This window comes from Lepeophtheirus salmonis, chromosome 8, assembly GCF_016086655.4.
Source record: "Lepeophtheirus salmonis chromosome 8, UVic_Lsal_1.4, whole genome shotgun sequence".
Classification (NCBI taxonomy): Eukaryota; Metazoa; Arthropoda; class Copepoda; order Siphonostomatoida; family Caligidae; genus Lepeophtheirus; species Lepeophtheirus salmonis.
The window spans coordinates 37,597,962-37,663,123 of NC_052138.2; the positions used below are offsets into that span (position 1 = coordinate 37,597,962).

General features: G+C 32.4%; 4 protein-coding genes and 2 long non-coding RNA genes across 6 annotated transcripts; 2 read left to right on the forward strand and 4 right to left on the reverse strand.

The window, feature by feature from the left end:
* Nucleotides 1–28,671: 28,671 nt before the first annotated feature.
* LOC121122368 (uncharacterized) lies at nucleotides 28,672–38,731 on the reverse strand. Its single transcript, XM_040717338.2, has 5 exons — nucleotides 36,335–38,731; nucleotides 35,720–35,910; nucleotides 31,512–31,678; nucleotides 31,248–31,421; nucleotides 28,672–30,513 (listed from the first exon to the last, which is right to left on the reverse strand). The coding sequence occupies exons 1-5, from the start codon at nucleotides 37,613–37,615 to the stop codon at nucleotides 30,071–30,073; spliced, it is 2,256 nt and encodes a 751-aa protein (XP_040573272.1). The 5' UTR covers nucleotides 37,616–38,731; the 3' UTR covers nucleotides 28,672–30,070.
* Nucleotides 38,732–39,589: 858 nt separating this feature from the next.
* LOC121123705 (uncharacterized) lies at nucleotides 39,590–43,142 on the forward strand. Its single transcript, XM_071890821.1, has 3 exons — nucleotides 39,590–41,233; nucleotides 42,238–42,536; nucleotides 42,617–43,142. The coding sequence occupies exons 1-3, from the start codon at nucleotides 41,071–41,073 to the stop codon at nucleotides 42,857–42,859; spliced, it is 705 nt and encodes a 234-aa protein (XP_071746922.1). The 5' UTR covers nucleotides 39,590–41,070; the 3' UTR covers nucleotides 42,860–43,142.
* On the reverse strand, nucleotides 42,883–44,217 carry LOC121123703 (eukaryotic translation initiation factor 3 subunit F-1). Its single transcript, XM_040718827.2, has 3 exons — nucleotides 43,887–44,217; nucleotides 43,248–43,819; nucleotides 42,883–43,183 (listed from the first exon to the last, which is right to left on the reverse strand). Exons 1-3 carry the CDS (start codon nucleotides 44,059–44,061, stop codon nucleotides 43,064–43,066), a joined length of 867 nt encoding a protein of 288 aa, XP_040574761.1. The 5' UTR covers nucleotides 44,062–44,217; the 3' UTR covers nucleotides 42,883–43,063.
* Nucleotides 44,218–45,291: 1,074 nt separating this feature from the next.
* Nucleotides 45,292–52,206, reverse strand: shtd (anaphase promoting complex subunit 1). The gene is given in 8 exon segments (XM_040718826.2): nucleotides 45,292–46,341; nucleotides 46,343–46,654; nucleotides 46,711–47,027; nucleotides 47,098–48,988; nucleotides 49,056–50,844; nucleotides 50,907–51,189; nucleotides 51,252–51,450; nucleotides 51,913–52,206. Coding segments are annotated over 8 exon segments (5,883 nt in total). The 5' UTR covers nucleotides 51,985–52,206; the 3' UTR covers nucleotides 45,292–45,321.
* A 338-nt stretch (nucleotides 52,207–52,544) lies between these two features.
* On the forward strand, nucleotides 52,545–53,121 carry LOC139906132 (uncharacterized). Its single transcript, XR_011781431.1, has 2 exons — nucleotides 52,545–52,783; nucleotides 52,866–53,121. It is a non-coding gene; the product is annotated as an uncharacterized lncRNA (long non-coding RNA).
* LOC121123706 (uncharacterized) lies at nucleotides 53,055–55,136 on the reverse strand. Its single transcript, XR_005866073.2, has 3 exons — nucleotides 54,713–55,136; nucleotides 53,762–54,470; nucleotides 53,055–53,567 (listed from the first exon to the last, which is right to left on the reverse strand). It is a non-coding gene; the product is annotated as an uncharacterized lncRNA (long non-coding RNA).
* Nucleotides 55,137–65,162: the final 10,026 nt, after the last annotated feature.

Here is a 65,162-nt window from a genome sequence, read left to right on the forward strand (position 1 = left end):
AGCAATGATGTATTACAGGCGGCGACAGAAGGCCTGGGACCTTCTGCTGATGTACTCCTCTGTCGTGGCGTTAGTAGCTGAAGGCGGCATTGATGGCCTCGGTGTTTGAATGACGGCACTGTAGATCTTCCCCTCGTCATGCGCCTAAAAGGTGTAGTCGACGCGGCTGACATCAGGGGAGATATGGGGTTCTTTCATTTTTGGTATCAAAATTGACATATTTTATTTAGATCCGAACTTCTGGCAAAATGACAAGGATGCGTCTAATTTTGGGCTTGGATCTGGATCCGAAAGTTCGGGAATTTACTCGAATATTTACATCTAAAGATCCAAACCGACCCACTTCCGGGAAAATGTTGATCTGCCCAATCTAATCGTCCCAATGTCGGGTAATCAGCCTCCCCTAAAATAAATACAAAAAACAGCGTTATTACAAAATCTACAATAAAAAAATATAGTATATGTTATTATCCATTTATGAATTCCATTTGAAGTTATTATAATTCATGGTTTTATCTAAGTAAATAAGTAATTATAACTCATGTTTTAAGTCTATTTTTAGAAATAAGATGGGGGGGGGGGGGGAGATAACCACACTTCATTCATTATTTCTTCAATAACCCCCTGCCCCTTCATTCATTCATTCATCGCGTGGAAGAAGAGAGAAGGGAGGCCTTTTCCCTACGTCGTCATGACGTCAGTAAGTAAATGCTTTCATTATATATAGTTTGGAAGGCAACATATAGTTATTGTCTCACTCCTCCAGCCTCAAGCATTATAGAGTAAAATGATAGATATATACGCAGTATACAAAAAAAAATATGACGTCATATATTGTAACATAATTGAAGGCATCTTGAGGCCCTATGTTTGTTATTTGTACTACGTAAAAAGAACAAATTTACAATACATATCAATTTCTTTTTCTCAAAGTTATTTACAAAACTTTTTTTTAATGGCTTTTAGAATAAGAAAGCCTTGAAGCACGGCTCCTATTTTACGTGGTGAGTGTTGTAATAAGGAATGCGTAAAAAATACCTGCAAGTATATATTTTTTTTTTAATCTACAAGAGCTTCTTCAGTAGTCCATATCTGTGAAGTTAATTACAAACAAGCAGGATATCCCTCTAGGAGGGATTCAGCCACGCTCACAGTCAGTGATCCATCATGACGTTAATGAGGGGCTTTTTCACCTTTTAAGATAATTTGTTAAATAATAGAATATATTATAAAAACAATTAACAATATAATATGTTCATATTATATTGAAAAAAATAGTATTTTTTTCTTGATATGTGTAATAATCACAGCACATATTTCATATATCTTATTTGCCATAATAAACCATCAATATTTAAAAAAAAATTCAAGGATCAATGTCTTAAGGACCTCATCTTCAGACTGGACTGGAAAAAATAAATTAGGACTGACACAACACTTGTGACTAGTGGGGTATTCAGTGAATGACGTAATAATAAGTGTTTTCCCATTGTCTTTCACCGTATGTTTTTGGGTTCCTCTAAATATCGCTCAACAGGTTTTTAAACAAAATTCCGTTTCTCAATCGTTTTTGAGTGAAAAAAGCAACAATAAGATTCAGATCATTAGTGTTGGAAATGTCTAAAAAAACTAAACAGACTGTAGTCTTTTCGGTCTGATCCTCATAAAATTTTGTCAGTCCTTACTGGTCTTTAACGGAAACTGCAATAGCTGAAATTACGTATTTCCTACTAAATAGGTAATTTTAGTCGCTCATGTTTCATCATAATCTCTTTCTAAGGGACAAGATACCTAAGATTAAAAGTAGGAGGTGTGTGATAGAACGTTCTGGTTAGTATTCATTACTCTCTTAATTTTTATATTATTCAATCGTAAGAAAATTTAAAAAAAAGCTAGGGCCGTAGGACTATAATACCGTTGTATCTATCCTTAGGATCATTGAATGGTAAAAAAGATCGGTTTGATAAAACAAAAAAAAGACATAAAGGGGAGAGGGACTGATTAGAAAGTCATTCCTAGGACCGATCCAGCCCTACAGATCAGTGATGAAATTTAGGATAAGTTGCTTATTTTAACAAGAGCTCACAATGCCCTATCATTCCAACTATCCAGATGACAAACATCTATGATTGTATTGTTAGGAAGTTGAGTGTCTTCCTGTCTGAATTGATTTCATGTACCCAAAGCTTATGTCTGATATTCTCTCCAAAATAAGTTTAAATCTAAACTCATCAGCATCATAAGTTCAAAAGGATGGTATTGTTGGGGCTGTAGTCGATAACATTTCTATAAAATAAAATAGACACATTTCCACACAAATCTTTCAGAAACTTCATAAAATGTTTTCAAAAATAGAGAAAGACTTGATGCCCAAGAAAAACATTAATAATTAAATTCAATCAAAATAAAGTAAGCATTTTAAATTCTCTATGAAATATATATATTGTTCGTAAATACAAGTATTGAGTTTCGGTTTGGAAATCCTAGAAAGAACTGAGAATGTTACGTTATAATTTTTGTAATACAAAACTAATCAGTTCCAAGTTATGTCTGGACTGGTTTTGTTGTCTTATTCGGTGTAGATTGGTCACGTCATTACTTTTATTTTATGACACAACTTTTCTTCCGAAAAAAAAATACACAAAAAAGGCCCAAAATCAGTTGGTAGTTAGCCAACTGGGACAGTATTATTCAAAAATTGTTCGGAATAATTCTACACAGCTTAACAAAAATCCGTTCTAATTCAACCAATCAATGGCCAATAGACTGATTAGGAGAAAAAAAGGAGATAAATCGACAGCTGACAACAAAATAGACTCAACATTTTTGTGTTAGCGAGTAACACCTTGTGGTTCCACAATAAACGACTTTTTTTTGACTAAAAATAGCCTTTTGTTTTAGAAAAGATAGGAAAAACTCCCTCCGTATCACACGAAAGGAAAAGACATCAGCACACAGGGTTGAGACCAAAATATCGGTCATTATTGGTTTAGAAAAAATTATTTAAGTTTGAACCCGGAAAAAAATCCATTTCGAACCGATTCTCAACCCTTGTAGGCACATAGTGCGGGAGGATCCACTGGAATCTAAACACCTATTAGTTCAATAATTAATGAAGGTTGAGAGATTGAAATTAATTCATATTCCGATACATGAAAGCATAAGCAATTAGTTATAAAACAAAACAAACTGGAGTTCTATAGCTTACGTACAATTAGATTAACTTACGCTTGAACGTGAGTGGTGAATTTCCATTCGCGCTCTCAAAACAGTTTTGGATCTCCAGGACCACTTCAAAACGTTTGAGAAGAAGAAGGACTCAGTCAAAAAGGCCAAACTGGATCCGAAAGAGTTAAAGAAAAAAAGCGCAGACACACATATATTTAAATAATTAATTTTTTGAAATTGTATAGGTAATTAATTATTATCTTGATGAAGTTTAAAATTCAAAGTGTTCAGATATTAATGGACCACTCCGTGAATATGTCATTTTAATAATATATCAAATTGAATTAATTGCATCAATTAATAGTTGGTAATGACTTATTTTGTAATTAAATAAAAGCGTATTATGAAACGTAGAAATTGTAACTTGTACAATCTGCTTGTACAAGCTACAATTTGCATACAACATACATTATACATAAATATTTTTTGTTTATTGGCCAGTAGGCGTATCTATATTTCAAATATTAAAAACAACGCACAACAAAAAATGAAAATTTAAATACTCATCAAGAATTACACAGCAAAATAAGTACATTTTTGACTAGAGTCATATAAACAAATATTCTTTTGACATAGAAGAATGTCAATGAAAAATGAATTATAATAACATATCGCTATAAAGTCCGTTCAACAAAAATATAGGAGCAATACAAAGGCTAAAAATACCTCTGAGGAAATGAAAGTAGCTAAAGACATGATATCATTTTTAAAACATTTATGTGTAGCTTCACAACATAGGTATAATACGCCAGAAAGATCATTGTCCGAGGATCTCCGCTTTGCGTATAAAATCTGGTGATCCTTTACAATAATGGTGTTAATATTTTTTCTTCATTTCCACTGTGAATGGGTATAAAATGGTTTATCTTCAAATTATAAAAGTCGTAATGATCCTGACAACTAATGGACTACTACTTTGAGACCGACTGTGGAGTCATCCAAGTATTTTCTCCATGTGAATCCAAAAAGGTGGTGGTTCCAGTATTGACTTTCCGTCCAAAGATATTTGACCCAGTACTAATTCAATGACGTCCATAGGTCGCTAAAACGTATAACGGATAGGCCACGATATTTCAGAGTATTTTTGTTTATTGTCAAGTCCCCTTGGTGTAATATTCCTCTTATTCTTCAAATTCAGAAAATACTTTTCCATCATTGAAACCTGAGTTGAATATATGGGTAACTCTAGGGATAATATATGTGTTCCAGGCTTGAATTTTATCCCACATATTCAGTTTAAAAAATGAAAAGAACTGGCAAGCATGTTTAATCTTGAAGTTACATCTTCAAAGACTTTTTGAAAACAGTCTTTTTCTATCCAAGACCCCAAATAACCTTATGTTTTTCGCTGTGTGAAAAGTTGCCCACGATTTATTTATAAGGCTATCATATTGGGTGATTACTTCAGTGTTTTATTGGTACATTTGGAGGCGAGACTGGTTCGAAAAGTCATCTAATAACTGCAGGGTTCTCTTCAGGGATTTTATTATTCGCAGTGGACTGCCTGTAAAAATCGTGGTCAAGTCATCAGTGTAACAAAGACATTTGGGATGAGATTGAAGGGAGAAGAAACCAACATTATTATCTTCAGCGTGTATTTTACGAATTGAAGGGTCAGCACACATAATGAAAAGTAAAGCTGACGATGGGTCTCCTTGGCGAACACCTCTTTTGTTGTGGAACTTTGACTTCCATATTGGATTATTGTCTGAAAATTTGCAAGCAGAACTCCAACCATTCGAATAATGTAGTCACCAAAGCCCTTTCAATATAAAGTTTGGATTATAAATTTGTTGGATAGTGTGTCATACGCTATTTTAATTCTCCAATCGCTAGGGATGATCATTGCCAGATCCTGGTTGACAATTTTCCCGAATTTTAATGAATCCTTACAAGCTTTCAAATTGATTAGACAAACTGCAGTCAGATTTACTGCTCAGTCTGGTACAGAGTCTGATGTTGCTGCACTACAAAAAATATGTTTGAATTTGTGATTTTCAAAATTGTTGAAATGTTTTGCAAATAAGAAGGCTGTGAGATTGATATTATTCAGCCCACGCATATGAGAAGACTTGCCTCTCATTGTAAGCATTCCTGGAGTCATTTCAAGCAAGATGACACCAGCGAAATATTCTAATAACTTTTTTTTATATTGTGTTGTTAAGCATAACTCATTTCCTCCACTGAACCGAGTGGAAACTTGAAGCCCACATACTTGTATTATATGATTTCAGAGGTTCTGAGTGGTTAAATTAGAACTGTCTGTAATTGTATAGGTAGCTATCTATCTCAAGTATATGTTGTTCCTCTATTTTTTTGAAATCGGACGAGAGATGTTATGGCAGTGAGATTTAAGGCTTAGGGCATCAACTCTTCTTTATACGGGTCACATTCCAACATAGGTGGCTAGAATGACCGAAATAGCTCGTAAGACCATCTACAATGTTAAGAATATGCTAGACTACAACCCGGCCATAGAGAGGAAGCAGGGCTCCGGTTAAAAAAAAACCTTCATTAATGTAGATGTCCTCAAGGACGCCCCTGATAGGGTTCCCGGATGGTTATAGGCTCACTACAGCCATATATATCGACATTTTCAGGGCCAACCTAGTCCCCTAGGTACAGGAAAATTTCCCCGACGGCAAGATCGTCTTTCAACAAGATGGCGCCCCCACTCACACTGCTAAAATTACTCAGACATTCTTAGCAAACAACATCGCTTTCAATGACAAGAAATTGTGGCCACCATATAGTACAGATGTCAATCCTGTCGACTTTTCTTTCTAGCTTCACATTCAGAGGAGGACCTGTAGCGTCTGTCACTCGAACGTTGAAGCTATGTGGGCCTCCAACAAGGAGGAGTGTACTACCAAGTAACCGAACTTCATTCACAATATGTGCAACCAAAGAGACTTGTCACCATCTGTGAGGCCAATAGCGGCTGAATAGAATAAATTAATTTTCTTATTGGAATCGTATCAGAATCAGATTAATGAAGATTTTTGTTTAATGTATAATTAAAGAATGGCAGGCTATTTTTTTTCTTTACAAGTGTGTAATTTTCAAGTTTCCAAGTGGTATATCAATTCTATATTTGTAAATATGAAGTAAGGTTGTGCCACATGATTCAATAAACCTGGCATTGGAATGATAAACTATTATTTCCTTTCTCAGTGGTCAAATACTGATTTTCTCCCCTGTAATTCTCAATATAATCTGCATTGAATAAATACACTTTGAAATTTAAATTGGTATACCTTCTTAAGTTGATTCTGATATGACTTATGAAACAAAAAGTTGGATCAACTTTTAGAAAATGTGTGTAGTTCCTTTGCTCATGCGATAAGGATTTTATTCTCTTTAAATCTCGAACCCCCAAACTGTTTGCATTTATATAATACAAATATATTTTTTCAGAACTTATTTCTGCTTCAAAAGCACCATGGTCATATGAAACGCTTTACGTTAACGCTATATATTAACCATTGCTCCATAAATAACATAGAAGAAAATATTTCTTTTTATGATAAGAAAAGTAAAATTATACAAGGTTCATAAGCAAAAAAGTCCACTTTCTTTCTACTAACATTGTAAGGGCTATTTTACAATAAAAACCACGTCATTCAATGCAGAATTAAAGAATGCATCGCCTGGCGTTGATTTGAGATCATTTGATCAATAAATATTGGAGAGAGAACACCAAGGGTAACGAGTAGTAAATTTACTTCGCCTCCAAATTCGGTTTTCTGAAACAACAAGGATTGCCAGCATTTCTAAGTAGTCAATTTGATTAATCTGGGGGGATTTGGAGGTTTGAAAATATCCAGAAGGTATAGTCGCAAGACAAAAGGGGTCAAAAGGATCCAATAAACCGGGTGATCTCAGCAAAATCTTCACGGAACGGATGGAATACGATGATTGAAGAAAGAGTTACTAGCTACTATGATGCCGATACGTCCTCACATTATGAAACTTCGATTTAGGTCCTTTGTTCACTCTCCCATTCCGTACACAACTAAAAAAAAATGAAAGCAAAGTCCCTGGAAAGGTCAACAATGTTATTACCAACCATATAAAAATCGTCGACTATAAAAATCTTTTCTGATAAGAAGATCTTCAGATTATTATTTTTGGTCGACATTGAGAAGAAGGCCTGTAGGTCCCACCATGAAAATATTATTGATTTAATAGCTTTTATTGTCCAGGAATGGGCTTTTGCCGATTTCGACGAAATAATCAGAGCATGCAGAAGCTACAAGACCTCGTCTTGAGGTATGTATGGTTACAGATGGTGTACCAATTGAATTCTGAATCTTTAATATTGTTGTTTTGAATAACTTCAAAAAAATGTGTGTTCTCGTTTCTACTTATTCCCTTAATAACTCTCATAAATTATTTAGCACAGACTGGACTTTTTGCTTATATTTCCTGTATATTAATTGTAATAGTTTGTTCTATTTGACGTCATAATTTATTGTATTAGATATATATAACCTACATTTATTATTAGAATTAACTTAATTATAACTAAGGGAAAAACATATATATATATATAGGTAAATTAATTAATTATTTTTCCAATATTTATTTTATTAATAGCATATCTTTTTTTTCAGGATGCATACATTATGCACATCTGACATCACAAACTGTTGTCCATTACAACTATAAAGGTCAATAGAACATTAGCCAACTAACAACCTCTCAAAGTTGAAAGAAGCCACAAGGGTAATAAATCTCATAAAAAACCTTGTATCGCTCCTTAATATGGGACTTAAAATCGGCCCCGTCTCTGCTATTGCTCTATAAAGAAGTTTCAAATTTTAAAGACTTATTGCAATCCTTTTTACTAACATTATACAAAACTACTTCCGTTTAGCATTTGATTGAGTTTAGTACAACTTTAATGCACGTAGCATATGTTACATCGTTAACACAAAAATACCTGATGTATTTTGTTGTCATCTGTCAATTGCCTCATCTGACTTGATATGTCTTGGCTATGAAATAATTTATTCATTTTAATAAATCAACAAAGTAATTAGTTTAGAGAAGATGGTGACAGGCTATAGGGGTCCATGAGATACTCGTACATAATAGACATACTTTGACCTAAGATATAACAATGTAATATATTTATACATTTATATGTATATGAAGGAACAGGCCAGATAGAATTTAAAAAGTTACAAAACGCCAAGAGTATTATAATCTACTACCTTTGTTTATTTATCCAATGATGTGCACAGGTTGATAGAACTCAACCATTTAAAAGATATTTCCTAAAATATACATAAATAATAGAGGTTGATTAGTTTCACCTTCCAATATAATTTATTGATCTTGTGTTTTGACTATAAGACTTTGTGTGGAAATTATGAACGATGACGAAACAAGGGCATTATTTTCTTCTTTCAATCAGTCAAATGACTAATCTTCAAACATGTATAAGTCGAATTCAAGAGAAAATAGAGTTTAGTTACATATTAGCAATTGTACGTGATAAGGATCATTCTTTTGCAGAATTATTTCGACATATATCAAATAAAATTAAATGTAAAGAGTTTATTTATACATGCTTATTCGCAAACGGAGCTCTTCAAAAGTAATTTTTACGATCAAAGTAATCATTTATTTTTAGTACATCTATTATTATAGATCACTGACGATTATTATTGTTCGGAGAAGTTCACTCTCATTATCATCTTCAAGGTCATGTCCTGGCTAACAAACGTGAATAAATAAAACAAATAATACAGAAGCAGAGGTAATGAGAAGAAAATTGCAACACTTGTTACAACTGACCCCACTCTACTGACAAGTGTAGGATTATCTCAAATTTATTCTCCATTAGTGAATATAGTTAAAATTATATCAACTAGTAGCAAAATAATCAAACACGTAAAGGATATAAGCCACAGCTAAAACAATGAAAATTTAACTGCTTCATGTCAAAAATATTCATCCGCCAAAAAATTATTTTTACCTTCAAAATCAGTTTTTATCAAATATCTCAAAGAAAAATTGACAAAATTGATTGATTTTTTTTACATTATTTATCTCTATATAATTCAATTTTATATGGGAAATGTTATGTCTTTCGCTTTTTGAAATGTTCTAGGAAAAGAGCCTGTTGCAGAATTTCTGAGTTAGTCACGTCTCCCCTGCATTTAACTTCGATAATAATTCTATCCTTTTAGAGACAATGCTTGTCCTATTGATCCGTCCCATTGTGAAGTGTTAGTTTCTATCAACAAATTGTGTTTTATACTTCAAATAACATATCAACATATACGTATCAAAAAAGGTATAAGTGAGAAGTCCATCTTCTCATCTATGTGAAAAAATTGGCAAACCAAAATTCACTATACACCAATTTTTTTTTCGTACTTGCAAAAAAAAGTTGAGGAAATGATATCGTCGAAGAAATAACTGGTTGATTTTTGCAAGTATTGCAAAAATTATGTATTAAAATGTTCTGGAAATTAAATATACTTTTTTGAAATATTAAAGTCTAAATTTTAATGCACCAAATGCATCGTTTTGTGACATTTCATTTTAAAAAATTCAAAATTTACGTCTGATGAAAAAAAAAAAAAAATTAGTTAAACATGAATTTTTATGTGTCAAATTGATATAAAAACGCTCTAGACACATTTATGGTTCTACAGTATGGGCACTTATAAAGTAAACACACACAGACAGACACATACTCTATTTGATATAAAGGGGGATTCAAAACGAGCGGTTTTTCCAGTAGTGATTTTTGACAGGCACGAGCGAGTTCTGTCAAATTCATACGTCATTTTTACTCAGTAATGTTTTACAATTATATACAAGATATATGCCACAACAGCGTGTACAAATTGTTCAATTGTACTATGAAAATCAGCGTTCTGTGAAAGAAGTTTTTCGCAAATTACGCCCAACTTATGGTCCACATAATCGACCTTCAGAATCCACAATTCGCAGAATAATCAAAAAATTTGAAGGGGCAGCCACTTGCTGGGATGTCCCGTCGTCTGGTAGGCCACGTACAGCTCGCAGCGTAGAAAATATTGCGGCCGTAGCTGAAAGTGTAGCCGAAGATCGTGAAGAATCGATTCGCCACCTTTGACAAACTTTCAACATACTTTTTGGTACCTCAAATTGAAGCACATGGTCTCCACGATATTTGGTTCCAACAAGACGGTGCCACTTGTCATACAGCGCGCGTAACAATGGACTTATTGGGACATCATTTTGTTGAGCAATTAATTTCACGTTTTGGGCCCGGTGAATTGGCCACCAAGATCGTGTGATATCACACCTTTGGACTTTTTTCTTTGGGGCTACGTAAAAGTAAAAGTCTATGTGGATAAACCAGCGACGATTGAAGCATTGGAAGCAAATATTCAGCGAGTTATTTGTGAGATTCCGGTCACAATGCTTGAACGCGTCATCAAAAATTCGCGCGAAAGAATGGACCATTTAATGGTCAGTTGCAGCCAACATATGAAGGGGATTATTTTCTAGAAATAATTGTAAAGGATTGTTTTTTCGGTTCATAATAAAGTTTGATCATAATATAATATTTTATGTGTTTTATTTCTACAATCCAAAAACCGCTCGTTTTGAATCACCCTTTATACAAAGATTATATCTAACAGTGACATTACATGAGCAATACATATTAATTTGAGAGATAACTAAAGAAGTCAAAGGTAAATACGTATCTTTTTTTTTTTTTTTTTAATTAAGAACGTCTTGCTACATTATTAATACAAAAATTAGTTATAAATATTTTTGACTGAGGCTAAGAATGACCGGTTTAAGCTAATAATGGCTAAAAACACAGACACACGTATTCATTGAATTCTCAACAATTAATTGGAAATAATGGGATTAGTTACCAATTCATTTTAGACAAAAAAATCAAATATATATTGTCGTCAACTATGGATATTTGGACATTCATTTAAAATTTAAAGAAAAAACAATTATTGATATGACTATTGAAGTATAAAGAATGAGATTTGCATGTACCGTAGCATCCATTAGAAAAAAGAACTAAATGGTGTACAAACACAGAAAAAATGACGCATTCACTTTTCAAAACGAGGGCTTAAACTATTTTTGGGTACTACAGGGCTCCTTCGACGTATTGAATGAATTGGCAGTGGCTTTTAAGGATTCAGGGATACACCCGAGTAGCCCACGCAACTCGAAGGCTTTAAACTATTTTTTGGTATTAGAGGGGTTCCTTGGATGTATTGCCGGTGGTTTTTAGCCATCCCACACTACCCTGGGCCAATCCGATGGCGGAAGGTATTCAACCATATTTTAATAGGCCTAAGCTATTTATCACCGCGGCCTCCTTACCAATCATCTCGATCCATTCCGTAGAAGATTGGATTTCATTTAATAAATTCCAAGAAAATTGTATTACAATAATATTACTCACACTTGAAGGTACTCCCTTGGTGATGGAACAAACAAATATGTTTAGATATTTGTCGTAAATAATATAAAGCCTATTTATAATGTGTTATCATCAAGTTTGAAGAAAATACTGGCAATTTTCTCCTAGGCAATCTTCCACTAGCAATTTTCACCAGGTAACTTTTCCTAGTACCGTATTTCTCATTCCCCAGGAAATATGGGGATCTCGTTAGGAAACAATAAATACTGTGATATTTCAGTATAGTTGCATCTTGACTTAAGGAATTTGTCCGCAAGGATAAAAAAGTCTCTTTAATTGAAACAATAAAAAATAGTGTCAATTAGATAAGATAAATCTTATAATCCCTAAATGTTTTAGTGTTGATAAAGCAACAATCTTTTTTACATTTCGTTCAAATACAGCACTTAAAGTTGCTATTTGTCTTTTTGAAGCACCTACCAGCAAATTAAATCTTAACCTAATAATCAATCTATAATAAAAACTAATAAGCCCCAACAGATACTAAAGTTGATGAATGTACTAATGAAGAAACTATATAGAGTCGCGGCTATTGCAGCTGGAAGCCTAAATATCTAAAAGGTAATGAAATATTTATTTTACCTAAAATTTGTAATTTGTAATTAATTATTTAATAAATTTTGCAGAAGAGCTCAATGTTTTCCCCTAATCGGTTTATTATTAAAGTTAATCCTCAAGTATTAGAATCAGTACAGTTATTATAGTAACAAACTAATAATTTCAGAAATTTATGGAACTCATCATAATTTAATGCCTATTATAATTGAGATACTAAGAGTAAGAAAATTTGCTAATTGACTAAAGTGACTGAGGGATGAGTATCAATAAAGAATTTATTGTTATTAATAAATAAAAATAAAAGTCTTAAATCGATACTTGACATGAACTAAAAATGATTTTTCTCTACTTTTTTTTTACTTTAAGAAGAAATAATCAATTTTAAGCTAATCGTGTCTATACATATGTATATACTAAACTGGCATACTCTTCATTTTTATCATAATCCCTCATGACGTATCACACCTCTTTCGAAGCCTTGAAATCTAAGGCTCTTAATGGCATAATTGGATTAAAAGAGTGTCAACTATTTTAGCCGTAAGAACCTAATGACTTAACAGGGCTTTTTTTTTTGTAGCCATCCTATATATTATGAAATAGTTCAATCATGTATAGTGTTGGAGATAAATACTTCAATACATACTGATTCTTATTTTGTTATTTAGCTCTACAAAAATGACAAATCATACGGAACAAAAAAATTATTATTTCGATAAAACAATACAACATAATAGACTTATGTATTTGTGTCTATTGACTTCCAAAATTCTTGTACTCTCTTACACAAGAAGTCTTATTCAGTTTAATTGATAAAGACATATTTATGCTTTATTAAACTATACAATTAAATAATATACGTTCATAAACACATTATGCAATATGTTGTATCCTTGATTCTAATCTATATTATATTTTATAACATACAAATGAATATAAAAAAATATTGTACGATAATTAATCAATTAAGTCAAGGCTTTGAGCTTAGAAGTGAAAAAGCTCATGAGTCCATCCATTTTCTGTAATTTTTATTATATGATTACAGAACGATAAGAGGATCGAGATAGAAGGATTCCTCTGGGCGTTATTGTCCCCGAAGGCCATCCGGGACCAGACTGGAGCCTTGAGGAAGGCACTTTACAATGTTGCTATTTCAATCCTTTTTGCGTACTGTATGCTCATGGTGGCTACTAGTTCAATGATTTTCTTAGCAATCGATAGCTAATTATGAGTTCTACAACTTTGCTCATAACAAAATTGTAACAAAAAGACTCTTAACCTCTCACAATTTGTATGATAGAGATGAGTAAATAATAACGGTTCCCTCGATCCAATGTACCCTATAAGAAGCCATATTGTAAAAATATATTTTTTTATAAAATTTGCAGAAATTCTCCTTAATTTTTTTTATAGCATAACTCTAAATCCAGTAAGTTACGCAGTATTTTATCGTAAGCTGGGAGTCATCTTTTTACTTTAATCTAATTTGTTGTGTACTGAGACGTTGATTGGTTGAATTTGAATGAATGACATAGTGATGTAAAAACATAGAACTTGATGATGCAAAGAAGAACTTGACACTGTCGTAGTTGACCCAAACATTCAAATTGTCAATATTATTAGAACAAGGTAAGTCAACAAGAAAATTATAGGGCAAACAATTCAGATTTATTAAATATATTTATCTCTTTCAAGTGACGTCATTGGGGGCATTTCTTTGAGTAAATGTATAAATATAAAGTAAAAAAAAAAATAAGTAATTTAAATTTGCATTTTCCATTGATTCCTTATTTATTGACGCTACCATTAGATTTCTCACTAATTCTCTATAGTTATGCTCCTGTATTTGGGGTCCCAATGACGCCATCCGTAATACTAGTAAAATTTCAGGGAGAATTGAAAATCATATCACACAATCTTTCCACCTGAAAGAAACAGAAAAAAACTCACAATATTCAAATATTGATATAAATATTGATAAAACAAAAGAATGGTTTGAGTGGATTCAAATGTGTACATTTTTGTGATTAAAGGCTTATCTCCAGAAATTGGGTGAGCTTTTCTAATGTTTTCTTATAAGCATTAAAGGCCTTAGCTATCAATTCCACTCATGCAGTATTCATTTAGAAATCAATAAAATTCTGAAAATCTCAGTGAGGTTAAATTAGTGTACTACTAAAAAAATTTATAACTTTTTTTTTAAAATGTATAAGTGACCTATGTCGAAGGACACTTCCTTTCATATTCTAGTAGACTTAATTATTTTGAATACTAATTTCTTGTACATTTAAAGAAAATATATTATTGTCACTTTTTTTAAATGAAACAACAATTATCATATTAGCCCTGTTTGACCCACAGTAGAAAATGCAATATTTTGAGTAACCTAATTTAAGTAGGTTAAATATATTTCTTATAAAAGTTATACATAATTTTTTTCGTTGAGTTTCTGAAAATTTTATTAGTGTGATTTTTTACTCTTTTAAAATATATTGCTCCAAAAACACGGAATCACTTAAATAAATTTGATAAAACTTATTCACTTTAATAGCCTAGTATAGACTACCTTTAACCCTCCACTAGTCAAATGGGATATTATAAACCCCGAGCTTTATAAAATTACTCCTTATTTTTTAATATACATTTTATCACTTTTCACTATGCTCCTGAAATATTATATCAGATTATAAATAATTCTTTATTTATTTTGATAATGCTTTGTTGAGGATGATTTGTTCATATATTTAGAAATTTTTAATCGAGGTTCAGTCAGTATGAATACTTATTTTGCTGAAAAGTTGTTCCTTTGTTTTTCCTTTTGATTTCTTGGATTTTTTTTTTTTTATATATATAAATTATAATTTTGGAACTATTACTTTTTATAATATACAAATTTTCAGTCAAATCTATGGGCACTAATTGGAAACTTTATTTGTCCTCAAACAGAAAGATTTTAAGCGTTTTAAACCACAAACTCTTTTTTTGATAGCTCTAGAGTCAATTCAAAATAGAAAAATAAGAACGAAAATACCAGGTCATGGAGAAACCTCAGCGGAAAAACTGTTAGGCAAACAGTTGAACAGACTAGATTTCCCGAAGTTTGACACCGATACAAAAACACTGTTTAAAACCCTTTTACTTGATCTAAGCAAAAATGCCTTCGCTACAGAATCACTACCTCATCAATTTATACGAATAATGAGAATGAGAGACTGCACATTCTTTAGCAAGAAAATAAATACGTCAGTACACATTCTATACGAATGTGATAAGATAAGACCTTTAGGTGCGGGTATTTAAAAAAATGGAAAAAACTCTGATTTTTAGTGTCGGTTTTCCTATTATTGGTTTTTATTTTACCCTTGTCCCAATATGTCTAGGGATTTTATTATATTAAGTTAGGAATGATTGTTTTCTTGTCAGAGTATTACAAACAAAGGATTTTACTATTGGGCTTTTAAAAAAAGTAATGTTATATTTCATATAATTATTTTTTTATTATTAAATATAAATTTTAATAATAGTTTAGCTGTTTATCATTTAAATAAAGACTTTTTTATTTTGGGGGTTTCTATTTTACTCAATTCACTAACCACCTAATAAAAATAATGTTCACAGACGAAAATTTAAGTATTTTAGTAACATTTTTTGTAAGTAAAGAGCTACGAACCGAAAACAAAACGATCCTTGAAAATGAATAATGTCATAGTAATTGACCTAAATTCTTAACTATTTATTACCCGCAAAATTTTATCGGATAACGTTATTAGGATTATTATAAATGACAATACTAAACAAATATAGTCTTCCAAAAGTTCTAACTCAGTTTTCTCATTAAATGATATTTTTAAAAATCATTATCCATAAAGTCGAATGATAGGTCATACATAAAATTTTATAACAAATGTATTTCTCTTCTTTTCCCAACCTCTTGCACAGACTATGTAACAATTTCAAATAATAATAAAAAACGGGTATAAATAAACGATTCACTTAACCCAATAAATATAATATATAAGGATAACAATTATATGAATAATCAGACGCAGTAAAGAAAGAAAATCCGGTCACACCGATTAAAAAACAAGTCCACTTTTAAATAATAATATAAAAAGTTATACAGATTTATTAATATTAGGTTGGGGAAAAAGTACTTTCGTATCATTATCAGTCCAATCGAATCATACGATAAGGCGTTGTAAAGGTCTAAATGTATACTACAAACGGGGTTTTTTCGATATATTCAATAATTTTTATATTTTTACTACCTGAAAGGGAAAAACGGATCGAAAATGTCCATGAAAATTTGCGATGTAAACAGGCTGATACTCTTTCGGTTCGTGTTTGAGCGATTTTTTTTTTTTTTTGCGCTAAATTCTGCTCTTTATTGTGAAACCGAACGTTTGAAGCTGGTGATCGAACAGAAAAGGCCTGCATTGGGGAATAGGAGACTACAAGACATCTTCAAGACAATGTCAGGTTGCACACATCTTTGAATACGCACCAGAAGCTCCTGCTCGTATGGGAGGTTCTTATACATCCACCCTAGAGTCTGGAGCTGTCGTCAAGTGACTACCACCTGTTCTTGTCTATGGCAAAGGCGCTTGGGTGTAAAAATTTGTTTGTCCGAGTTTATTGCCAATAGGGACAGGGGCTTTCACGAGAAGGGCAATATGAAGTTAGATTCTCGTTGGCAATCAGTTATCGAACAGAATGGGGCATACTTGGCTCGTATGATTAAAACACTTCATATAAACCATTAGAATAAAGCAAAAATACGAAAATACTTTTTCCGTAACCTATTATATATTTTTATAAGCAATTTCAGACGGACAAAACAAAAAACGTAGCAATCTTATATCTTGCTCTGGCAATGGACTTCCATAAAATTGAACTCCCGAATTGCAAGCCATTTTTCTTGATATATGGGATCTCAGGGATGCCCTCTTCTCCACCATTGTCTGGAACTTTGCTAATACCTTGGACGCAATCATCAAAGCTACATCTGACCAGTTAAAGGAATATTTTTAAAAAATCCCCGAACACCCTTGACAGGTGGTAAAAAAGAACTTTTTCGGGGAAAGAGGACGGTTGGCCAATGCTTATCCGACTATGAAAACTCCACATTGTGGAATACAACGACGACAAACTTCTGTAAAAAAAATGAAATCAAATGGATTTCAATGTTGTTTGAATAATTACCAAGCCTAAAATTTATTTTGGCTCCCGCTGTAATAGGCCATTAAAGTTAAAGATAAAAATGAATCTTAATCCCTAATATTTTTTTTCATAGAGCTCTACCTTCATGCGTAGTCGGATTTGTACTCTATATCCCTAAATAATAATCCAACCTGACCTTATATGTACATTAGGGTAGCCCGTTTTTTAAGAGGCTTTGATCAATTTCTTCGAATTATGAAATCCGAATTTCGGCCAAAGTTATACAGATAGATTCTGTGGATTTCTGAATTTCCCCAATGTATTTTCAAATGTGCATTTTTTATATAGCAGATTTTTGTGAGGATGGCTATAACTAGTATATAAAGAAATAGAGAAAGGGAAAATTGATATGGTAACCCTGAAAATTTGAAGAATGTTTGAGAGAAGTAAATATTACTCTTACTCTGTTTTTGATTCTCAATTCTACTCCAAGTCCAACAAAGACTTACACTTACTTATAATTAGTCATTTCTAAATTATGTAAATAAAATTTACTTGCATTTTCAACCTTTATTAACATTTTTAGGTAGAAAATATGTAAACGCTACAAATTACCGGCAAGACCAACAGGAATTCTGTCCTAGAGCAGTATGGTCAGTGCACCAGTCACAAAAAGACTATTGAAAAGTACATGAAGGGGATCAAGGCTATACAGAAGATTGTCAACGTCATCCCTTCCAACAACCACAGGGATGACATCTTTAATACTGACATGGTGAAGGCCTTCTTGGCCTCTGCTAACATTCCTGTCTCAAGATCGACAACAAGGTGTTCAAAGATGTCTTTTCCAAGGATTTTCTCACCAATAAGAGGAACAGGCTATTAGAGTACCACCTGAGGGATCAGATGAGTATTCAGTGGAGTAAGAGCTGGCTGGCTGGAATAAAAAAAGTACAATGGGATGGAAATATTTAAAACTGAATTAAACCATTTTGTATTGGATTCATTTGTCTTTTTCTGCTAATTTATTTGTATTTTCGATTTTTTTTCTACATTTTTATTTGCATATTTAGCTCCATTTTTATGCATTATTTGGTCATCAATACTTATAACCCCCTTACAAATCATCAGCGTTACTCTACGTCATTCATGAGCATAAACAGTAGTGCTTACACTTCATAATTAGATATTCTTGAGGAGATCAAGAGTGAAAAAATAATTATAAAAGTGTGAGATAATAAAAAAACTCTGTTTAGGTTGCCAATTTTTTTTTCTCCAGCTCTTACTATTACTCTTTAATTATTGAAGAGAGAACATTTATGTATTGAGTATACTACAGGTGAGTATACTCATGAAAGCGTAGAGTATCACAAAGGATTTCTTGTTGAAGTATCTTCAATATTATTAAAGGAAAAGATTGCTTGTTCGTTGACGCCTAATGACTGTAAGAAATACCGGGATAAGGTAAGACGGATCCACATTTAGTCGGATCCGGATCGTTTACAATCTTTAGACTTGGGATAAACTTCGAGTACTCAGACTTTCAGATCCAGATCCGAAACTAAAATTAGTCGTATACTTGTCTCATTTTACCTTAAGTTCAGACTTAAATAAAAAAGGATCAGGATTAAGGATTTGGTTCTTTTCTCCTAATCTGTATTATGAACATTGATTGGTTGAATTATAATTACTTCCTTTTTAAATGTGAACAATTCTAAACAATCATTGAACAATAGTCTCATTTTATAAAGAACTACACGATGCAACCGTTTCCGGTTCATGTCTTTAACTTTTCGAATAATACAATTTTACTTATACATTACCTGAGTATTTCGGTCCCGGTTCCATATCTAACGTTGGCTACGTTGTATAATTAAAGTTAGAACTGAATTCGGGAACTTACAAAATACGTTCAATTGTCCTTAAATTTAGTGTGAAATAGTATTTCATGGTACTACAAATTTCCCACAATTTCCCAGGATCATTGATTTCTCAAATTCTGATTTTCGACCCACTCTAATGTAGGCGTCCTATTAAAGCATTAACTTTTGTTCTTTTTACCTAGTAGGTACTTATTTACTTTGTCGTCAAAAGACTAGTCACCATATCTTACATTATGTGATATTTACATTAATATATATAAATGTACATATGTAATAATTATCCTTCTCTTCTGACTAAAAAGTTTGCTTCTGGAAAATCTCCAAATTTCTCTCTCTTATTCTCTCATTTTCGATAGTGAAAGTCTAGTAGTATGTAGAGTAGATAATAAAGGATATTTATCTCTAAGAATGCAGTGACTCACGCTGATTGTATGTATTTTGTATAACACTACTCAAAATCCTAATATTATTGTAATTACAGGGGGTCCCCGCATAACGTGGTTTCAAATAACGTGGATTTTGCCTAAGGCGGTGTCTTGAATTATGCCAGATTACTTGTTTGCCTGAGTGGATTTCTTGTCTTACTGATAAATACAAGTTGAATTTGAAGGCTAAAATGTCGACACAGAAAATCGGCCATAACTTTTTCATCCCTTAGTAGATTTTTAAAGAAATACATATTTTAAACCGCATGACGGTTTTCTGTTTAAATATTCTATATATGATCCTTTTGTAGCAACGATAGATTTGACGGAAACTGCTACAAGTATCCACTATCTTGTCCTCCGGATACACAGCCCACTCCTCCTCGATGATTACCTTCAGCGAATCCAAAGTCAAGTAATCTTGCTCTCTATGATGCTCCACTCCGAAATAGTCCAACAGATTCAGATCTGGGAATGTTGGAGGTCAATAGTTCTTGGGCCAAAAATTTCTGTAAAAGTTGGTAAGGTGACTCTGCATTTTGTCCGTTTTTGTACCAATGCACCCGAATATATAATTGTTAAATACTGTAGCAGCCCTCCTGATGGTATCATGGATGACTTTGAGCTCACATACATGTGCTTTTGATATATTTTGTTGGGTCTAGCATGATCCTCTTCAAAAACTCATCCATAAAGCCGTCCTTTAGAACAAACGGAGTTGTTTCTCATGGTAACTGTTGCGTCTTGTAGTCACTCCGTTCCTTTTTTCCCTTTCTACACGTTCCACAGTACTGAACTGATGGCAATAAGGGCTGACATATACACAAACAGAAAACAACATCACAGAAGAAATGGAAAAACTAAAGAGAAAACAGCAACAGTTATCAAATCTATTGGATGTATAGCTAAATAAGATAGACACGACTCTTATTATACTTAACAACCTAGACTTTATATTTAAAACGGTGCTATTTATACAAATAAGAACCCTTCAAATTTGATCGTCCACCAGGTAATATTAATACTCCGATTACTAAAGGTTTTCTTTCTAATGCATAATAGATAAAATTTGCAGTTTGGAGGCTTGTCTTTAGAAATTTAATGAACATTTCAAATGCTTCATGTCTCCCTGTTAACATAACATGTCTTAGTCTTCAATTTCACCTAGACAACATTAGTTTACAAAAGAAAAATAATCCAGAAAACTTCAATTAAGAAAAGCAAAAAAATCGCATATACCCGTGGTGTGAAATGGGTATATTTGACTTTTTCGTTCATAACTAAAATAAATGGATACTTTATGAGGATCAAAATATATCTGAAGTTAATTATATAAATCTTAGCACTTTGTGTAGAAGTATATTTAAAAGAAGGAATTATTATCTTAATCTGAAGAAATAAGTAAGTCTGGAGAGGGATAGAGTCTCATTCAGTAGACGGAGGAAGGAGATTGGTAAGAGTATAAAAGTGAAGAGCTTGTAACGATTTTTGGGCCTCACAACATATGTTGTTGACATAGAATGAATGCTATGGTAATTAATATATACTATCATAAATTAATCACATTTTACTTACTTATATTTTCCCCATTTGACCCTACGGAAAAACAGATAAGGAAAAAATGCTTAGAGTTAAAGAAACTTTATACTTCATTGGAACGATTCTCAAAAGGGCCAATTCCAGCCTGTAAAAATTATTCAATAACAATTTTATAGAAAAATAGTAATAATTTATGGAAGGCTTAATCAGAGAATTGGATCAAAGATTTCAAAATTTTGATAATTGTAGGAGTGTCTGCAGGAGGCTTGGCTGAAGGGGTTGTAGACCCCCCCCCAAAAAAAAAAGGAATTTTGCTTTTTACTAGAATTTTTTTTTCGCCATTTGGACAAATTATGCAGCAGAGCAAAAAATAGAATATTTGAAATTATTTTTCAAAAAATTTAATTTTTTGGAAAATAGCTATAGTTTTTTGAAATTTTTTGCGAATAGTTACGGATTTTGAAAAAAAAATAGTGCTTGAAATTTAATTACTAAAATTTGTTGAATTTTTTTTAACTTTTTATGAAAATCTATGGATTTATGGAAAAAAAAATATTTTTTAATTAAAAAATCCAAAAAACAAGCCTGCGGACGCCCCTGAACTTTGATGGTGTTTGTCAATTGGTTAAGTTACTATTTTCATACCTACTCAAAGGTGTATGGAATGGACAGGTTCGTTATTTTACTTTTGTTTTTAATTGCAAATGTTACTGTACTACAAATTGAGTAGATTTACCTCCAATCAAACGATGAATTAAAGAACACGTTCCAGTCATCATCTTCTACTGAGGAATTCTGGATTGGATTACCCCTGAATTTGATCTTCTAAAACAATTGGGTCTTTGTATATGAGGAACGTTCAAACCTCATGGCTGTGCGAGTCATTTTTTTTTTAAATGCATGTAATAAAAAATAGTATAGTCAGGATACAAACTTTAAAAAGATAGCTCAGAATTCACGAACAAATTAGAGTCATTAGATTATTAATATGTGTAAATACAAATATTGAAACTTCAATTAATTTTATCATGTATACATCATTTACTCTACAATTAAAATATAAACCAATAAAGCATTAGGTTGTCCCACGAGATGATCTCTTCATCTCATTTTAACTAACATTCAAAAATTAATGAGAACTCTTGTTTTAATGTATTGAATACGTTTATACAAAAGCTTAGATCCACAACTTTTTTTTTTGATAGTTTCAGAAACTTAAATCAAAGTGCCTTTTTCCCTTAATGTTTTTTTAAGTAATTATACCCCCTAAAAAAATAATGTATATTTCAAGAAACTTACAAATTTTTATAGCTAATAGTATGGTCTACATTTAAGTATTTAAAAGAACATTTTATAATAATACGAATGTATAAAGGAAACATTTTAATGTAATCATGTTTTACAATTTACATTATTTTTAGCAAACTCTTGAGTCATTTGTCGTATTTTTATACACTTTTAAGCTCAGTTGAAGCTAAAAAAATCAAGTTTTTATAGGCACTACTATATATTGCCGTCTACTATATTACATATACAACAAAGTTCAGATATTAGTCATAAAATGTCGGAAAGTACTTTTTATTTTTTGCCACAGAACCTCGTATTACCAAACACAATACAGTAGTCCTCAAGGACTTTAGGTAAAGAGTGGACACACAAGGCAAGGAAAGTAGGATTTAGTAATTCTCAATTCTGATTGGCTTAAAATTAGAAGCTTCTACATGTTCTTCCAGACATGCAGCCAGTTTAAACAGGCCGTCTCTCCATAGTGAAAAGTGAAGAATAAGGGCGACTACGTCACAATAACACGATATTCTAGGTCGGTGTTATGAACATAATCTTCCTTGTCTGTTGATTGAATTGTTTATTTTTCCCTTAATTGCTATTTCCTTAGATTTCCTTTAAGTTGTACGTTTAGATAGATGTGATTATGAATTATGATGACTAAAGTACTCAAGGCCCTGAAGTCCTTTAGATATAACCATAGAAAATAAAATACATAGAGTGACGATACGGAACAATTCTCAGATAAATCATGAAGATTTTGACCATGAGCAAGAAATGATTCAAGAAGCTGGTAAGGAAATTAAGAAGGAGAAGGAGTAATGTCTCAACAAGGAAAAAAATAAATGCTTTTTCGCTTAAATATTTTAATATTAGGACTAATATATTATTTAGGCCTATCATTAATCTAAATATTTATATCATAGATCTTGAGGATCTTGAATACTTTTTTGAATGATCCTTATTAAGGATAATTGATTTGGGTTATAGTCTTATGAAAATAGTCCACATGGGAATTAATCTCATATTTTATTAAAAGCATACTCATGAATCTTATTCAATTTAAAAATCAATAATTATTGATTTTTGAATTGAATTAGAGCCAGAATAATCTCCCAAATCCATTATTAATGTTTTGAAAGGAAAAATAAAATTATGTTTAAATTCAAAAATGGGAATAAAATATTCATATACTTCATATAATAATCTGTTCAAAAATACTTTCCTAACCTATTGGCATCTCTAAATTAAAATAATTATGGTGATAAATTATAATTATTACAATAAACATTTAAAAAAATAAAGATACTTGAAGCACACTCTATGTTTTAATATACCGAACCATTACATTTCGAATGTTTTGGTCAACTTCAACTACTTCTTCACATCGTCACTCTATGTATTTTATCTCTATGGATATGTCTCTATCACGTCGCTACCTTGATTGTATCCCACAACCTGTTATCCAAAAATAAGCGGGGAAAAGACCCGAAATCATCTGGTAGTTAGTCAAATAAGTCAATCATACCAATTGCTCTATTAAACCCTACCTGACTATCATTATCATATAATTTATCCACAATTTTTAAATTGAAATATATAAATATAAAAAAAGAGAGTTTGTGTGTATTTGTAATTTATGGGTGCCCAGACCGATGGACCTAGGCGGCTGAAATTGTGTATGGGTCCCTCTTTTGAACCTGGTTAGGATAAGATGGGGTGCCGATTTTCGGGGGATGGAACATATAGAGGGGGCTTATTCTATGCCAAACCCCAAAAGTTGTTTTCTTATATCAAGGAGACTAGATAGGAGGAGGTTGAGTTATAAATCAAAAAGTGACCGGGGTCTCAAAAACAACCATACGAATAACGACGTTTTCTAAATTTATTCAAAATCAATTAAGAAATTGGTGAAAATTGTATTTTAGTTTTATTTTCAGGTGCAAAAAATGTATTTCCAATGGAATATTGGATTCATAGATCAAATAAATTTTGTAGAAATTTGTTTGGAAGTTCGTTTGCATTTCAATTCTCGAAACATTTTATTACATAATTTTTACAATATTTGCAAAAATGAATCAGTTATCAAGTGTTATTTTTTCTACGACATTATTATCCATAACTTTTTTATGTGCAAGTACAAAAAAATCTTGCTAGTTTTGTGTTCCTCTTTACAATTCCAATAAAATATATTTACTACTTTTTGCAAAATTAGTACAAAAAAGTTTTTTAGCTATTTTCTTTGCGAATTTCGATTTGGCCATTTTTGAAGAAAATAAAGAATGGACTTCTCATCTAGATAAATTTTTTCATGCAAATATGTTGGTATGTTATTTGAATTTATCGCCCGCAACGAAGGTGCATAAACATTAACAAGAAATAATATTGACCATTATTAATGTGATTTCCCGCTCCCTCCTTTGCCCGAGCAATTCCGGGTAAACTTTAGCTAGTATTTCATAATATTAAAATCCTACAAAGTATTTAATTTGATACTGTATTATGATATTACTTAGTAATATCAAAAAGAAATTGTGTTCCTATTCTTTTAGAAACGGAACAAAAGTATAAAAACTTATTACTTCGTTTATTTTCTCAAAAAAGCAATAATTATGAAATAGCCATGACGTATCAATTGAGATGAGTAAATTAGCAGCTGACAACAAAATACATAGGGTATTTTTATGTTAGCCGAGGTAACGCCTTGCTATAAGCCCCCCAAAATATCCGATTTTGGAGATACAAGCTGGATTATGAGGGGTTTTGTAATAAATCGATTTTGAGAACTGGCACCGTCTTGTTGAAACCACGTGTTTGCCAAGCCATCCCTTGCAATTGGGGCCAAAAAAATTCAGTTATTATGTTGCAATAGCGATTTCCATCATCAAGGAAAAAATATGGCCGAATGATCCCTCCAGCCTAAAGTCCACACGAAACAATATTTTTTTCGGTATGCAATAATGTCTCGTGAAGCACTTGTGGATTGCTGCCTGACCAATAACGCATATTTTGCTTATTAACAAAGGGATTGAGCCAAAAATGAGCATCATCAGTGAAGATGATTTTGCAATGAAAATCATTTATTTTTTACTACGGTTATTTTGATAATAAATTTGGATAATTTGTAATCGCTGATCATGTTTATATAGCTATATTATGAAATGTATACTAATAAAGTTTATAAATTTCAAAGAAAGAAAATAAAAATGGCGTCGTTTTTTCCGTAATGGAAAAAATATTGAAACCTTTCCAATGAAAAATCCTTTATAAATTGCAAATGAAAGACAAATAACCATACACAACAGCAATTTGAATGGAAAAAGTGCTAATTACCTCTTCGTTATCAATAATCATTTTTAAATGATTAATTTGTCAATGTTTCTCTGTACTTAATTAAATATATTATACATCATTGAAAATAACACAATGCAAGCTTTCAGAAATTGTAAGTTTCGTTTTTGTATGTATATGAAGGGAAAAACAATTCTAATAATGACATTAAATAAAAGGATTATGTATCAAAAGAAATTAATAGCAAATATAATTTTCAACCAATTTATTTCAAAAATATATGTATAGAAAAAAAATCAAATATAAGTTGCTGAAGAGAATTTACAAAAAGGTTAAAAGTTACATCTATTAATTATTAAATAAAATAGGTGTGAATGTTGAGTTGGCCTTCTTCCAGACACTAAAATTCTACTTGAATAAAATAAGAGACTAAATGTCCCAAATGTAAATATAATTAAGTAAAATATGTTTTCCTAAGATTATCATGACTTGAATACGTTACATAAGTTATTATCTTAATGTTTTAACATATCAAACACAACACACAAAAACATTTGAGTAAATGGCGAGACAGATTTTAAATTTGGATGTGCTTTTCATATGCTTAGATAAATTTTCATTCGTTAAAAACAGAAATACTTCCATGGTATCTATGAATTAGAATGACAGAAGGGATCCAAGATCCTCAACAACAGATGCTCGAATTACGATGACTAAGGTGATTATGCCATCTCAAAAGAGAGCTGATTCGACTCCTTCATTGAAGATAACTTATAACTTATAAGTCACTTTTAAGGATTGATTCTCAAAGCTTGGTTTCAGATCCTTTGAAGGTATAAATTCATAGTCTTATAAATACAACTCTGAGGATTCTAATCCTTTGAGTGACTACGTAATACAGCTTGTTTTGTCCACTTTGGACAAGAAATATAGCTCATTATGTGCCGAAGAACCGCGTTCTGCTCCAACTGTACTGAGCTTTACAGTTTTCTTCGCTGACGCCTCTCTTTTCCTTGTGTTCTCCTAAGACCCTACCTTTCAGCGCCTTCCCTAATCCTCTGTGATTTGACTCGCCACAGTCAACCGCCTCTTCTTCTGATACATCCTGGATTACAACAAAGTGGAAATAACTGTTTCCCCTGATTATTATGCTTGTTCGTCAATCCATGATGATTTTTCAATATGAATAATCTGTTACGTCTAATGATATTATGTTATCATTGATAACCGAGAAGTGACTCGTACTTCTTTCATTCGAATCGCTTTGTGTTTGTATATTCGTCTTTTATCTTATAGGCATATTTTATATTAATAAAGCAAAGTTTGTCTGTGTGAATATCTTAATTTAGGAAAACGAGTCACCGGGGGAACTTTATATAGTGTTCCAAAGTGTAAATCATGTAAAGATATTTTGACCTAAGAAATAACAGTGTAGTCGTATTAATGAAATATTGCAGGCCTGTGCTTATAACACGATCACCGATTCTATTTTTTATTGCTCTTTTATGTGTATATTTAATGATAATAATCCAGTTTAGAATGGGAGTGTTAAAAAAAGAAATCGAAAATCAATATGGTAACCCTGTCAATTTGAAGAATATTTTATAGTCCTTTAGTTCTATGTAGTGCCTTAGAAAATAATGCTTCACTATATCACTATGCTTATAACCTCTTTAATCCCGTTTCCAAAAAAAAAAAAGAAAAAAATTGGTCCATAAAGTGAGAACATAAAAAAAAATTGGTTCACGGTCTGAGCCCGGGGTCCAAATTAGTCTAGAAAAAATCACTTAAGATCGAACAAAAAAAAAAACATAATTCAGTACTGGACCGAATCTCAACACTTGTATCCAGTCGTTCAACTGGAGATCAACAGCAGTTGTCCATGAATGGAGAACAAAGTAAAGAGTTTGATCCCCTTCAACATCTACTCCAACACAGGCCCCGCCTGTTAATAATACTAATGCTCCTTCACCTGAGCAACATTCTCAAAATCCAGGGTTACAAAAAAACCAAAAAACTGCAAGTGCGTAAACGGAGTTTAACACAATCCATTTTCCATCTATCTTCCTCGTAAATGAGGTACGCTAACATGAGCACTCTTCAAAATAACACTCGTTCAATACCCCCTATGCATTCCAGGATGATTTCCCGAAGGCAGCCTGGTCCAACTGCAGGACAAGTTATTGGATAAAATCCTCATTATAAAAGGGTTCCTTTTTCCGCGGTGAACAACCCTCAATAGGCTGGATGTAAATAAATTAAAAGCGTGAATCTGAAGATTTAATTCAAATCCTTAAACTATTCGTTAATTGAAAAATATAGAGCTTTGCATGATTTAAATCTGATTGAAAAGAGTTTACTACCAACATGATGAAAAGCTTTCATCTTTGATATTTTCATGTCACTCACTTTACCTAGGGGTATCCGTAGTAATGTACAATTTCATTCATTGCGTAGTTAAACAATTATTTAATTATTATTAAATCATTACTTTAATAAAAGACAGACTAATCGGACCGTTGAATGGTAAAAAAGATAGCACCGATAAAAAAAAAGGACATAGAATTGGATACCTATTAGGAAATGAGTCTTAAGATCAATCCAACACTAATACCGTAAGACGAGTTGCTCATACGGATACTTCCTTTAATCAATGAACAAGAATGAATATTGTATATAAACACATATACGTGTACACGCACTATAGATGAGTTAATCCACCTTAACCAAGATCTCATTTCTTAAGTTACATAACCGCAAATAATATGAAATATTATGTACTGAACAATTTCCTATCTAGATGATGATATATTATTCAAGATCAAAAATGACAAAAGAAAATAACTAAATTGGATATTGTAATATTATTAATTCATAATCATATTGATATATATGTACAAACTATGGATGAATAGGATTTTAAAAATATAGAGATTAGAGAATAAAGTCAATTGTCTCTAAAGCACACAATGAATTTGTTCATGATAATAATTAACAAACATTTTAAGTGAATAATATTAATACAGTTGTTGATACAAATGGCACATTCAATAAAGTTAAGAGACAATTTCACACACAAACACAAACGAGACTTACAGAAAAAGAAAATTATTATTATAATTCTTGTTTGCTTAGAAGGTTTAAGTTCTAATTTATATCATATGGTACCAACAGGTGTACGTACATAATATTAAGTAAGAGTAAATTTGTTCAAGTGATATACAAAACCGATAATAGGTAAGAATGTTTAGAAAAATAAGGTAGTAAGTGTACAAGTAAGGGCTGCTGCTTATAATTAATATACGATCATATAAAATTATTACTATTATTCTTATTGATTCTATGAAAAAGATTCACATTTTGGGAGAGTTATGAAACATACATAAATAAAATATATTTCTTCCTAATTTGTTGGACTGGTTTAGACCACATTAGACCTGGAGTCATCTCTTCAAAGTGCTATACATCATGAACAAGGTGAAAGACTAAATCATCAAGGGCAAGTATCATCACACACTTCCGTCACACTTTGAGTCTTACATACTATAGTCTTTTATCTAGGCGTATGGAAGGGATAATTAATTGATTATTCATCCACTTCAAGGAATATATAAAACAATTCATCAAGTATTGAATAAAACAAATATGCAACAAAATTAAGAATTCACATAACTTTTATCTTTTAAATTTAATCTTGAGATCCAACACCAGATAATGATACAACAGAAAAAAATATAATAATATTCATGCTCAATTTACAAAGCTTATCTAGACTTACTAATTAATTATGTGATGTGATTTTAAAAATGAATCAAGGCTGTTTCGTTTACGAATATGGGTAATTAGTTAATTAAAATACTACAGGGATGATGGCAAAGAGACAAAGAAAGAAAGCTGGAGAAACACGCTCCGATAATTTTATCAGGTATTTCATCAGTAATATCATTTTTTTTGGAAGAAAAAATTAAATAACATAATTTAATAAGTGAAATAAAATAATTATAATAATCATATTAATCCAAAATAAATTGCACCAGATTATGAGATATGCATAACATGTTCAAACCAGCAACATTAATACTTAAGACCAACTATACGCGTTAGGACTTATTGTTCTAACGAATTAGAAAAAAAATATGCAAATAAGAAATGAATAAATAACACTATCATAGATGTAAATAATAATTCAGCACATTGTATCTTATCAAAAAATTGTCTTTAGTCCAGTTTATGAGTGTTTGTTTTTATGACTTTGATGAATCAACAACTCTACGCCGAGCCCTTGAAGGTAGTTTTGGATCTGATTCAATTTTAGCATTGCTGACGACTTCATCCTTGTCTTTTTCTGGTTCAGCAGCTCTTCGTTTTTTAGGGGTTGGCATGACCTCATAATCCTCATCGTCCTCTTCATCCTCATCGATAACTTTCTTACGTTTTTTGGGAGATTTGGAATTAGATTTTTTAGCAGAGCCGTTCGTTTTCTTTATTGCTTCACTTTTTTGTTTAGGAAACCTTTTAGGTGTAGACTTCTTGTTAGCAATGGTGGATTTTTTGGGGGTACTTTTGCAAGTTGAAGTTTTAGGCCTTGGAGTTTTTTGAACTACTTTATTTTTCTTTTTCTCTTCATCTTTTTTCTTGCGTTCCAATTCCTTCAGCTGGTCTTCATCCTTATACAATGAAATGTCCACTGAAACCAAATAAATATCAATATATAAATAAATGCATGTTTTACGAACATTAATACATGATAGTTAGGTCAAAAAATAAAGCCTAATAGATTCTTACGCCGCAAAATATAAAAAAGATATAATTGTAATTTTTTTTAAGGTTCCAATATTGCATTTGCTTATTGTGTAGACCTGTCTGAGACCGTTAATGAAGTTTAGAGGACCAAACTCATCAAGTCCTTTAAAGGAATTCAGTCTGGACGGGTCTCAAAGAAAAATTCGGTCTAAATCGGTCTTACACAAAATCGGTGTCATTTAAAATTCTAGAGCGATTCTATAGATGAATTGTTGATGACGTTATGTATCTTTCAAAATTGTAAACATGGGCATAACGTCATATGAAGTAAAATGTATTGCATAAATGATATTTTTGCAACAACTCAAGATGGATAGGGGAAAAAATCGGTCCATAGATTAATATCGGAAAAAATTGGTCTATACATTAAGACCGAAAAAATCGGTTCAGAATTTAAAAACAATTAAATTTCGTTCTACGGTTTGAGATAGAAGTCTGGACCAAAAATTCGGTCTGGAAAATTAATTAGGACCTAAGTGAAAAAAAAAAAAAAAAAAAGTATCTTTGACCGAGTTTCAACAAGAGTGCAGAACACAATTCGGAATGTTAAGATATACAAAAAAAACTAAGTATGTGTATCTCTTGGAAAATGAATGTATTTATTTAATAGAAACTTACATCCATCAGGATTATCTTCGGATATATCAACCTCATTGGGCTCCAACGTACCCTCTTCTTTTTCTACAGATTTCTTCAGAATATTTTTGATACGAGTTTCTTCCATTTTCGTCAGCCTAAACCTCTTTTTATCGAGTTTTTCCATTTCTACAGACGTCAAAATTGTTTCAAAATCTAAAAAAATTAAATAACAATTTTTAAAAAAATCCTCTTTTATTAGATTTTTTGAATAAGGGAATAAGTCTAAATGAACGAGAAATTTACCTGTTTTATCATAATATTCAGGCATATAAACATCCTTATTCGGATTTTCATCTGGAGCTTCAGATAACCATTGAATACTTATCTTCTTCGAGTGCCTGAATATATTTTGAATGGCTTGGCAAATATAAAAACTTCCCTCAGCGTTACGAACAGCCAAGTGTTCACCTCTGTAAAATAGAAATACATTTTTTAATTAATCATATAGTATAATTATCTATAATGATAATTTAATAAATACTTTGTTCATATACAGTGGGTATCAAAATTTTAAACATTGAATAAAAATTAAAATCTGGAAGCTAATTCATCAACATCACATATATATATATATAATTATATATTTAACGCTTTTTATTAAGATAGTTGCTCATTGAGTCGTCAAGGGTTATTTAACATAAATAGTAAATAAAACATTTGATTGAGCATATTTTTTATGCCTTAATATATTAAAAAATCATATAGGACTCCATAGTGATTAAAAGGTTGGGAGTAACTACATTTAGAGAAATGTTGCTAAATTTATCAAAAAAATTATCAGTATGAAGGACTCTCGATTCTAGTTGTTTTATCTTATATTGTCTTTCATTTATACCGTGTACCTTTTTAACAATAATATAGTCAGTGTAGCAAATTAACTCATCCGAGCAAGTATTTCAAGCATATTAAAATATTTATCAAAATAATATTTGTTCGAGAAAAAAAATTCGAAATTTGCCAAAGAGGAATTGATAAAAGAGATAAGTAAATAAATGTTACAAATGAAATATTTGGTGTGTCAATATTAAAACAATCTTGAACAAAAATCAGAAATATATTTTTACTTCATAAATATCTACATTAGGGTCCATCAGACCCCCCAAGTAATAAATACTGACTTGGCAGAATAAAAAAAATGTTATACCTATAATAAAAACACACCTTATGAAATATTTTTAAATTCGACTAAATTCTACCAGTGCCACATTAAGTATTTTGAAATGAGAATATTATAGTATATGGTTATATTATGGCAAGCAACGCTTAACATTAATTTTTGTTTTTTTCAAGAAATATGTGTTTAATATTATTATCGTTAACTTGCACTTCCTTGAAAATATGTTCTTTTGATTTTAGTTAGTAAGAAATACATTGTTACTAATCCAGAAATATGGCTTTAACGGCCTAAGAGGGGGAAGTGAAAGAAATTGCATCACTACAGTGGGATACAAAACGTATGAGTACTTTCACAAATAAGATTTTTAATGGAGAGCTGTGACTGAATCGATCGGTGATGTGAACGAAGCTCCTTGGGATTCCATATTAGAAATCAGACACTGATCGACGCTCAGGAAAAATTATAACTGAGCAAAGCATAGAAATGTGAAAAATCAGCTGTATGGAGGGTGTTCGATACAAATGCCTCTAACACAGGCCGTGTTACTTTAGCTTGTATTTGTATTTAACAGGCATTAGCACGGCTATTACTCTGGGCAGCAAATCTTCATCATATTGGTGAGGTGATGCTGGCACAGATATCCAAAGACCTGAAAAAACTAACGTCGAAATCACAAGAAAGTATCCGTCTTCAAAATATTTTGTAAGTGTGAGCTGCCTCAGCATAGAAAAGCTGACACTTTTCGATCCAAGATCATTGATAATGTGAAATGAAGCACTTCAGTTTATCAAAAGTCTACACGGCATCAGCGTGATGATCACAATGAATTATCTTAACTGTGAGTGTTGTATTTAGATCCCCTCATCAACAAGGAGTGTTGCCTCGAACTTCTTGTCCCAATACACAAAGTCCGCTTGATGTTTTAAACTGCTATTTTCAATCAAAATTGTTCTCTTACATTATAATATGTTATCTATGTTTATTTTTAACCATTCATGCCAAATATCAGAGTGATCAGTTATGTATGTTTAGCAACAGTTCATTGGGGAATAAAAGTACCACAGGCATGGATATTCCTTTGATTGATTTGTGTATATACAAGAAATTCCAGCAATATCTGGTAATCAATCTATCCGTATCTAAGAGTGCCATATCTGCTCTATCTCGTCATCTGTGGTATTTAAGCGCAGAAATGGTACCACTTGCCCTCATCAGTAATTTAAATCTCATGAAGTGAACGACACAATATGGCTAAGAGTCTCACAGTAATGAAGTATGAACTCGGTGACAGACATGACATGCATACATATCGCTTTAGTACAGGTTTTGGGAAACTAGTTTTCCGATTGACATAGCACAGTCTACAGCACTTGCAGATTAGTTTCATGCCATTCCTGGCTCATCTTTACACAGCTGTGCTTAGAAACTAATTTCCTGACCAAAAAAGTTACAGAGTGAATAAATTTGTTGTCTTATAAGTCTTCCAAATCAAAAATAAATTTCATTAACGTTATTAATGACTGTGCATAAAGAGGCGTAAAAATAAGCTCAGACTTTACTGGTGTTGTTTAATTAGAAGAACATTTTCAGAATGTTTTGTAAGTAGTAGAAACAAATAGGATTCCGCAAGAGAAAGCTAATGTAAGAGTGAGTAAATATGAGTAACTGTGAAGATTATCACTTTGTATGTAGATTATGTGTTTACCTTTGACTTTCGTCATCAAAAAACAAAATTCTAGTATTTTTTTTTATTAACATCGAAAACAATTAATACTATTTGATGTCTTATGTATTGTTCAAGAAGTATAAACGGGAAATATATATATTTTGATTTAAATTACTTTTGTCTCATTTATTTAGTTTATGGACATAAATCTTTCAATTATCTATTTTTAACATTGATGTGGACCCGGTAAATATTAACCAAAATTTATGAAATTTCTACAAAATTATTCTTTATGAGGTATAACACTTTTGCTATACCGCCTTAACGAAATAAAAACATTTTTAAAATCATGGGGGGTTTTATGCACTAAAGTAACTATAAGTTTTGAATCCCACTGAAGTGATGCAGTTTCTTTCACTTGGCTCTCTTAATATATTAAACCCATATTTCTAGATTAGTAACCATGTATTTCTTAATAACTAAAATTAAAACAACGCATTTTCGAGCAAGTGCAAGTTAACTATAGTAATATTAAACATATAATTCTAGAAAAAAAAAAAAGAATGTTTAGCGTTGCTTGCCATAGTCATATAACCATATACTATAATATTCTTATTTCAATATGCTAAATGTGGCATCGGTAGAATTTATTCAAATTTAAAAATATTTCATACGGTGTGTTTTAATTAGAATTATAACATTTTTATCATACCGCCAAAGCAATATTTTTTTACTTTGGGGGGTCTGATGCACCCTAATCTACATACATGCATAGGCATTCAAGTCAATTACAGCTTTGTATTCAAATTTGAGGGAAGAGTTAATACAGTGGCTTTTCTAAAGTTTTTTTCTAAATGGTTATAAATAATAGATATTTAGTACTATTAATTTATTAACTTTACTCCTTTATGAGTTAACTTCACAAATTTCAAACATGTTCTATGGTCTATAAAATTACAATTCCCAAACATATCTAAAGTATAAATTATGTTGTGTAGAGCATAGTCATTAGCCATGGTAGTTCATTACACAGTCTCCTGAATAGTCAATGTCATCAGAGAAAAGTGTAACGTTGTAGTGAGAAATTGTTTGTATTGTTGTTCCTCGCTTGCAAGTGCATAAATTATGTTCTGAACTTATGAATGCATTAGCAATAGATGGATTTTGATCCATTTCATTTGTTTTTCATCTTGTTAAATATCTTAAAATCCAAATATTTTCTTAATAACTGTCACAATTATTGAGTACTACATATAACTAATAACTACCTATAGCTATAAATTAAACCTATATTTATAGTCTCTAGACTCAAAATAACTCAATAATACTTATATAGCCTATAAACGATATTATTGAAAAATAATAATGTATGTTGGAGTCGGAGACATTCAAAATACTGGAGTCAGAGTTGGACATTTTATGTACCGACTTAGCAGCCTTGACTATGACTACGTAAAGTATAATATTCATATTCGTCTCAAAACCAATGTAAACAGCATTGGTGTTGCAACCCCAAATGGGGCCGAGACCCACAGTTTGGAAACCACTGAGTTAAGGTATTAATGAAATAGCCAATTAATAAGTTATTATCAATTCCCATTCGTCAGTACTACTACTTTCATAAAGTAACAAATGAGAACCATACAAGGATATTTTAATTTTACTTACTTGAAAAAAACCGCATCAGAATATTTATCGGAGGTTGGACTCTTCTTAACGGGAGTAATTGTAGCTTCAGGTTTAGGTGGAGGTTTTTCCTTATTATTTCCACCCTTCAAACTTTTAATTATCTGCTGAAACTCAGGATTTGGACTTTGAAATTGAATAACCTGAACTCTTGAGCGTTTAGATTCTCGCAACTAAAATGTAAAAAATGTATTTAATAAAATGACCAAACTAATTAATATCATGATCCAAAAATGTAAATATTCTCTTTGATACCAGAAACTAGGCTCCAAAAATTTCAAATGAAACTCAGCTACAAAATCTCATGCTCATTAACCTATTTTGTAAATCGTTTAAAGATATTTTTCTTTTCGTTCTATATTTTTTCAAAAAAAAAAAAAAAAAAGAAAAAAAAAGATAGAAGCTATATAATTTTTTTTTTGCCCAAAAAGAAAAAGGATGCTAGGGTGAAGTTCACTAAGCACTCATTTCAAGAGGAATATTTTTACAATTAAATAATAATTCAATGATAGAAAGAAACTATAATTTATTGGTTAATTAAAACAAAATATCTAATTACCAAGTTATAAATCACTAAAAAGTACTAATTAAACTCACCGGTGTAGTAGGTTCCTTCGATTTTTGAGAGACCAAACTTGCTCTTTTCCTCTTCACAGCAATTTTGGGCTTAAGATCAGGAAGCTTTAATGGTGGAGATGATTGAGCCTCAGATGATGAATCTTTACTTGGACTTTGAGATGAATCCAGTTTTGAGGAAGCCTTTGTATCATCATTGGTAATATCGGCTTTAGTTTTGCCTAAAGATTGAGCAGATTCTTTGGAAATTACAGACTTTATGGAGTCCGCACCACCACCACCTTTGGCATTTAAACTTTGTTTGTGAGGAGACTCCATTTTTTTTGTAAAGCCTGTTAGAGGGGTTTTACTAGAATCTAATATCTTGGGCGCAGTTGATAATTCAGACTTTTTAACGCCTTCGGATTGCTTAGTAGAGCCGAGAGTCTTAGCAGCAGATAATATATGCGTGTTCGACTTATCAGTTTTTTGTACGGATTTCGATGATTCGAATGCCTTCTTATTGTTTCCCTCGGTTTTGGGATCTATTACTACTTTTGTTTTAACATCTTGACGAGGAGGCTCAGCTACTTTTTTAGGCTCAACCTTTTTCGGAGATTCGCATGCCTTTACAATAGCTTCAGATGTTTTGCTGGAATCTAATTTTTTAGTGGAATCCTGGGAGAGGATTTCTTTAAACTTAGCAGGGGCTTTTTCTTCCTCTTTTTGGACACTTTTGAGAGAAGAAGATTCTGGTAATTTAACTTCTTCTTGTTTCTTTTCAGTTTTCTTGTCGGGATTTTTTTCAATAAAATTACTCTTACATTCTTTTTTGTCAGGCAGGGGACTTTCCGAAGGTTTGGAGTGTGTGGGTGGAGGAGGAGGAGGACTGGCCTTGACGGGCTGTTCCGCGGGCACTGGAGGCGTCATGGGGCAAGCGGCGTCTTGCTTAAGTGAGGAGTCCGTGAGTTGTTTGGGAGCGGAGTCTGAAGTGCTGTTGGAGAGGATCACTTTGCTAAGGGCTCCAGGTGCGGACATAATGGGCGTGGCGTGGGTTTTGACGGAAGAGACGACGGGGAGTGGAGAACCAAAGGGCTTGATCTTGGATTGCATGGGTTTGGGGGGAAGAATGGGTGCCACGTTTGCCGTGGTGGGTCGTGGCGGTCCCACAGTGGGTCGAGGGGGATCTTTCCTCAAAGGAGGAATGGCGTTGGATCCATTTTGACTCATGTCTTTGTTGGGATTGGAAATGGCGGCATTTGAGGTGGTGGTGGGGGCGGAATGAGAGAGGGGCTCGGAACTCGCTTCGGCCGCACTATTCATCTTCACTCTTGAGACAAGAACACTTCCGTAGAGTCTGCTTTTCTTTTGGCGTGCACAGCCCAATGAGGATACAGAGTCTTTTGAGCAAGGAACTCAAGGGGAAGTCATAAATCCACTCCTATCCACGATTCCCTTGGAGACACTAAAGGAAGCTTTTATTATAATTTATAACACTTCTTTGACGGAAAAGTTTATGACTTTAGAAGAAAAAGAAGAATCAATTCGAGGATGAAGCTATGAAAAAGAAACATAACACTGAACGCGAAGAGCCGCCATCACAGCCTAAAATCCTCTCCTATGTACTACCATCAACAAACACTCAAGGAGAAATAAAAAAGAAAAGGAGAGAAGAATCTCGTCTCTATGATGGTATCACTGTATCTCTGTATGATTGTCTGTCTTTCTCTATCTGCGTGGCGCTCGGTGTGTAGCTTGCTGTAGGAGACGGCCCCAACCGGTGTCAATTCATAGACTCCACATAGAGAGGGAGGTTAAATCTTACCAAAACATTACACACACTGCGTTCTTCTTCTCCTCAATTCTCCTTTTTTTGTCTTTCATCTCTCTCTCTTTTTATTATTTCTAGTAGTTGTGGTTGTATACTATCAACAAATTCAATTTTTACTCTGCAACTACAGAACTATTATTAATTTATACAAGGTTGTGCCTCTATCGGTTCTAGCGGTTCAAGAACCGAGACCGGATTATATTGGTTATCGGTCTCGGTTCTTGTACTTATGTTACTTTATAGAATATATACAGAAATTACAATATATACTATAAAAAATAAAACAGCTTTAATCAATAAGTTAATTTTCTGAGTTTTTTTTGTGCAATTCCAGCGTATTTCAATGATTTTTTTACGTCGTCAGGGTAATACAGTTGTATCTAAGTTCTAAATAGCTAAGGGCTACTTATGGATATGTAAAAGTGGTTTTAGACACGAGACTATGAAAATAAAAGAGGGAAGGGGCTGCCATATGATAAATGTAATATTTCTTAATCCAGGGTTTCCCAAACTTTTCTATGGCAAGACCCCCTACACTAATACATTTTTAGCTGAGGCCCCTTTTATACAAAATATGTGTGCTATGTATGTGTAGGCTAAAAGCAATTCTCCATCTGCCTGCACCCCTCCCCCTCTGGACTCCCCTCACGGCCCCACTTTGAAAAAGAACCGAAACTGATAGAACCACTGAACCGGACAGAACCTTGAATTCATATTTAATATCGTATTAACTTATAGTGCGCTTTCACGTGACGTCAACATTGTTGATGTCGGCCGTTTTGGGTGTTTAAACAACCAAATTTTATAATAATGAAACCCCTTTTTCTTTCATTTAAGGGACTATTGAATGTCAAAATGGGACATACAAATTAAAGTACTGTCAAAAATAATCCCTCTATTGCCTATTAAATATTATCTTACCCTTAAATGTATTAAAAATATGTAATCATTATACAATCTTATGATAAAAGTTAACTATTACAATGAAAAGAATTAGATATTTTCCCCTATTATCCTACTTTTCTTGTTTAAAATCGATAAAGAAAAAAAATATACACATTTAAACATTTCAATGCGATTTTCAGTACATATTACTAAATATCAGTGTTTATCATTGACATTAAGTAGTATTCAATTCGTGTGTTAAGTTTATTTTATTCTTAAAACCATCTGATGGAGTTTTATCCAGATTTCTTGAAAATATGTTCGTTTTATGTAGTACAAATATCAAGTTTGAGCCCCCAAGATGGCATTTCCTTCAATTAGGATACAATTTTAAAAGCTATGTTTTACTCAGTGTTTCTCAAATTATGCGCCACGACCCAAAAGTGCGTACCTGAAAACATGCAAATACCTGTTAGTTATCAAAAATATTGTTCATTGATGCACCCATGGTGTTTATTGTCTCGTAATACCCTCTAGGCTTAAAAGTTTGAGAAACACTGATTTAGCTCTAGACATTTTTCTTTTTTTTTTTTTTTTTTGCAACTCAATAATAATATGAACGTCTGCAAATTATATAAACCACATTATTGTTTAATACGTATAAATTATGGTTATCAATGTCCTACTATTTATCCCCTCAGTCATCACTAAAAGACTATTTACGTGAATTATATGTCTACTAAAATCAAATCTGTAATCATATTAATAATAAAGATAGTTATAATTATATCATTAATAATAAAATTAATGTAACATTATAACTTGTTTTACAAAATAATTAAAACATTTAACAACATATAATATAGTTTAGATTCTTCACGACTTAGAAGTTCGAAATATAAAGATACCCTTTTTGAATCTTCAATCATTAATAGTGATTCTTCCTGAAAATGACGAACATACATAGTCTGGAACTTTTGTTTTAAAAAAGGTAGGTGGCAATGCTGCCCCATATTCTATTTGATAAAATATTGATGATTTAGTATGAACGACCCAATCTCAACGAAATTAAAGATTATCAAGTTAATATTTTTCCTTAAAATATATATAATCAATATTATACTCATACGTAAGCATTTCCTTTTTGTAATAATTGTTTGTAAGCTTATCATGAAAGAAATCTAAATTATATTTTGAAATAATATTCAGAGGCTTGCAATGTATATATAAAGTTTGAAGAAATTGACTGTATATACATTGAAGTTTTAATGAGAAAGTAAGCGTAAGGGGTAACAGAAAGTTTCTGAACAGGAACAAGACCAACATATTTTTATAAAATATCTATGTATACATATAATCCTTATAAGGATGCTCACTCTCAAAGCTGTATATTTTTTAAAAAGTCATTCTTATAAAATTATTGAGGTGTGTACCGTAGTATAAGACTAGCTCGACTCAAAATTAGCACACACAAAATGCATTAACGTCCTCAATATGTAATTTTCGACCCGTCCATAAATAGGCGAGTTATATTTAATTGAGGTCATCCATTTTAGAAATAATTTCCAGGAATTAGGGAAATAAATTATCATTTCTTGTGTATGATTTAATATTATTAAATCTAAGGTAAAGTCCTGTTGTAGAAAGGTTTTAATGAAGGAGTGGCAAACTTAATAATAAAAGGGTCACATTAAAAAAATTACATTTTTTTAGAGCATTTAATATAAGATAATAAACCACAATTTTATTCATTTATAAATAAACTAATAGTATGTTAATTAATTAATATATTCAAATAATATTTATAACTGCTTCACAGAAGCTACATGTCTGGCCGGATAAGAATACTTAATATTTAACAGGCCAAGATTTGCCCACCCCTGGTTTAATGCAATAATAAACTTCTTAAATGAGGAAAGGATATGCTATCAGTTATTAGCTTTGTTCAAGTTAGTACGTCACAACTAAGGCCATAATTCATTAATTAACTCGACACTATTCATGTCATTTTATGGAAATATTTGAATTTAAGTTGATACATAATTAAGAACCGCAAGAAAAGATGGAGAATCAAATAAACTTCCAATCATCATCTAATTGTCCCACATTCTCACCCAATAAATTTAAAAAGGACTTGTGTCAAATTTGCATTGAGAAAATTAGTAAACATTCTACAGCAACTGATGAGCAAATAAGAGATGCTTTAAATTATTTTGTTGATAAAGGTAATGATTGATTAAAACTAAAACAACCGTAGTGTCGTTTTTGACACTTTACAATATTCAATGTCATTCTTTAAGCTTAACCAGTTTGCAAATCCAATCGAGCTTCCTTTGGAAATTATTCTTTTATCTTTAAGTAATTATAAATAAAATTTTCTATAATTATTTGTTTGGATGTTTACCTTTAATAGACAAGGTGTCAAACACGAGTAAGCCCATAAATTTTTTATGGGCTTACATGGTTTTTATAACATAAAGTGAAATTGTTGGTTTAGTATTTATCAGAAAGAGCTTCTTGAACTAAATTTATTATTGTATTGAAATCCATCAGTAACTTTAATAATGATAATTTCATCAAAAATTATAAAAAATGTCACAAACGACCCATTGGCTCGTGTCCGGAGGATTCGTCTGGGATAATCATGGAGTTGATACAACTTATTTAATTTGGTTTCCCTTTCTATAATATTTAACTATTAGGTGTATGCAATTAATAAAAATGGTCAATTGTTATAGAAAAATAAGTATTTGGTCCCATGATTTCGATTAAATAACGATAAGCATTTATTCAATGACCGTTGTAGGTAGATTTGTACTGACGTAGTTTTGTTATCGACCCTTCCATTGTCTTTCTTGAGCCTCGGGAGTTAACTATCTTACGATCTTTTGAGTTAATTATACGTATTAACAGACTTGTTCTCTTTCAAAAAGTCATCAAGATATTTCTACTTCCATAAGGGATTATTCAATAAATAAATTTGTACCAATGAGTCTTCGCTATTCTACATGTAACATGACCTACTAGAACTTTTACTAAAATAAGAAAAGTTATTATACACTTAAGTTATCAACTAATGATTGGCATATAGATCTATTACAAGTACACAGTAGTACTCACTTCAATTATTATCCAGACCTAATCCTCTAAGATCCACCTTGGCCGTTTAGTATAAAAAATAGAATATTTCTCGAGTTCCTATATATTATAATATGTTGATATTTTGTAGTTCCCTCTTTAATCTGGTCTGGCCAAGGTAATGTATTTATGGGTGGCTACAAATCAGCTATAAACATTAAATTCATTCAAGACAACTCTATTCGCTTGATAATAAATGCATCAGGGAATTTTGAAAACATAATGGGCCCAAAATATTTATCAGAGCTCAGTAAGAGAAGATTAGACAACATGACTAGAGAGATAAGAATCGACTGGATCGATGCAACAATTCAAAAAATAAAAACAAATGAGCTCATGTTTTGTATGAGGGAAATTAACATATGTATAAATGAAGGTATTGATAAGCTATAATTAATTATTTGAAGAACTACAATATAAACACGTAGGATCTCAACATAAAATTATTGAAATATTCTTCTATCTTATAAGGCCAATCAGTTCTAATCCACTGCGCTCAAGGAAAATCCCGGTCAAGTGTAATCGCAATTGTTTGGATACTTATTAATGATGACAAGGCTAGTACAATGACAGAAGGTTTAAAAATACTCAAGTCAAGAAGGCCAATAGCTGAACCGAATCCAGGTTTCTATGAACAACTACGAGAAATGGAAAGGAATGGATTTTTTTATGAAGCAAAAAACGAATTAATTAAAACAGGTGTACAGATCTAAAGTAGACCTATGTATTCAAACTATTCAATTGATAATATTTATTAAGCAACTATTAAATACAATCTTTGATTACGATGAAGTGTGTTGAAAAGAAAAAGATGAGATGTTCGTGAATTAACTCGGTATTTATATATGTATATAACTTCTCTTGATATTGAATGGTTGCTCAGTGCTCAATAATAATAAAAAAATAGATTTGTAAGTCTACTCCGGGACTATCTTTTGATATTCTTTTAATTGATTTAAAGACACTGATGTAAGTTTTTCATGGAGCTGTAATTGAGTTTTCGTCAATTGTGTAAGATAAATAACCATCAATAAGTCCTAAAAAAGCGGGGAAAACAAGGATACGTAAAAAATAATTAACATGAAAGGCGTTGAAACATACCCTCATTCCCGAATTAATCTTGGATTCAAATTCTTCCTCTGACATTTTAGGAACAGAGTTGACAAGATCAAGTAGCTTTCTTCCCACAGCATTATCGGGTATTTCAGTCCCTTCCAAGACGCCTTCCACGTATTTAATAACACTATCCAACATATTTTCAAGTTTGAGTGTTCCCTCAGAGATTTTGGCTAAATCCGTGATGGGCTCCACTTGTCTCATTTTACTCAATCTGGTTTTATGTAGAAGATCCAACCCTGTGACTTCCGCTTGATCTGCAATAATTTCCACAGGTATCCTGGTAAACATAGATCCAGAAGTGCCCTTAGGAACGCCAACAGGGACACTACTGTATGCTTTAACCGTTGCTCTGGCGTCCGTGGTGGTGAGGGTGGTATCCAGAGTTATGTGGATGGGATCCTTTGTCTCACGGGCGTAGTAATCATGGATGTGTGGAGAGTAGGAGCCGATGGAGTTTCCAGTGGCGAACCATCCCACGAGTTTCTCATCGGGAGACACTTTTTTGTTCAACTCGTACATCTCCTGCGCATACTGAATCGTCACTTCCACCCGATCTGCAAACAAGCAAAAGCCCTCATTACTCCACTACAAAGGATTAGTCAGTAGTATTACAACACTCACCTTCGCACTCCTTGTGAGGAACGTAGAAGCAATTCGTTATTTCCAACGAAGTCTTATCCGCGGTACCCAGAAGTGTCCCGATAACACGGTCATTCTCGGGATTACGCCGCTCGTAAGCGGAAGTAATTTGGAGAAGCACAACTGGATGGATCTTGACCTTAACTCCGAACGCCATATCGCCTAGCAGTAGCTATCCTCTTGGTTTTTGAAGGAAAGCGAGGTTGGGAAGATGACTCCAGTCTTAGACTAGACTCAAAGGAAGTGACACGAGGGAGGGAAAGGAAAACTCTTCCTAGCTACTAACAATTCCCATCTAAAAGAACCACTGACCGTAAACGGCCCATTATATCAATGTACATTAATAAAAATAATCATTTGGGTTTGAATACTTTAATATTATTCGTAATAATTAGCAATATTTAGTTTATAATTAATACTATCCGTTTTTTCGATCATCTATTCATTTTCTTAGCTGAGAAAATTTAGACGTGCATTTAAATAATACTTTCATTTATTATGGGGGGGAGGGGATTTGATGGTCTAAATATTTTTTTCAAATTTTCCGACTGACATTTAATTTATTCCACTTCAGATATGAGATGACTTAAGAAAAAGATTGGGCCTACTTAATCATTCCCAAAAATAAATTGTGCCTTTTTAATATGTAATTTGTTTCATTTCTAATCCAATGACGTTTTTCTTAGATAGTAATTTTTTAATGACCTTTTCTTTTACCTTTTTGGATCCCTTTTCGTAGATTGTGTTGATATTTAGTAGAGGTGGAAAAAGTTGTCTACCTATATTATATAAGCTATATATACTGCAAGTCCAAAGTATTGTATCGAGGCACAAGCCTTTTCTAACAATGTCAAATCCTTACATATTTTATAAAGTTCAGTTCATAAATTTATTTTGAGCACTTCTCAAGTCCATAATTATTTATTTGTCCATTTGATTATTCATGCTTTTCTTGAGTCCAGTATAAATTAGTTATAATAAATCAAAGTAATGACCACAATCAATTCTGAATTCTTAAGTAATATATCCATAGTCAATATTCTTCCGTTTATTAATTAATTATTATTACTCTAGTTAAGGGTTTCCCCCTATGAAAGTTAAGTAATTTATATCCAGTAAAAAAATTGAAATGGTTCTGAAGAAATTTGTAAAATAATGGTCTCAAGTCCAATAAAATATCGAGTACAAATCACATCTCTTTTAGTAATAATTGATTGGACTATTCCGTCAAAGAGTTCTTGTACAAGTAGCATAAATTCAAATGATTTTGATATATAGTTTACTTCCACATTAAAATAATCAAAATTTTAAGTACATCATATTAGAACGAATTTATAGTAGTGCCTTGATGCTTTATGATAAATACGAGTAAAAAAATAACATAGAATTAGCATATATATTATCCTTTATTAATAAATTAATCAGAAATATGTAGATAGATATTATGAGCATTAGAGCCTTTCATTGATCCTAACCATTCAAGGGGATTAATTTTGGGACTTTTAGGTAAATCAGAAGAAGATTGAATAACAACAGGGAGATTACTAATAATTAAAAACGATGTCAGTTTTTTTAAGCGATCTGTATCCTCAGTACAATTGAAATTTCCAGTTAGATAAGCTCTCAGCATAACCCTTAGCTCTGACTTCCATGAATCCATGGTCTTATTAAGATTTTGGAGAACGGATGTTGCCATTTCCTTGGATAGCAAACTGCATTCAGGTCGATGATATTCAGCAAAAGTTGTGAACAAGGATAATTGTTCAGGTGCAAATCTGCAAGCTTCACTACTTTTTCCCAATGATTCTAAATTCGAGAAAAAGTCCATCCAAACAGGTAAAAAGTTTAACTTTTCTTTACAAGCACATTCATAAAGCAATGTTCCCATAATGTTTTTCATCTTATCGCCTTCATTAGTACTAGAGGATTTAAGAAATATGTCATGGAAATTACTCACACCAGGTACATTAGAAAAATTATCCAACAAACGTGAGCTAACATCCCACTTAAAGGAAGGGTCCCGAGTGAGACATTGTGCAATTAACGAACGAAATCCATGAGGATCTTCAATGTATCCAACACATCCTGCTCTTCTTTTAATATAAACTTGGCCATATCGTTGTTCTAAAACTTTTTTAAGAGATTCTGTTCCTTTAGCCAAATCAAAATGTACTGGATGATAACGATCGTCACAGATAGATACTGAACTAAGATAACGAAGTTCAGGAAGCATGCATGGAGCCTTTAACTTAAGATTATGACATTTGTACCAGGCTGTATCCATATAAGTTATTTCAATATGACAGAATGAGAGCGAATTGGTTTCTACATCCGTGGGAACTATCAAACGAGGCTCAGCTGCCAAAACATATAAATGTCTCAGTGCCTGAAGATGATATCGATTATCGTTCGAATGTGTAGGAAATTTCGGGAAAAAAGGCACAAAGCATAGCAGCAACAGCTTCTGGCTTAGTGGATAGAGTATAACGTCCTCCACCAATGAAAAGTAATCCCAGCGCCATATGTAACGCCATATGGGAACCATAGGTAACAGTAGAATTAGTATTACCAGTTCTAGATCTTAGATACCTGACAATGCGGATGATTTTAATTTCACCAGATCCAGCCATGATGATTGACATAGCTAATACATGAACACATATTGTCTGTTCGATTGTTGCTTTTCCTGCTAATTCAGCGACTGATCTTTTCGATATTGCAATTAATCGACGAGTAATGTCATGAAGAACCTAAATCAAATAAATTATTATTTCATTATATTACCATAGTATATTTATATATTTACCTCGAAGGCTTGAGCATTGCAGGACCCCGCGAACCGTAAGCCCATAACAAGTGCAGCGCCAGATATAATATTACAATAAGCTTGGTTTATAGTTTCATAATCTATTCCTGAAGGAGAGTTATCTGGAGGACGGACTAAACAATGGGGTTTAATAGAATCTGGGACATGAGATTCGATCCATTTTTTACTAGGAATGATACGATCCCACATTATTAGACCTTTCGCCAAAGTTCTGAGCATTAAAAAATCAGGACGTACAAATTCTAGAAGAAATTGTGTTTTTGGAATTGACATCCATTCCGCAATAGTTTCGTTTCCTACAAAAGGATAAACCCTTGATTAACAAAGTTAGAGTATTAAAAAAAAAAAAAAAAAAAAAAAACCTACCAGATCTAAAAAACATCATTCCAAGGGCAAGAGTTGCTCCTGGACTTGTAACGTCAATATTAATCGAATCTCCTTCTTGAATTTGATAAGAGGGCGACCGATATATATAGCGCTGATGAATTGCAGATCTTGAACCACCCACCATGTGATGATAAAGAGTATCGGGTAAATCTAAATCAGAAAGACAGCTATTCGATAGTGAGTTACCACGACCTAAAGTTATCATTCCAAGAGCTAAGCCAGCAGCAAGAGAATAACTTTCTCTATCAGTACAATTTTCCAATTCAGGACCAGGTGGTCTCCCTAATTCCCCAAGGCAAACCTCAGCCATATGATGGTGCCCTGTACCCTGATAAAGAAGACCAAGTCCAACTAATCCAGCAACCTGTGTGGCATGTGATATAGGAAGCTCTGTAGCCGTCGCAGGGAGAAGAGCCTCCAATTGAGTAGAAACTTTTTTAGTGGCTAAAACATCCATAGTTCCTCTTTTGGCTGCAGATATACCCAAGAGAATACCTATGGACACCATTTCATTACCATTTATTAAATAATCATACAATTCGAGTTTTCCCAGTTTAGATAAATGCCCATTTAAACCCAGTGCCATTAAGAATCCTGAATGTTCAACTAAATTATTTGAATTTGAACTATTATTGGCATTATTATTGTTGTTATTGGCAGTGGAACTCCCAGACTGGGAGGACTCCTTTGGTTTATTAAAAGTGATCCAAGCAGAATCAATTTGACTATCAATATCATCTGGACGCATTTGCAATCCTGCAGCTACACCATTGTGAAAGGTTGGCCATCTTTCTTCATTAGGAGCGACATCAATGTGTTCCATTTCAATAGTTGCGCCTCTTGGAGGAGCCCTACCAGTAAGACAAAGTTTAGGAATAGACAGGGGTTCTGTGATTATAGGAACAGAGGTTCTTAAAGTTAAAGCACCACGGCCGACAGGCAAAGCCATTGTTCTAACACAAAGAGAATGGAGATGTTTTTCTTGTTCTTCAACGAATTCATGATCCGTCATTTCTGGTTTTTGTTTTAGAAAAACTGTAACTGGTCTCGCGGATTGAAGCAAACGACGAACTTCATACAGTCGACGATCATTAGGCCATCTTAACTTTGATATTGAACTTTCGGATGTCTCAGTTCCATCTTCAAAATTAGAATCATTAACTGCATCCGTTGAAGTGGAACCTTGATTTAATACAGCTATCTTTTTGGAAGAACCTGAATTTTCTCGATTAAATTTTGCTACATGAGCTTTTGTATCATCTCTTAAAGCTAGATCCTCCCTTCCAATCAATTGATAAGCATTGGAAGGCCAGTTTGAAGGATCTTTATGTGAAGCAAATATTGCTGAGCGAAGTGGAAGGGACAATCCAGGAGGCAAGGAATCTAAAGAATCAAATTCTAATACCAATAGAAGATCTACTACGCGTCCGTGCCAGAGTTTTGATGTTAAGGAAATGGGCTCGAGAACAGCTTCTTCTCTATTTCCGGGTATATTGACTACTTGAATATAATCATCCAATTTAATTATTTGCTGATCTGCAGGAGATGCGTAAACAGCGTAACAATATATCATGTCTCGAGTTCGCTTAGCAACTTTGGAAATGTAAGGAAAAGGTGATAATTTTTCGCGAGAAAGTATACTTCTTAAATGACTATAAATGCAAGGCGGCCTTTCGGTCATTTGAGGAAGAGGTTGCAACTTTTTCAATTGGTCTTCTCTTAATTGGCCGGTAGTAGCAGCACCGAGAGTCGGGATGGGACAAATTTCCGGGAAATCTCTCCAATAGTGATCAACATAATAAGGCATTTGTAGATCAGCAGATAGACGAATGAGCAAGCACGCCAAAAAGTTCATGCCTTCCCAATGTGACTACATTTAGGAGAAAAAAAGTACCATATATTGGATAAATATATACATATTTAAGATTATAACTTACCATATCAAGTTTTGAATTTTCATAGAGAAGATGTAATGACCACAAAATGGAAGGCATGAATGTAAACAGACTTGCTTCCGAGTTAACATACTTTTCCCCATCTTCCTCCAAATTACACTTTTCATCAGAGTTTGTTTTACGTTCATTCGAAAGACAAAAGTTATCTGGTATAACTTCCTCAAGACCAAGAAGATTTGAGATCCTTTTACCAACTTCTCTGTGTTGAAAAGAAGATAAAAGATGTTGCCAATCTCCGTCAGACCCACTTTTTTCTTTTCGCATTTTCTTTGATGAGGATAAGCCACCACTTCCTTCATTTGAGGAAGGAGACATTAATCTAGACTCATCCTTGATTCTATCCGCATGATATCCCATTAAACCCATGAGACATCTAGAAAAAAGTTCCCACTCTCTTGAAGGGCTAACAGAAGCGGGACCAGGTGAATTACGAACTGCATACCACTTAACTTGAAAATGAAGAGCGATTTCACGAGGTAGAGTTGTCTTAATGGCTGCAATACATCGTCTTACCAATGATGTGGTTGCCATTGGTGGTACAGTAATTTGAACATTAAGACCATTGACAAATTTGAGAAAAACTTTATCATGAACTGCGTCTTTAAGAGATTGGATAACAAAGCATTTATTTATTGAACGATTTTGTGGTACTTCTATGGGTGAGAGTGAAGGAGGAGAATAACATGGTTGAATTAATGGTGTATTAAAAATTGTAGCAGAGGGTGGCCGACTCGATGTAAGAATCTTACGAGATGTAGGAGTTCCAGGTTTAGAATCCAAATGAAGAGTTGAAATTTCATACGCGATATTGGAATAATAGATTGATTTGAAAGCAAACATGCTAACCTTTTTCACCCCAGAATAGAGTATAAGAGAAAAAGTAGAGGATGTAGGCTCAAGTATAAGAGTCATATTAAGGGACTCCACAAAAATTGCGTCAACTGCACTTATCTTCTGTACAATATTAAAAATGAGCATTCCATCATTGCTTTCATCAAAACGAACAACGAAAAGCTCTTCAAATTCTGGAACTAAATAATTCAAATAAGTCCTTTCTACAACATCTTTTGAAATAAAAATCTTAGTAGCAGCACTTCCCAAAGATGAATATTTAGGTTCACTCCATAAATGTTCCAAACAGAGAGATACTTCAGGAGGAAGAGACTCTAACTGCTGATTAAAATCATCCCCCATTCGAAATGAAATACTTTTATGGCCAATGTTGTTAGAACAATCCATTAAACGAGAAGCAAACGTAGTATTGAGGCATCCTCCTCCCCCTGCAGTAGTACTCGGTGAACGACAAATGGCTGCTAATGTTGAAAAGGGAGAATGACTATTGGTTCTTCCAGATGTACCATTAGCAGTTGAAGCAAGTATTGAATTGTTATGACTGTTAATTGGTGTATTACTATTGCTTGTATTAGTATGTGAATGAGATCGTGATAAACTATCCTGTGACGTACCAGCATCCATGACAAATGAGGAGGAAGTGGAAGAAGGACGTAAAGAAGACACTTTGCCCTCAGAAGAAGTGGCCTTTCTTATCTTCCACACAGAGTGATGATCATTCAATGAATCATATATAACGCATATAGAAGGATTTTCAGAAGTAAATATTATTCGTTGATTCTCAGACAAAATTGGGCCCACAGACTTATCTCGTTCTTTCATAACAATACGCGTAATGTCACCCAAAGGATGGAGTAATGCAAACAATACGGGAAGGTTTTGACGTCCCTGACAATCTCTTTCCAACAAAAGACCATATCTACATAAAACAAAAAAAAAAAATGATTAATATGTCCAAAATAAGGGATCCTTTTGTCCTACTTAGAAGGCCAACATTTTTTGATAGGTATGGGTAGAGCTGTTGAGAAATCTTCACCTTTTTCGGTGAATATTTTTAAAGTTCCTGATTCATGAATAACAATGGAAGGAATGGGATCTCCTAACTCATAATCCTGTTGCTCCTTTTGTTTACAGAAGGATCGCACTGGAGTAAACGTGGAATCTTCCATTGGATGACGATTTAAGTTGCAGGAATTGATAATAGAGGGACATTTGGGATACTCATGGAAAACAAACCAAAGAGCTTGCTTCACTTCTCCTTCACCTATAATAAGTACAATAAGATTCAACACATTGATTCAAGATAGATCCATTCCTTTTTGATACCCGTGTAAGACTTGATAACATGTGGGTGCTGACTCCACACAACGGTATTCCCTTTTGTGTAAAGCTCCATCAAGGCATTATCCCTGCCCATAAGAGTCCATTCTTCCTTCTCATCGACTATTTCTTTATTTTCATCCTCTTCCATCTCCATCCCCGGAGGCATCCAGGGTGTAGAAGGTTGTCCATTGAATACAGATGTCTATAATTAAAGAGAATGAAGCATTAACCTCATGATTCAAAGGTATACAAATTAATAAAGACAATATTAGGATTGTTTGGAGTGCGTCAAAATAAAAACACTCTTGAACAAAAATCAAGTAAAAGAGAAAATCCCAATATATTTTTAACAGGCCAATATTTCATAGACATATTTGAGTCGATTATAGGTCTATTCTTCTAATTTGTGGGCTAAGATATCAGATATCCAAGAATTTTAGCTACTGTTAAGGACTTGGAAATGATGAATTCGGAAACCCGAGATATGGTTTACTATGACGTCACTACATTTAAAATATGAACCGAATGTACTACTATTCTGCATGATATCATGACGTCATAACGCAAAGTAAATAAAATAATTTAATAAATCGGATCTCAAATATTATAATCGATCAAAACTAAAATAACACATTTATTCCTAAATATTCTTTATTATTATTACTTTTCCAGGATGACTCCGTAGTGCAATTCTTCCAGCCGGGATAAACTCCTTGGTTTCTTTCACATATACCATTTTCTTATGTTTTAAACTAATACGTTCTTCACCAAAGCAACTACATATTCATATTAGATAAAACAAAAGTTATAGTTCTATTAATAAAAGCTATCAAAACCCCTCGGACTGGAGGATATATTTCTTCCGGCAAATATTAATAATTAATACACAAAATAAAATGCCTTGAGAGTCGAGTTCTTATTTATTTGATTTAAAGTAATAATAATATACATGCCTACCAACTGAAAATGCATGGCCACATAAAAATGGAATGCTGACATAGCCATGGATTTAATTAAATCAATAAACGCGTTTTTATTTAATTTTGACGGAAATGCAAAATAGTTTATCATATTAATACAGCAAATTAACACTTGAACATATCTTACTCATTTTTAATAATAATCTATAAAAAAATATAGAATAAAGTTTAAAAATGAATTAGTTATCTTGTCAGCTGATGCAAGGCCCTAGTATCGCGCCAAAATCTCATAGGATTTTAAAAGATCATTATGATTTATGACAAAGAAACATTATTAAATGCAAAAAAGTTGAAAATGCGAAGTTTTGATTTGACAAAGGGCGTTCGAGGGTTCTCTGATATAAAGAGACTATAAGACATAAAAAATATGGAGTGCTTACTTGAGGGAAAAATTGAAGGGAGAGACAGCTGATGAATACAAACAACAAAAGGATCAAAACATTCAAATATTATATAGTAAATAGGTCTTACTCAATAATATAGTTTTAGGGGCCTAATGGATAATGAGGGTACTCAACATTCAAATTTTCCTCTTTTCTCTTATCAAAATGGCAAGTATAAATATGAAATCTGGAAAATGTGAAATAGTTCATTGTTATTGTTTTAATAATTCATCACAATTTTCACTCTTAGGAAGGAGTATGATATCCTAAAGGAATATCCACGATTGGTGTTTAAATTCGCCTTGAATCGCATGAAACCTATAAAAACATTATGAAGAACTCATAATTTATTTTTTCATATAAATTCCTAATATTCTCGCTTGTTCTCGTAAATACTTATTTTAATAAAAAATGTTTAATAATATCTAAGACATATAAACATGTAATCAATGAAGTATCATTTATTCTTCAAAATATTAAATAATAATAAAATTAAGACTTTCAACCTATTATTGATATTTTTCAAATTTTTGATTCTTAAACTGAATAAGATATGGTAACTATCAAATATAACTGCTATTTTGATTTCAGGATGTCTCTTTTTGCTGTATGTTTACACCATCCCCAAGGATTCCATAGTACCAAGTAGGGCATATGTATATGTAATGACTATATTTACAGTTGGCCTTTTTTCCATCATGTCATCAGAATTCCGTTTTTTTAGTTCTGTCTTCTTCATAAGTTATTCGGTTTAAGATTCATTGATGGGACCCACTTTTTTTAAGTGCATTGGAAAGTCAAAAATGGGTGGGGGGCAGCTCCATCAACGACTAACAAGAGTGCACTTAACTTTGTGCTTAATGATGTCAGAGTCCTTGAAGTGCTTAAAACCCTTGACAATTTGGTTTGTTTCCAATCTTGGCGACGGCTTTAGAAGCACTGAATTTTTAGGACATCTGCAAATAGATTGTTATAATATATATGGAATATTAAATTAAGTAAACTCTAACAAGGATGACAAAATATGATTGTTTTATGAAGCGTAATATTTGAATATATTCATATTTCATAATAACTTAACAAAAAAGTCAAAGTAGATAGAAATATTTGATTGAGGTTGAGTGATATATTTTATATACGGGAAACTTACGGTATAAACTGTTGCGTCTTGACGAAGGTTGCCGAGGTACCAATTATCTATTAAAAGGAGGAATCCATGACGACGAAAGAAATGAGGAAAGGAAAGGCTTGGAGGAATAAGACAAGGCTTATTTATAGGAACATCTATATTCTTAGTAAAACAAAAACTTACTCTTGTATATACATAGAATACAAAATTATTTATACTTATAAAAAGGTAAAAACAGTACTTTAAAAATATATATACCCACAAGAAAATACAATAAAAGAGAATCAGAGGGAAGGAGACACGAATACATTACATAAACCAACGAATCACTCATGCAACAGAGTCGGTTCAGTACGTTCACTATAACGAGTCGTTCAAAAGAACGAATTGTTCGCGAACGACACATCAGTACATAGTTCATAGTATCTGAAATGTTATTTTAAATCAAAAATACATAACCCTAATAATCTACAAAGGGTCAAGATTAATAGAAATACAGTTAACCCCGCGATGGGTTCTATATTTCTATATTTTTTATCGAGGTTACGTGAATCCGGAACATAATTGATATACCCGGTTTTTCTTCACTTTTTATTTCTCTTTTGTCTCTTTATTTTCTTTTGGGCATCTATCGATATTTTGTAAATATACGTGTATATGTTTGAAATGGACCAATAAACTATCAATTTTTAAGGACTTTCCATATTATATTCTTCAAATCTCAACAATTCTTCATAGCAAAATTAAGAGGTTTTGTGATTTAAAATGAATCTTGTTTGGAAGAGAGAAAATACCCCAAAAAATAAATTTTGGGGGCACTTTAGCTACTCATATGTTCCAAAAATTTACAAAAGTATTTTCCAATTTAATCTATTTGGAAATAACAATACTTAAATATAATCAACATTTGGAAAGCAATTTAAATTAATTATTTTGTACATTTCAATTAATATAGCTATGTGTATATAATACTAAAGTTTTGTAGTATGTTAGTGTGGCCCTTCTAGCTCAGTTGCAACGCATATCCAAAATTGCATAGTAAATCTGCTCCCATTGAATAGATTGTGTGATGATTGGTGTCGGTTGTTCGTTTGTAAGCGTCCACCTGGCTACGCAATCCCACGTTTTTTGCCCTATAAAACTTTTGGTCCTTCAAATTCCGACAAAAATTGATTTTTTTCATGCTTTTAATCTCATTTACCTTTATTAACATTAAATATATATTAATAAGTATATATACTAGATGACTCTGCGTGGAATTAAAAATTAATGTGGCATAACTCATATCACAGTGCTTGTATTGTATTGATTATGTAGGTCGTTTAAAAAAAAACAACATTTTTCTACTTCCCATGATAAAAGAATTGAGTACAGAAGGATTTGAAACTCGATAATATATTTTTTTGAGGGGGGTTTGAAAAAAAATTGAAAAATTCAATATTTTGGAAAAAAATTTCAAAAATCCTTACCATTCATAAAAAGTTAAACTTTTTTGCAAGAAATTTGCAAACCCATAACAATTCTCAAAAAATTAAAAATTTCTAAAATGAAATATCGAATATAAAATGTTCCGGTGGAACATTTCAAAAATCCATTGCTATTTACAACAAATTAAATTTTTGGAATAAAATTTAAAAAATCCATGGCTATTTACAAAAAATTAAATTTTTGGAATAAAATTTCAAAAATCCATGGCTATTTACAAAAAATTAAATTGTTAAGAACAAAATTCCAAAAATCTTTTAAATATTACATTTAGTAGTAAGAATAAAAAATCCTTCATTTTGGGGGTGGGGCTTACAGCTCCTCCAGCCCTCCTCCTGTGTACGCCCCTGAGTTGCCCATATGGTTCTAGCGGCACTGGGGGGGGAGGTTGTCACTTTGGATCCCTTATGCTCAGCAGAGCCCCGATTGGTAATCACTGATCTCTAACAAAGAAACAACAAAAAAGAAAAACTCGAATCATGAGCTCGTAAAGTTGCACATACATATATTATATTGTAGAAAATATAAGTATAGATAAGATGTGCAAATTTTTTATCTATCTATTCTTTGATTTATAACAAAAAAACTCTTTCTATATATTATTTCGATGTACGAACTTCCAAAGAATTTACATTATTGAATAATTTATTTTGCACAAACGTAAATTGTATCTCCCGAATCTGTTATATCCTTTTTTTGTTTCTAAGCTCTTTATCTAATGTGAATTTTTGCAATGTTTTAATACTTCGTATTTTAATTAGTGTTGTGTTTGTTCTAATTTCTTAGGTCCAGTCTGTCTAAGACCGATCCCCACGGCTCCCTTTTTATAAATAAACACAGGACAGGGTTACCTTGCTAATGCAAACTTACCTTATGTATTTTGCTGTCAGCTGTCGATTAATTCTTCTCCCTCGATATGTCATGGCTCACGTTGTCACCTTAACTGTATCACGCAACCTTTCATTAAAACAACAAACAACAACAAGAAAAAAACAACAGGAAAAGGCCCGAAATCATCTGGTTGTTAGCTACACTAGTCAATCATACCAACTCCCATTTATATCTTATGTACTAGAATATCACTCTCATATTATTTCATCACCATTTTTAAAATGAATTATTGGTGTTATGTATTTTGTGCAGACGTCTTTTTTGTGTTGTGTAAATTAAATTCGGATTTAGTGAGTTCAAGGCATATTTTGGCCTTTTTATATGTTTAAGAAGTGTTTTAAGTGCTCGAAGTCCCTTTTTCTGTCGTTATTTTTGAAATACAGTATATTGGAGGTCAGTTTCTGAGACTCGAAGATTGTCTCCTGAGATCTCTAGAATGAAGCAAGTCATTGTTTTTGATTGTTCTTCTTCTCCTTGGGAGGGTCTTATTTTCATATATACATATTATATAACATTCTTTATTTACTAATAAAGAAATAGCCGGAACTTTTAAAAAATATGCCCATTAAACCTCCCGAGGTTACTCAAATGTCTTGAAGGAAAATAAAAGCATTCATAGAGATACAGCGGTTCTGGTGAACCTGGACAATAACTTTATATGGGAGACTTTTGTGCTCAAAATGGAAAAAATAGAAGGTTTATGCTTGAGAGGAGATAATGTTAAACATTAAATATACATTGAACATTGATATATACGGTATAGCAATTAAATATGGTTTTAATGAGCATGAAATTGCGGGGGTTAATTCTAAATTTAGTCTGGGTCAAGCTTGTTTTTATACTAGATTCCCTATAGACGTCAAGGGTCGAATTGATGACTTAAAAAAACACAATGTGATGAAAATAAAAAAATATGGACGGTTCAATCGAGGATGTCACTTTTAAAATAAAAGGAATTGACAATGTTAATATTAATAAAAAGAATAAATTGGTTGTGACGGAGTTCAATACTTTCAAAAGAGTAAACGAGGCAAATGTGGTTGAATGGATGAAGCAATTTGGAGAAATATTATAAATCACTATCCCCAAAAAAACCCAATTGATGACAAAGCGGAGGGAAAATATAAATGTTATAAGGAGATTTGGCGTGACAGTGACTACATCGTGGAAATTGTATCTGATCCTTCGTCTATACCTCAAATTTTACCAATGCAAGGAAATTTAATTAAGCTGAAGTTTTCTGGAGTGAAACTTCAATGTCAAAGATGCTTTAAATTCTGACATATGAAGCATTATTGCTTGGAAAAACCAATTAAAACTTTTGAATATGAAAGGGCTCTCAAAAAAGCCATGCAAGAACGTTTTCAATTAGAAGTACTAATTGTAGAGAATAAGGAGGGCCAATTGGTAGAAGACAAAAATGAAGATAAGTTTTCCAGAACTGATAAAGATCTTCTATCCGAAAAACAAATAGAAGAGGTTAGTGAGACCCAAACTGTAGAAGAAAAAGATGAATAGAAGTCTTCCGGAGTAAACATTGATCCGGCAAATGATGATGTAGAACAAGTGCATATCGATTATTCGGATAAGGGAAACGAATGTTCTTTTTTAGAAAATGATAAGACGAATGATGGAGAAAGAAGAAAGGCAAAAAAACAATCCAAGCCTAATTTGGACGTCCATACAATTCTGGAAAGTCGTATTAGTGCTTCCTCTTTGGGAAAAAGAAGTAAACCAGATACAGATCTTTCCCCTGTAAGAGAGAAGAAACAGTCAAAAAGCTTTGAGTCTGCTGCTTCTTGATAGTTGGTGGACAACTCCTGTTATCATTTTATTTATTTTTTACATTATTATAAAATGAAACTATCAAACAAAGGACCCTAACTGTGGGCTTCTTTCCGAATAAAATTTCCAAGGAACTAAAATTGAATATGGGCATCAATAGAATAATTTCTTTAAATACAAGAGCGGGTAAAGATAGAAGATTGAGACATGCAGTAATGAATCACTTGATGTCATTGGATCCTGACCTCGTTTGTTTTCAGGATATTACATCAGAGATCTCTTCGTCTCGCTTTAATAACTGTCCCATATGCTTACCTAAAATATTTCATTGTTTCTTTAGTGGAAATGGATCTAATAGAGGAGTCTTGACTCTTATTTCGAAAAAAACAACAAAAATGTTTCCTGTGTTAAAGAGTTCTCCTACAAAAGCGATTGGATGAGTTTCAGTCCTATAAATGCCTATGGGCCGAATGAAAGGTCTACTTCCTTTTTTCAAACAATTTTTAATAACGAAATAAAGGACTCAACTCCGTTCCTGCTACTTGGGGATTTAAATGTTGATCTTCATACATTTAATTTATACTAACCAAACCTTACTGCTCTACAAAATATAATTCTTAAGTTCAATCTTGTTGACTTAACAAAAAAATTCAGTTCGGAAGAGGGTATTTCTTGGAGGAGAGGAATCAGTCTTCACGAATTGACTTGGTTTTGATTTCTCCTATATATATATATATACTCATATGGTAAAAAAAATATTTTATAAACCTGGACCTTCCTCTGATCATAAATTGCTCCTTGGAGTTACACAAACCTTATAAAATTTCTCTATTAAGTATACCAAAATGGTTGATTGAAGACGATAAATACAAAACGTAATAAAAGAAGAATTGATAGGAGGTTTTAATGACACTTTTTCAAACAACCAAGCAACTCAAAAGCTCATAAAAATAATTCATTCAACGACTTCACGGTTTCTTTTGGAAAATAGAAAAGAAACAAGGTTATACGCCAGTCAAGGCGATAATGTTCTCAATAATGGATCAATTTTTGCGCGCACGTATTTTGCGGATTCTCTGAATTTCCTTAGAACTGCAGAAATTGCTGAGGCCGAAAGGAAAGAAAAAGTTGAGTTAGAAGGGTCAGGGTACAGAAGACTTAAGAAATTTTTTAAGAAAGACAGATTTTCCGCCCCGGTGTTAAAAAAATTATTCATGAAGGAAAAGTTATAACTAAACTGGTAGATGGGTTAGACTACTTTCATTCCCATTTCCAAAGCATTGTTGGCACAAAAAGAGCCCACTTTCCGAAAAGAGAGATAATTTCCACTGTTCAAAGATATTATATCTAACTTTATAGGAAAGTATTATAAGGATGATAAAGCCTGTTGTCCAGATGGAGTCTCGGGTAAAGCCTGTTCGAATTTTGGCGATGAATTCGTTCCGTATCTTTTAAAAATTGGACGTTCTATGGAAAAGTTTGGACGACTACCCAAATAAACAAAAGGAAGAATTGCATTGATTCTAAAAAAAAGGAGATGGGACCAAATATAGGCATTGGAGACCAATTACAGTTCTCAATGAATCATATAGGATTCTCTCTAGAGTATTGGCTAAACAGATGCAACCAATTCTCAACAAAAAAATTGGGATTGAACAAAAAGTATTTTTAAAGAATAGGAAAATTTCCGATGTTTCACGCAATATTCAAGCTGCAATTGACACAGTGGAAAGTAGGAAGAAGTTTGGAACAATAATAGCAATGGACCTCTTCAAAGCTTTCGACTCTATTTTACATAGGCAAATTCTTAGATCTGTAAAAAATTTACTTCCAAAAGGTTTTTTAACCCCGTTCGTGCCCTGCTATATAACGGCACTTCAACGATCTCATTGGATGGACTAGAAATCAAGCCAATCATCTTAGAAAAGAGCTGTCGTCAGAGGAGGTAACTTTAATCGTAGAGACGAATTCTAAGTCTCAGCTAATTGCCAGAATAAAAGTCTTACATAATTATTTTCGGAAGTTTCAAGAAAAAATAGGATTGGCTTTGAATAAAAGTAAGACCTCTATTTTACCTTTGGGTTCCTGGAAGCCTGAAGAGGATCTTAAAGTAGGAAGTTGCAAAGTTAGAGGAATGGTAGAAATTTTGGGTATAAAATGGCATAGCAGTGGTATTCATGAAGATAACTGGAACGAAATTTGCACCTCCGTCAACAAAATAATTTCTTTTTGGAAAAGATTCAACCTTCAAAAAAGAGTTGACTTTTATAATTATTGGTAATACCTTTAGTTTTATATAAGGCTACATCAAGTCCGCAACTAGCTGAAAAAGCTATTTTAGAAGAAGACAAATGGCTTAATTTTTTGTTTTATAAGAATTATATTGAAGCCATGAAAAGACCTAAATCCCATATAGGTGGTAGAGTAGCCCAATTATCTCGTATTGTCCCGAAAATTTACTTCAACATTTTTGTGGATATTTCAAGAAATCCAGCAGTAGAATGGGGAAGAAGTATAACGAACCGAGAACTTTACATTTGTCTTATGATGGAGACTAATCTAACCAACAAAATTACATCTCCAATCTCTCCAGTTTGGATCTCAGCTCAGAGAACAATTTGGATGCTCACCCCTGAATTTAGAAATGACTCAACCATTGATATAATTCGGCAAAATATAAATAAAAAGTTTTTTTTTAGAAATTTAAGGGACCCCTCAAGAATTGCTCAACGATGGTAGAATAAGATTTCCACTTGTTAATTCTTCATAACATTATTCAATGCCATGCCCATAACACGTTAAGGTGGTTCCCTAAATTTTGATGCAGCTGTGAATGGACTCTGGAAACTGCATAGTAAGCGGTTGGCCCTCCCTATGGGTTGTAAAATAAAAATAGTATATTCTCTGAGGGGAATAAATGGTGATAAAAAGCTTACCGTGCAGTTAAAAATCTCAACAGATTATATTAAATATACAATGCCCTGATGGACTGTGGAAAACTATATAATAACACACTTTATGCGTTTGTGGACTGCCCTGCCATCTATATCTTGAAATATTTTGTATCCATAAATCTAAAAGGGCTGACGAATGTGGAAGAAAAATATATTAAATGTCTCTTTCTTTTTGGAATTTCGAAGAAGAAAGGTGGAACTTCTCAGGTAACAAGGGCTGTGGACTTTGCAATTCTTAATTGTAAAGCCCTCATCGCCAGCCGACTAACAAACTATCAGCCTATTCGGGAGGATGAGTTGAGAAGTATCATCTTGGTAGCGTCAGCCCGCTATGTCTCTCTCACAATGAAAATTCCTAAATCAGGATGTGAGTCATGGAATTTTGCAGGGGAAGAAATCCTGTACCTTCCATCAACTTCACGGAATCATCGAAGTAGTTTCTAACAACTAACTATTATTATCAACCCCTTGAATGCACCGCAAATTGTACTTAAATTAGTTAAAATTAATCATCGTAATAAAAAATGAAATATTGACATATTTTATTTGAAAGACCATATCAGGGCCAATAAAAGTCTCTAAACCAAATATAGGTTCTATACTATATATAGCTAAGTTATTGGATATCTTCATTCATCCCATAAATTTAAGTACAAAGCGAATAATGGACTACAAATATGCCAATGAGATATGACGGATCATGGACCAGATCCGAAGTACTCGGATAGGGTATAAGTAGACTTTTAATATCCTAGAAGTTCTGGGATACAAGAACCGAAACACCTTTGAGTACATGAACTTTTACGGATCATAAAACAGGTCCCAGGGATTTCCTGGATCTTAAAAAGCTTACAGTATTACTTTTAATTACTCCTAGATATAAAAAAAAGATATTATCTATATCGAAATAGTAACTCTATTTATCTTGATTAGTGCTTGGAGTCACTTCAACATAAACCGTTTCGTCGGCTGGTTATTCCATACGGCGTACCCTCACGTACACAAAAAATGTAGACGGTATTTGGTTGTGAGTCGTCGGTGATTCTTCTTCTTTTCCTTTTCCCAGTATTTAACATGGATTGGTTGGATACACATTCGTTCTTATAAAGCTTTGACCAATTATCAGCTATTATTGAATAATAATAATTTTATAGTTGGATGAATTTTGGTTTTAGATCTTGACCCGAAAGCGTAAATTTACTCGTATATTTACGTCTAAAAATCCATACCGACCTGGATCTGATAGAATGGAGATATGGGCTATCTTTAGAATGTTCTACATTTTGATTTTGGTTCAAGATTGTTTTTATGTTAACGCAAGAGGTATGTCTTATATACTGATGTTTCAATTGAACTGTGGCCCACGAAATTATAAAATAATCTTAATCTCTCAGTCGAAACATGAATTCTTAGGCTTCTTGAGAACTATTTGACTCCTTTGGTATTCAAGTGCACCTTTTACGAGTCAAAGTCAATTATGAGTCAATATGGTTCTTAATCAAGTTCAGTTGTAAATATTTTTAGAACTCATGTCCTTAAAAATAGGTGGAAGTTGAGTCCAGAATCAAGTACTAATTAGTTATAAGTATAATATAAATTAAGCACAAATAAATATTTGGAAACAATTAAATTTTAATTTCGATGTTAAACAAGTTTGATTCGATACAAAAAATGTAAACCATTTTCTTTATGTGATACAAATTACAAATTATATTCTACAGCATTCATTAAATATACTTAATTTTGAACATCTTGATGAATACCTTTCTTTCAGCTGAATACGCTCGTTGCTAAATGTTTATTTCTTAGATCAAGTAGTCACGCAGTTCTAAAATTTTAAGCACACATCCAAAAATGACCCCTCCACAGACAGACACACTTTGCTATATTATATTTATTTATCCATAAATGTATGTACATGTCAGAACACCACTAATATTGTATAAATTACAATTGAAGAACAAAAGTTAAATACAACATGATCAGAAGAAATAATTTGCTTGAGCTCAATCTGCATGAGCTCGCGGCCCAGTCGTTCCTAGAGAAGGCAATATACTTCAAGTGAATTATTAAATTCTAATCTATTAAAATAGTAGATTACTAATAAGTATTAAGGTAGGATAGTTTCAAATCCAAAAAACTCTTAAGAGCCCTGCTTTGGTTAAAAGACATTATCATTATAAATTGTAATTATATATTTTTTTAAATAATAATAAACTATGCGAGGTACACTGCAACAATTTTTGCAACTATCCACTTTGAACTAAGCTTTACAATATTCAAATTTCTCATGAGTTAATGAGTTTTAAATTTGGTAAAATTATATCAAATGATGGAAAAATAACACTATGCAACAAAATTTAGGTCTTTGACGTCTGCCGGCTAAAAACTACATTTATTATTGCTATTGAAGCCATGGAACACGAGAAATTATCTTTAAAACTTTCAATTGCATTAGGTTAGGCCTTTAAAGTCTTTTTTAAAACTTTTAAAATTAAAGGTAATACCAATTCATAAAAAACATTCCAACATTCAAAAGATAAAATATATATTAAGCTATCTTGAAGATAATCCCTACAAAATTGGTCTAATTATACAAAAACTCAAGTAAAATATATAGTTTTATTTGGAAGCTAATATATTCATTTATATAGTAATTGCAATACAAATATGGTTCCGAATCAAAATTATACTCAAAAACTTGATTTTAAAATAAAGCTTCATAGGCCAAACTTACTCACAATTGAAAATTTTAATCGTCGTCTCTGTGTTCTAAGACTTAAATAACAATTATAAATATGGGTTTTAGCTGGTGGACAAAAGTGTTGTTGTATGGTGTAATCAATAATTAAAATATCATGAAAGACAATGAAAAATCGACAAATATAATTATCCTAAAAAAACTAATATTTCGAGAAAAAGTTGTCAAAAATGATTGATTTTTTTCATACTTTTCTGCAATATACTGAACAATTGTATTGCAAATTTTATGGTTCTAGCTTGTTCATGAAAAAGGGTATTTTCCTTTACATTAGGTCTATTTTTAATGTTGCTTTGTTGTATTTTATTTTAGAATATCAATCTACTAGCACGTGAACGTTAATTTCATTCCCAGTAAATTTATTCCATATAAAATTTATCTCCAAACAATTTATTCCCACTATAATATTTTTAATGACGACATACAATCAAAACCAGTTAGTTGTTTTTATATATTTAGGAATGCATCTACCACTACAGTTGGTAGTGGAGATGACTGATGACTTGTGATGAATGGGACATTAGGTCTATTAAAAAATATACTATTTTGAATTTTTATATGTTCCTACATTTTTCCCCATGCTTTAAGATGCGAGAAGCTCAAAAATCATTTTTTTGCGGGGATTTAACTATGTCCAATGCTCTGCCTCATCGCCCTTAAAGTTTTTCCAAAATGCTCTTTTTCAGGATTTTGCGTAGTTTTTGAACAAAAAATATAGATAAAACACGCTATTGAATGCCAAACCAGACAGTAAATTAAAATATAACCAATTTTGAATAATACTTTTTATTTTATATTATTATCTAAGTATCAAGATTGCACAGTACAATGAAGGTAAAGAGAAACATTTATGTGCGCGGACCGCAGTACTTAAATTATAAACTATCATCTGTCAATGTTATTTTCTCTTATATTTAGCCATTATTTGGGGAAAACGTATTAATATATTCGTAAGATTTTACACTGTTCTCAATTTCTTATACCTTTTATATTATTTTACATGCAGAAACATATCAAAATTCACAAAAGTATATTTTTGAATAGGTCTAATGGGACATGGATATGAAGGATTATAGATTAGAAATGACGTCATCATAAGTCTTTAATAGTGGGTAGGAATGGAATACCGATCCGTGGATATTGTTCATACCTAAGGAAGTTGAAGTAAATGACGTTATTATTTGTTGCGATCGTCTATGATTACTACGTAATCACTCCCTCCCATCATCCCTATTTCTCTTCTCACAGTTTAGATCTACGTAATTAATAAGCAAGGTCCCTCACACCTTTCTCCAAGATCACTTACTGTTATGTATTGCATTTTATATACTTTTAGCTCATGACGTAGGGATTTGTTTTAAAAAGATAGCCATGTACCTTTTGTTTTACGTGTTGATATATTTTAATAGTTATGTCTACATATGTACATCTTTTTAAGTGTAATCCCTTATAGAATATATATTTAGTGTATGATTGTACCCCCAATCAAAAGGTCTTCTTATTGGCTTTACTCCGGTCCGTTACTTCCGTCTGTTGGTCGTGTTCG

Coding starts and splice junctions, on each gene's coding strand:
- LOC121122368 (XM_040717338.2), bottom strand. CDS start 37,615: ATGAATAGTGCGGCCGAAGCGAGTTCCGAGCCCCTCTCTCATTCCGCC. Junction 35,911..36,334: donor CGAAGGAACCTACTACACCG/GTGAGTTTAATT, acceptor TTTACATTTTAG/TTGCGAGAATCTAAACGCTC. Junction 31,422..31,511: donor TGAATATTATGATAAAACAG/GTAAATTTCTCG, acceptor TAATTTTTTTAG/ATTTTGAAACAATTTTGACG.
- LOC121123703 (XM_040718827.2), bottom strand. CDS start 44,061: ATGGCGTTCGGAGTTAAGGTCAAGATCCATCCAGTTGTGCTTCTCCAA. Junction 43,820..43,886: donor TCCTCACAAGGAGTGCGAAG/GTGAGTGTTGTA, acceptor GCTTGTTTGCAG/ATCGGGTGGAAGTGACGATT. Junction 43,184..43,247: donor AGATTAATTCGGGAATGAGG/GTATGTTTCAAC, acceptor CCGCTTTTTTAG/GACTTATTGATGGTTATTTA.
- LOC121123705 (XM_071890821.1), top strand. CDS start 41,071: ATGGAGAATCAAATAAACTTCCAATCATCATCTAATTGTCCCACATTC. Junction 41,234..42,237: donor AAATTATTTTGTTGATAAAG/GTAATGATTGAT, acceptor GATATTTTGTAG/TTCCCTCTTTAATCTGGTCT. Junction 42,537..42,616: donor ATGAAGGTATTGATAAGCTA/TAATTAATTATT, acceptor TCTATCTTATAA/GGCCAATCAGTTCTAATCCA.